Raw genomic sequence first — 58,959 nt, 5'->3', positions numbered from 1 at the left:
AAAAGAAAAAGAGAGAGAGAGAGAGAGAAAGAAAGAAAGAAAGAAAGAAAGAAAGAAAGAAAGAAAAGAAAAAGTATTCTCAGCCAAATGAAAATTTGAAAAGAGACCTTCATTGGGAAATTTACTGTAAATGACAGTAAAGCAGATTTTAGAGGGAAAAGCAGCTTCAAAACAAATGTCCAGGGAATACCAAAAGCTTAAAAGTGAGGGTTTTTGAGAAGCTTCTGTCTTAGAGCCTAACTATACTGACTAAATGGTTCACGAGATTATTGGGAGGAGAAAATCATATAACAGATGCAGAAGTGCTTTGAGAAGTCAAAGGTGACATTCTAATGGAAGTCATTACCCAAGGAGTGGCTTGTAGGCTGTTTCTCCAAGATCCTGGTATAGCCTTAGCTACTTTGTGAACTTCAATTGGCAGAGACAGAGGGTAGAAAAGTGTCTTTGAAATGGATGTTTCCCTGTTCCACTTTTAGCATCTTTCTCACCTGGTAGACTTCTTCTGTGACCCTATATCGGCTAGTTACTAAAGTGGGTATGGCATAAGGACCATAGTAGACCCTGAGGAAGACACAGAGGAACAGATGAGCCACTTATCACCTGTTCCCATGTCTCTGCCACAGGTCCCTGCTCACTTTCCTCCCTGCTTCTGTTCACACTGAAGGTGTCCTTAATCCTGAACTTGCTCTGTGTTGTGATCTGCATGAAGTGGCCTCAGAAAGGCACTGAGGAGATGGGAAGCCTGGGTGGCTCAGTCGGTTGAGCATCCAACTCTTGATTTCATCTCAAATTATGATCCTGGGGTTGTGGGATTGAGCCCTGAGTAGGGCTCTGTGCTGAGCCTGAAGCCTGCTTAAGATTCTCTCTCTCCCTCTTCCTCTGCCCGCCCCCCAAACACACACACACATATACACTCTTTCTCTCTCTTTAAAAAATTAAATTAAAAAATTAAAGAAAGTCACCATGGGGAGTTGAAGCAAAGACCTCTGTTTTCTGTCTACAACTGCTTCTGATGCCAGCTTTTTGGAGGAGCCATATTTTTTACCCTCAGCCCTCAGCCCTTTCTGATGGGCTTAAGAGGATAATCAAAGCTAATGGCTCATCTATACCTGTGACCCAAGGTGAGTCGCCAAGATTGATCCAACACCAGATTGTGCTCAAGGCAGTGGTGCCATGACCACTCCCCAAATGGACAATGATATGGATGACTCTGGTGTAAGACTTTAAGATTTTGCTTAATGAAACCAACATGGACCCTAAACTGGAGGTTTCCATTTATCTCCCCAGGGTTCAAGGTCTGGGACCATTTCTTAATCCAGGAAGCTGTCTGGGGCAGCAGTCCTGATTACTCCATCTGCCCTTACTATTGTTTATGTATTTATCAGTTGGTCTCCCTTCTTTGTATCTGCCTTCACCTCTTGGGTGTTTATAAATGTTGGTAGAATAAACTCACAAGAACACTGTTTTACTTCTGAGTTCTTACTTTTGAGTCCCTAGAACCTACCTCGCACCTGGAGCATGGCAGGTACTGAAAGAATGAATACTTGTTCAATGACAGGATAAATGAATCATGCTGTTGCTCTTTCCTGAAGGCTGTAGACACAGGAGGGAGGTGATCAGAGATCCATGATTGGCACTGAATCTCACACTTCCTATAGAAATTGAGGATGTATGTTACATGAGTACTGGTTGTGGTGCATGGGGTCAATCTTACAGAAAAATTAGCTGCCCTCCTTTTTCAATGAAGACTAAAGCCTTCAGAAAAATGCCTCTCCCCTGCCCTTTACCAGCTTGTGGGGATGATGGCAGTGAGACCTCACTTACACTTCTTTCTTGGCACTAAACTCCCATGTCCATCAAAGTTTCAGCCTTTCTGGCAGTGATCCAGAGTTGTCTCAGGGATGGTTAGCACAGAACCTGGGCCATGCTCTGCTCCTGCTCACTGAAACACCTGAGTAAAACACCACTGCCATGGCAGCTAGTATGCCCCTGGATACCAATATCAGTGTCTCCAGGTGAACCCAGGTCTGCTGGCCCTTGGGACCTCAGAGTAGCCATGTTGTATCCTTCTTCTTATCTTTGGATCACACTTTGTCCAGGCCCCGAGGTAATGTTGCTTGTCCTTCCATACATCACAGAAACCTGGTGAGGACAGCTCTATCATCTGCTGCCTGTGGCCACTCTTCTCACAGGCTAGACCTAAGCTTAGGTGCAGGGAGAAGGGCTTTTAGAGACCCCTGTCTGTCGACCCCCTCCCCTGCCTCTTCTGTTCTCTGGCTCCTTTCTCCAATGTAGGTGGACCCCTGGAGTCCATTTGGAGTGTCCCTGATTCCTGGTTCATCAGACTTGGCTGGGCACCTGTTATGTTTGTATGAAGTGGTATGGTGACTAATGTCAGGATAATCTGTTTCCATAGGGCAACTAGTGTCTCAAACTAATTCCATGGGCACGCTTGTGGGTCATTGTACCACTTCACATTTTTTTTTGGAAGGCAATTATCAGCTGGAGGCTTAGTCCTGCTTCTGGTTGCCAGGTAGATGGATATTCACTCATTCATTCATTTATTCAAGCAGTACAAATTTACTAAGTGTCTGCTGTGAGCCGGCCAGGTGCTCTTCACCCTCAACTTGCTGGGAAGTCTCTCCAATGGCTCTTTTGGGTTCTAGTTTTTAATCTCCTCTCCTCCCTCCTTTATTTATTTATTATTTATTATTTAAGTTTTTAAATGTTTACTTATTTGGAAGAGAGAGAGAGAGTGAGCAAGGAAGAGGCAGAGAAAGAAGGAGACACAGAAGCTGAAGTAGGCTCCAGACTCTGAGCTGTAAGCACAGAGCCCGAGATGGGGCTCGAACCCATGAAGTGGGAAACTGTGACCTGAGTGGAAGTCGGATGCTCCAACTGAGCCACCCAGATGCCCCTTACTCCCTCCTTTATACTTAGGAGTGGTAAGGGCTCCCTGTTGCTGCTAGCCCTGTTTTTTTTCTTTATCTTTTGTTGATTTCCCTTGACTCATTCCTCTACTAATCAAACAAATTATCTTCAATTATATCATCCTGTATGTGTACAGTGTACCTGCTACCAGGATCCTGGCTGACGTGCCATTTCTAATTCATCTTTGTACCCACAGGTACCTAGCAGGTGCTCATTAAATGACTGTCAAATAAATAACAATATAATGTGATAAGGGCCAAGTCAATAGTTTTTATAAGACTTGCTCTGTGAACATCCAACTTTCAGTCCTGACTCCAGAAAAATCTGCTTGGTTAGCATATTTGAGGACACAATGATAAATTTTAAAAAATGTAACTTGTCTGTTTTGGGAAGTTGTGGGAGTTTTTGTAGAAGTGGGTGTCCTGTGACGCTAATTATTAAGACAGTCAAAACCACAGCATTTATGTCACTATTAGCAGCTTGTCTTCCTCTGGCTTCTTCTCTTTCTAAACGATTGTATTTTCCCAAATTTTGATGTGATGGGAAGACAAACTGAAGTGTAGGAAAAAAAGAGACATAAGGAAGCAGTAAGAAAAATGGAGGCTATTTCAGTCCAGCTGCTGTAGATACTCCCTAAATTTTGGCTGCTGAGTTAGGGAGAACAGCAAGACTCTGCAATGCCGCTGTTCACAGCTCTGCCTCTTGGTGTCCCAGGTCAGGGGTGGGATGATAATTCCAGCATGAGGAGCAGGCCTGGTGGGCTGGAGAAGGGGAGGTGGAGGAAGCAGGGACTCACTAGAGAGAGAACAATGAAATCAGATGGATGCCTACTATCCAGGTTCCAACTCCAGATGGTTGGTGGTCCTGTTGATGGCAATCTGGAGACCCAAGCAGAGCTACCAATCAGGCTTGGTCCTTCCAGGGGGCACAGAGACAACCCAGGGTGTGGGTGGGGAACGTCTTGAAGGCAAGGTGGAATCTCATTCAGTAGGTGCTCTAAACACAAAGTAGGGCTGGTGCACAGTGTAGACTTCACATGTGGCAGCTGACTGCACAAATGGATCCCAGTTGCTCTGAACATGCATAAGCCCAGAAGGAAAGGAAGGCAAACCTGCAGGTTAACATAAGAAGGACAGAGGCAGACAAAGTAGTTGGCAGATGCTGGTGGCAATAAGGACGACAAGAGTGCGCCAGCAGGGCTGCTTGACAGAGTCTTTGAGACGGGCAGGGTCCTGATGCTTCCCAACCCTGCCTGGGCTTCCAGAGAGGGGGAAAGAGAAATTCTCTGCTACAGAAAAAGAAGTATGATCTATATTCTGATTACCTACTCCTATATAACGAGTGATCCTAATGCTTAATGGCTTAAATCAACAACCGCTTTATTAAACCTCACAGTTTTATGGGTCAGAACTTTGGGCAGAACTTAGCTAGGTGATTCTTTTTTTGCACATGGTGTTAATGGAGGCCACTTGATGGTACTCAGCAAGTGGATGAACTGAAATGGAAGGACCAAGATGGCTTACTTCACATGTCTGCTTGGTGGAGGTGGCTAGAAGGTTGGACAAAGCCAAGACTGTTGAACAGAACACCCACATTTGGCCTTTTCAGCATTGTGGTCTTGGACAACTTGGACTTCTCCCATGATAATAACCTCCCCCAATGAGAGCATTCCAAGAAGCCAGGTGGACACTGCAAGGATTCTTACGATTCCTCTGTGAGATTTCCAGAATATCACTTTTGCTGCATTCTATTGGTCAATCAAACCACCTTGAGTAAAGACCAGATTCTTCCTCTTGATTTTGGTGATGAGCCTGAAATTAAGTCCTCCATTAAGAGCAACCTCGGGCTGCACGTAGCCCCGGTTCCAGGAAAAGCTTCAGCTGAAGCCACCCTCGGATCAGCCAATCAAAAGAAATGTGTAACATCCCTGTGGTCTGAGTCAGGGCTGGGAACTGCAGATAGTTACTTTGTACAAACTAGCCAATCACTCACCGCTTGCCTAAACCCCACATAGGCCCTTTGAGCTCACCTCATAATTGGTCATTTTCAAAGGATTCTCAAAGATCATGATTGGGTCCCGCCAAAAATAATGGACACCTCACAGATACTGAATGGTCAAAACTGTTACCATGGGTGCTGTACAATTGTAATTGGAGCTTATGTGATGATGCTATCTGTACAACGTGTGCACCGTAACACCCCCGTCCCTGACCCCATAAAAACCTTGCTCGCTATTGTTCAGGGCTTCACCCTGCTGCCGTTGCGCCGGTTGATGGGTGAGCCCCTGCTCAAGCCTGTAATAAAGACCCTTATGTACTTGCATTGGTGTCGGCTCCTTGGTGGTCTCTGGGGATTCACGATTCGGGCACAACAGTGAGAACTACCCTCTTGTTATTCTGTGTGTATGGTTACATCTCATGCTGTGAGCCTCTGAGAGTGGGTGACTTCTGGAGTCCAGCAGCCTGGGGCTGAAGCCTGACTCTGACAGTTTTGGATCCCATGATCCAGGGTAAAACACTTAACCTCCCATAATCTGCAGAGATGATAATCTTCCATATTCTACAGGGCTGTGGGAGAGTTAGAGAAGTGCTGGGAACACAGCAAGCATTCTAAAATGTTAGCTGCCATTGTGATAGGCATTAGTGTTCAGCAGTCAGCTAACCCACCAGAAACATTTTTGAATAAACCACCTGTTGTCACACATTGTCACTACCACTGGAGCATGTGGCACAGTGCCAGGAGGCTTGGTAAGGTGTTCTTAGAGTTCTGTTCCATCTTGAACTGGAAAGTTTCTAGCTTTGCCCTTTGGGGGAAATTTGTTTTTAAGTTTATTTATTTTGAGGGAGAGAGAAAGCACAAACAGGGGAGGGGCAGAGAGAGAGAGAGGAGAGAGAGAATCCCAAGTTGCACTGATAGTGCACAGCCTAATGCAAGGCTCAATCCCACGACCGTGAGATCATGACCTGAGCCAAAGTTAGATGCTTAACCGAATGAGCCACCCAGGCACCTCTGGGGAAGAATTCCCAATGTCTTGGAACTCCTCACCATTTTCTCTTCTGTAAAGTGTGTGTGTGTGGGGGGGGGTGCCCAAAGGTGCAAACCTTCAATGCTGGTAAGTGTCCAGGGCCCTGGGGCTGGTCTTACTCACTCGGTGGCTGAGGGGAGGACAGAAGCTACAGAGGACTTTTGTCTTCATGCTGTCATGGAGCCTCTGGAGGTAGCACTGCATCCTGATTTCAGCAGGGAAGAGTTCCCTCCTTTCTTTTGTTTTTAATTAATCATTTTTTTTTTCTGGTGGAGAGATACGTGAAACTCAAATATGACTTCGACCCATGCTGAGGTCCAGTTTTGACTTTGGTCTTGTGCTGCAGGGTTTCTCTCTTATTGAGTTGCAGAGAAGGCATATCTGAGAGCAGGCAAAAACTTCCTATGCCCAAGATGTAACCCAGCCAATGTGAACCACTCCTTGGTGAGTCAGAAACCACACCAGATTGAGTTGTTGCACAAAGAAAATATTTATTTGCAGCAAATAAGGCGATCATGGCCGAATAAGAGAGGGTGAATGGATTCTTTTTGTTCAGGGTTAGGATGACTATCTAGATAGGGAAGCCTTGTCATCTAGGAGAAGCAGACAGGAATTCACACATATACCTTAAGGAAACATGCCTTTACACACACAGTATTTATGTAAATGAGGCTGGGGTTTCTCCCTGGGTGGAGATTTTAGTATTATAATGAGATAAAGGTAATGGGAGGTCATTTAGAGGTCACTCTGTGCATGGTCCATCAGTGCAAGTGAGTGGGGGGTGGTATTAGCTCAAAAGGTCTGGGTGACCTGTGGGAGGGAGGTCTTGTAAGAGTAGTTGCTGTCGCCTGAGGGGTGGTTTTTGGGTTTCCTTTGCCTGAGTTAAGAGGAAAGCCAGACATAAGAGTTTAAGGAAAAAGATAAGACGAAGATTAGTGAGTAAGATGGGCAGTAAAGGTCGGGTCTTGGGGTGTAGCTGGTGACAAAGGAGCTCTAAGCCTGGCTCCTCCTCTCTCAAGAAGACGTGTGTCTCACTGGAAACAGGTTACCTTGGCCTTCCCCGCTTCCAAGCAGTGGCCCCAGTCTGAGTTTCATCAGCTAGTCAGAAGGAAACAACACTTGGCACTGCTGACAGCTGATTTTCCAAGTGTCCCCTGTCACTCAACCTCCTGACTTGACAGAAGTGCCCCATTTGCTGTGGCATGGCTCACTTCCTCCTTGATGGCATGTGATGACTTTGTTTCTCTGTGCTTGTTTCCTGAGGGCCAGGCAGCGGGAGTCTTGGTGCAAGGCCACCTGGGCTGACTGATCTAGAGTACCTTGTGCTCCCTCTGTCTTGTGTGTGACCGTGTGTCTCAGTGAACTAAGGCAGCATAACAAAGAACCACAAACTGGGTGGCTTAGGAACGAACAGCTATTGCTCATGGTTCTGGAAGCTGGAAGTTCAAGATAAGTGAGCCAGCATGGCTGGATTCTAGTGAGACCCTCTGCCTGGCCTGGTTGACTTCTCTTTGTATCCCTAGAAGGCAGAAAAGGAGCTAGTGAGTTCTCTGGCCTCTTCTGAGGGCACCATCCCATTCACGAGGGCTCCACCTTCTGACCTAATCACCTCCCGAAGGCCTTTCCATCACACTGGGATAGGGCTTTCAACACATAAATTCGAGGAGGGCGACACTAGTGATGTCTTATTGCAGGCTGCTGTAACAAAGCACCACTGACAAGGCAGCTTGAATGTAGAAAATTTCTTTCTTACGTTCTGAAAGCTGGAAGTCTGAGATCAAGGTGTCCACAGGGTTGGTTTCTCCTGAGGCCTCGATCTTTGGTTTGTAGACATATCTTTACCCTGTGTCATTTTTTTTTTTTTTTTAAAGTAAACTCCACACTGAGTGTGGAGCCCAACGTGAAGGTTGAACTCACAGCCCTGAGATCAAGATCTGAGCTGAAATCAAGAGTCTGATGTTTAATCAAATGAGCCACCGAGGCACCCCTACCTTGTGTCTTCACACAGTCTTCCTTCTCTGTGTATTGGTGTCCTAATCTCTTCTTACAAGGACACCCATCACATTGGATTAGGGCCTACCCCAGTGACCTCATTTTACCGGAATCACCTCTTTAAAGACTATCTCCAAACACATATGTGGGGTTAGGACTTCCACATATGAATTTGGGTGGGACACAACTCAGCCAGTAACAACACATCCACGTGTGTGCCCCTTGTGTTTGTTCCTAGTAACACCTTCCCTTTCTAGAACTCCTTCCCCATTTCCTGTCTTGTCTATAGAGACAAGTGTGGTGAGGGTAACCAGACATCCCTTTTTTATGTCTGTTTGTTAATGTGCTGTGATAGTGACTAGTTTCCTATTTTACCTTCAGTGACAGGACTTTTAGAAAACAAATGTAGAGACATGGCCCTCCTCCTGGCATCACATCATTCAGCCATGGGACCTGGGACAAAAGTGCTTGCTTCTCTAGCGTGGTCCCCCTATAAACCCGCAGGTCAGCTTAAATGAGCATGTAGATCCCTCTGGCCCCTAACTGTGATTCACGTTATGTTATGGCAAGAAAGAAAAAACTTTGATATTTATTGAATGGATTTCTTTGAATAAAGATCAAGTTTTATTTAAAAAGTGGGGTAGCATCTAACTGATGTCAAATTATTAAAATCAAATTTATATATAAAAGCTTTTTTTTTTGATTCTCTAAAATGAAGACCTTCGCAAGAAAGCCTGGGAAACTGGGTGTTGAGTAAGTTCACACACCTTAAGTCAGCCCAGGCGACATTTTTCCTTGTGAGAGCTAAGCTGGCAAGTTAAAAGAGGGCAGAGAGGGCTTTTTCCATGAATTCATTTGTTGAAATTGGGCATCGATACCTGTTTTCAATTTGTAATTTCAAAGCATTGCTTGTGTCATAAAGAAACAGTCTCCAAAGAGTTGCTTATGTGAAGCCCTCCCCCAACTTAACCCGACTGCAGTTTCAGCCTCTCCCAGAAATGGAATTTTAAGCCAATCAGTCTGGAATTTCCTAATGAGCATTAGTGAAGGAATCTGCATGATAAGACGACCCCCCCCCTCCCCGTCCCTGCACACCTGCTTCCCCCGCCCTGCCCCCCCCCCCGCACTCCACCCCAGCTAAGGAAAGACCACCTTGCCTAAGATAATTCTTATTTTCTTTTGCTAACAACTTCCTTGTCCCACTGTCCTTCTTATAAAAACCTTCCATTTTGTACAGCTTCCAGAAGCATCTCTCTACTTGCTAGATGGGGTGCTTGCTACTTGATTTGTACAGGCCTCCTTGAGACAACAAGTCTTGAGCGCTGGAAACCTGAGCCAAGGCAAAAAAGGCTCACAGTGACCTGAGGCAAACAGGCTCATTAAGCGACACACCTGGAAACAGCCATAGTCGCTTACAATTACAACCAGGCACAGTTCCTAAGATTACTAAAAAGCAGAAAATTACATACATTCCAGGACTTCTACCCCATAACTCTGGCCCTCACCCTTGGCTGCTCCTTTGCTGTCCTGCCCGCTGCTTCTTCGCAGTGTATTCAATAACTGATCTCTTTTGTTCTGCCTTAGGGGAATTCTTTCACCGCCTGCACCCACCTGATAGGGTCAACCCTCTTATGATAGTAACGATGTGGGGTTGGGAGCTAAAGGTCAAGAAAGAATTCTTGAGATGCTTTTGGTGCCAAAAGATGCTTTTATTTATTTATTTAAAAAATTTAATGTTTATTTATTTTTGAGAGAGAGAGAGAGAGAGAAAGAGACAGTGCGTGAGCAGGGGAGGGGCAGAGAGAGAGGGAGACACAGAATCCAAAGTAGGCTCCAAGCTCTGAGCTGTCTGCACAGAGCCCGACGCAGTGCTTAAACTCGTGAACTATGAGATCATGACCTGAGTGGAAGTCAAATGCTCACCATCTGGCTGAGCCACCCAGGCGCCCCTTTCATTATAGCACAGGACAGGACCCTTGAGCAGAAAGAACTGCACTTTAGTTAGTGGGGGTTAGGGATCGCAGAGATCTCTAAGGAATGTGTGCATGTTAAAAGTAAAGTCTCCAGGACCTTGAAGGGCTATCTGCTAAGATAAGATTATTTACTACTGTCTAGTAAAACATCAGTCATGAGACCCTTCAGATGTACATCAACAAGCCATATGTTTGAAAGATGATTGCTAACATATGTCTTGCGGGGGATGTTTTCGGCTATCAGAGGGAAGTAACACTAACAAGAGCCAAGCTGAAGTGGTAAAACATTAAAGGAAGTCCCTGCGAGAGCTGTAGAAGCGTTAGCCTCAGGAAATCTGCCTGGGAGGCAACAATCTGCCGCAAAGTCCTGACTTTGCTCCTTTCTCTCCCACCAATAATAATAATAAATAATAAAGCCTATTAGATCTTCAAATTTAGTCAGTTGAGTTTTGTTTTTTTAACACTTGGTTAATGCAAAATAATCTTATCCCATTGGCAGAGCATTCTTTCGTGTTCCCCCCCAAACCTTTTCCAGGCTGCTCTTTTTCCTCCGGATCAGTTCATGCTCATTAAACACCACTAAGCAGCAGATGTTGGGCCAGGTACCAGAGACACGGGAGTGAACAAGGCAGAATCCTGCAGAGTGCAGTGGAGGCTGCAGGTGATGCCACTTGCACGTACAAGTTCATGGCGGAATGTGTGCTGACTGTGGAAATACAGAGGTTGATCTGACCCAGCTCTGAAAGGCACTCCCAGGGGGCTCTCTGAGCCCTGCTGGGTGAAGCTGCGAGCTCTGGCTCTCCACTGGGCCTCCATTGCTTAGATCCCTGTCTGGGAGGGGCTCAGTGCCTCGCTGCTACTGGACAACCCAGCCCTGTGCTGCGCTGGGTGGGCGGGGCCGCCATTTTCTCTGTGGTTTGGCTGGAGGTAGGAAAGTTACTGTCTAAGCTACTGTTTTGCTAGAATGTCCATTTCCTCTTTTTGTTTTTTGTTTTTTTTTTTTGTTTTTTTTGGCAAGAGAGATGGCTTTTGCTGAGGCTTCCCCTACCTCCCACCCCTTTTTCCCTGTGCCTGATAATATATCCCATTTGCTGGCTTCTCCAGTCTGGGATATTTCCAAATTTGGGGTATTTGAAGCCAAAAGAAAACTCAGAGGACTTAGCAATTCATTTGTTGTTCCCTGACTCTCAGGGTCCCTTGCCAGTCTACTTTCTCTCCACCTTTCAGAACTTCTTATTTTTGTTTTATGTGTCAAATCCAGGGGTTAGTTGACCTTCGTGAGAGGGATAGGGGAAAGATGGACTACCTTCTTGGAAACAGAAATGCATTTTTCCAAGGGGCAGGCATAGACATGGCTAACTTTGTTTCTTTTCTTTTTTTTTTTTTTTTTAATTTTTAATGTTTTATTTATTTCTGAGAGAGAGAGAGAGACCGCGTGAGCAGGGGAGGGTCAAAAAGAGAGGGAGACACAGAATCTGAAACAGGCTCCAGGCTCTGAGCTGGCTGTCAGCACAGAGCCCGACGTGGGGCTCGAACCCACGAACCGCGAGATCATGACCTGAGCCAGAGTTGGACGCTTAACCGACTGAGCCACCCAGGTGCCCCTGGCTAACTTTGTTTCTGATGACATTTCAATGCAGAGTCTCTGACTCATATTCCTTCTGGATGTGGGTGAAAGTGAGTTTTACCACTTCTGGGCCTGCCTATAAGACATCTACACAATACCCACCCCCACACTCCATAATAAAAACAGGCACCAGTATTGAAGGTGCTGGCATTGTATGCTAGAAAAAGTCTAGATCCTTCCACTTGGAGAGCTCTCTGACTTTCTTTAGTCTGCAAAGTAGGTGACAAATAAGCCTGTATTGTATAAGCCACTGAGATTTTAGGGCTGTTACAGCAGTTAATATTTATTTAGACCAGTGCACCATGTCCCTTCTCTTTTCTTTGCTTTCTGCACTAACAAGGCTGGATCTCAAGGTTCATCTATGCAATGTTTATCAAGTGACTCCCCCACCTTGTCTTTCTGCTGCACAAATCCCAAACTGTTCATTCTCTATCATGGCAGCTGTACACTTTCTCTGTCTTGTTCTGGGCTGACTGAGTGCTGCCAGGTGCAATTCAGTGATGGTGCCAGTTAGTGCCACTCCTTCAGTCTCAATTCACTGGGCTCTCAGCAGCCCTTAGCAATCCTTAGATGTGCCCCCGGTCAGTTCCCTCTCTGTTTTCTCTAGGCCCTATCCCAACACTTTACTCTTATTCTCTACTCCCCATTTCAAGTCCTTGCTTCTCCTTAGAGTGGAAAAAATCTTCAGAGAGGTATAAGCTTCCTCAGCTGTCTGTCCTCTCACTTAATGAGCTTCACTAATGCTTCCTCTCCTTTCTTTCTTTTTTCAATATTTATTTATTTATTTACATCCAAGTTAGTTAGCATATAGTGCAACTATGATTTGAGGGGTAGATTCCTTAATGCCCCTTACCCATTTAGCCCGTCCCCCCTTCTACAACCCCTCCAGCAACCCTCTATTTGTTCTCTATATTTAAGAGGCTCTTATGTTTTGTCCCTCTCCCTGTTTTCATATTATTTTTGCTTCCCTTCCCTTACGTTCAACTGTTTTGTATCTTAAATTCCTCATATGAGTAAAGTCATATGATATTTTTCTCTCTCTGACTGACTATTTCGCTGAGCCTAAGTTCTATCCATGTAGTTGCAAATGGTAAGATTTAATTCTTTTTGATTGCTGAGTAATATTCCATTGTGTATACATACCGCATCTTCTTTATCCATTCATCTGTCGATGGACATTTAGGCTATTTCCATACTTTGGCTATTGTCATAGTGCTGCTATAAACATTGGGGTGCATGTGCCCCTTCAAAACAGCTTACCTGTATCCCTTGGATAAATATCTAGTAGTGCAATTGCTGGGTTGTAAAGTAGGTCTACTTTTAATTTTTTGAGGAACCTCCATAATGTTTTCCAGAGTGGCTGCACCAGTTTGCATTCCCAACAGAAGTACAAAAGAGATCCTCTTTCCCTGGATCCTTGCCAACATCTGTCATTGCCTGAGTTGTTATTGTTAGCCATTCTGGCAGGTGTGAGGTGGTATCTCATTGTGGTTTTGGTTTGTATTTTCCTGATAATGGTGTTGAGCATTTTCTCATGTGTTGGTTTGCCATCTGAATGTCTTCTTTGGAGGAGTGTCTATTTGCCCATTTCTTCATTGGATTATTTGGTGGAGTGTTTGTGTGTGTGTGTGTATGTGTGTGTGTGTGTGTGTGTGTGTTGAGTTTGATAAGTTCTTTTTATAGATTTTGGATACTAACCCTTTATCTGATATGTCATTTGCAAATATCTTCTCCCATTCTGTTGGTTGCCTTTTAGTTTTACTGATTGTTTCCTTTGCTGTGCAGAAAGTTTTTGTTTTGATACAGTCCCAATAGTTCATTTTTGTTTTTGTTTCCCTTGCCTCTAGAGACGTCGTTGAGTAAGAAGTTGCTGTGGTTGAAATCAAAGAGGTTTTTGCCTGCTTTCTTCTCTAGGATTTTGATAGCTTCCTGTCTTATGTTAGGTCTTTAACCCATTTTGAGTTTATTTTTGTGCATGGTGTAAGAAAGTGGTCCAGGTTCATTTCTCTGCATGTTGCTGTTCAGTTTTCCCAGCACTATTTGCTGAAGAGACTATCTTTTTTTTCTTCTTTCATAGTTTATTGTCAAGTTGGTTTCCATTTAACACCCAGTGCTCATCTCAACAAGTGCCCTCCTCCATGCCCATCACCCCCCTTCTCCTCTTCACCCCCATCAGCCCTCAGTTTTTTCTCAGTATTCAAGAGTATCTCATGGTTTGCCTCCCTCCCTCTCCCCAACTATTTTTTCCCCTTCTCCCCCATGGTCCTCTGTTAAGTTTCTCCTGACCCACTTATAAGTGAAAACATGATATCTGTCTTTCTCTGCCTGACTTATTTCGCTCAGCATAACACCCTCAAGGTCCATCCATGTTGCTACACATGGCCAGATTTCATTCTTTCTCATTGCCATGTAGTATTCCATATANGATATCTGTCTTTCTCTGCCTGACTTATTTCGCTCAGCATAACACCCTCAAGGTCCATCCATGTTGCTACACATGGCCAGATTTCATTCTTTCTCATTGCCATGTAGTATTCCATTGTATAGATTAACCACATCTTCTTGATCCATTCGTCAGTTGATGGACACTTAGGCTCTTTCCATGTTTTGGCTATTGTTGAGAGTGCTGCTATGAACACTGGGGTACAAGTGCCCCTATGCATCAGCACTCCTGTGTCCCTTGGGTAAATTCCTAGCAGTGCTATTGCTGGGTCCTAGGGGAGTTCTATTGTTCATTTTTTGAGGGACCTCCAAACTGTTTCTGAAGAGATTGTCTTTATTCCATTGGATATTCTTTTCTGTTTTGTCCAAGATTAGTTGGCCATATGTTTGTGGGTCCATTTCTGGGTTCTCTATTTTGTTCCATTGATCTGAGTGTCTGTTTCTGTGCCATTACCATACTGTCTTCATGATTACAGCTTTGCAAGTCCAGCATTGTGATGACTCCAGCTTTGGTTTTCTTTTTCAATTGGCTATTTGGGGGTCTTTTCTGGTTCCATACAAATTTTAGGATTGTTCATTCTAGCTCTGTGAAGAATGTTGGTATTATTTTGATAGGGATGGCTTTCTTTATTTTCTATAACCTATCCTCCCCTTCTTTCCTCTAGTCCAGAGAGACATTACCTTTCTATCTTTCAAAGTATGTGAGTTTCCTAGGGCTGCTGTAATGAAGTCCCTTGAACTGAGTGGCTTGAACACCAGAAATCTTTTGGCTCACAGTTCTGGAGGACAAAAGTCCAAGATCCAGGTGTCATCAGAGTTGGCTGATCAGAGGGTTTCTGGTGGTTTTTTGGCAAGCTTTGACATTCCTGATCTCTGCTTTATCTTCACATGATGTTCTCCCTGGATGCATCTTGGGGTTCAGATTTCCCCTCAGCTCTTTTCTCCAACACTTGCTTCTCCATCTGTGTCTGTATCCTAACAAATTACACCAGCCTCTGCCAAAGACAGAATATTGTCAATTGTATTTGTGAGGTGCTCAGCCATCAAATATTGGGGATTCTGCCACATCTCTTCCAGCTATGCCCTCTATACTATACCAGGGATAGTCATGATCTGCTTAGGAAGTTGCAAGGAATCCCAATGGTTTTCTTGTTTCTACTCTTATGGTCTTCGACTCCATCCTCCATGCCCTGCTTTCCAGATGCAGCTCTTGGTTTTTTTTAAATGTACAGTTCTTTTGTGTGTGTGTCTATGTGTGATGAAATATATACAGAATATCTATCATCTTTACCATTTTAAGTGTATAGTTTAGTGGCATTAAATATATTCACATGGTTGTGTAGCCTTCACCACCGTCCACCTCCAGAATTCTTTTATTTTGTGAAACTGGAACTCAGTCTCCATTAAACACTACCTCCTCATTCTTCTCCTCCCCCAGCTCCTGGTACCCACCATTCTGCTTTCTGTCTCTATGATTGTGACTATTCAAAGTACCACAGGTAAGTGGTATAATATAGTATTTGTCTTTTCGTGACTGGCTTATTTTACACAGTGTAATGTCTTTGAGGTTCATCCATGTGTAACATATTATAGCATTTCTTTCCTTTCCAAGGCTAGGTAATTCCATTGTATGTATATGCCATATTTTGCTTATCCATTCCTCTGTCAATAGACACTTGAGTTCCTTCCACATTTCACCTATTGTGACTAATGCTGCTGAGGACATGGGTATACAAACACCTCTTTGAGACTCTGCTTTCAATTCTTTTGGGCATATGCCCAGAACTGGAATCACCGAATCATATAGTAAATCAATTTTTGATTTTTTGAGGAATCGCCAAACTGTTTTCCACAGTGATTGTATCATTTGACATCCCCACCAACAGTGCACCAGGGTTCCACTTTTTCCACACCCTTATCAATGCTTATTTTCTGTTTTTTTTTTTTTTGAGAGTAGCCATCCTAATGGGGGTGAAGTGGTGTCTTGCAGCTTCGATTTGCATTTCTCTAATAATTAGTGATGTTGAGCACCTTTTTATGTGCTACTGATCAATTAAATATCTTTGGAGAAATGTCTATTCAAGTCCTCTGCTTTTTTTTTTTTTTAAAGTAAGTTGTTTACTTTTTGTTGTTGAGTTGTAAGAGTTTTCTTTGTATTTAGGATATTAATCCCTTATCAGACATATGATTTGCAAATATTTTGGGTTTTTTTGTGTGTGAGTCTCTCTCTCTCTCTCTTTTGCTGCAGCATTGCTGGAACATGGGTCCCTTGCTAAGTGTGCTAGTTGGGTAATCCTAGTTGAGTGTGGGCGTGGGTGGGGGCTATGTTGAAAATGCCACTGCCCACAGCACCCCACCCTCCACTGATGCTCAGGGTGTTCCTGGAGTGGACAGAACTGACAGTGCAAGTTGGTGACTCAAGGGTGAGGTAAAGCATTGGGTCCAACAGCCCCGGGGCCTTGTTTAGAAGGCAGAATGTAGACTTAGGAAGGGTGAAGACAGAATCACCTGCTGAAGCCTGAGAGAGAGGAAAAGCAGAGTGGAGGGAGGGAAGGGAAAAGGAGTGAGGGAGAAAGGAGGTTAGGGAGCCTGCTGCTGGCTCTTCTGCCTTTGTGAGTACATGATAATTTTGCATTCCAAGGGAGGTTACCTGTCACTCTCACTTGCTCTAAGTGAGCTGAGAATTTTCCTGAACTCCAGGGAGGGGGTGAGGTAGCAGCACTTACTTTGGACCTTCACCAACTACACTTCTAAGATCTACCTTAAGTTGACTGGTGGGGGAGGAGGGGCAGGGGTCTTGTAGGCATGAGTGATTCGGTTCAGCCAGGGGTAAGGGGTAACTCAAGAGTCTAGCTGAATGAGGTGGTCATTCCTTCAGCAAACTAAATATGTGTTTTGCATCACAGAAGTAACACAAGGTGAAAATGTTGTAAAGTTCTGGGTTCTGGGTTGGCTTTACATCAGATCACACAGGCTGGCCTTGTTCAAATTTCTTAACTTTTGGGCTTTGGTTTCTTTAACCCTAACTTGAAAGGATTGGCCTACATGAGGCAGTAGGCTACAATGAATTACTAGGTTAAAGAATCAGGGGTGCTTGGGTGGCCCAGCAGGTTAAACATCCAACTCTCGATTTTGGCTCAGGTCATGATCTCTCAGTTCATGGGATTGAACCCCTCCTCCACACTCTCTTTCTCAAAACAAATAACCCTTAAAAAATTGGAATAGAATAGAAAACATCTTAGTGCTCAGTATTATTTTATGAGACTTTTGTTTCCGACATAAATACGGGTGATAATTCTGGGCTGAAATGTAACACTTATTTCTTATTGTGGGTTTCAGGTGAAAACTTTTTTTTAATGTTTATTTATTTTGAGAGAAAGAGAATGCATGCACACACAAGTAGGGGAGGACCAGAGAGAGGAAGAGGAAAAAATACAAAGTAGGCTCGACACTGTCAGTGCAGAGTCCCATTTGGGACTCAGTCATCATGACTTGAGCCCCTGAGCCGGTATCACGTCTGACACTCAACTGACTGAACCACCCAGATGCCTTCAGGCAAAAACTTTTTTATTTGTTTTTAATAATGAGCTATGAGTGAGGTTTTTTTTTAAATTATTTTTTTAATGTTTTATTTATTTCTAGGAGAGAGAGAGAGAGACAGTGTGAGCAGGGGAGGGTCAGAGAGAGAGGGAGTCACAGACTCTGAAACAGGCTCTAGGCTCTGAGCTGGCAGTCAGCACAGAGCCCGACGTGGGGCTCGAACCCACGAACCGCGAGATCATGACCTAAGCGAAAGTCAGACGCTTAACCGACTAAGCCTCCCAGGCGCCCCCATGCAAAAACTTTTAAGAGCACTGGAGAGGTAGATGTTCCTTTCCAGCAACCACATTTTTGTATTTCTAGGTTAGTTATCAAATACCCCAAGTGCATAATATTTTTTAACTTTTCTCCTCATCTGTGTGCGCACTCACACACACACACACACACTTTTCCAGGGATCTTCCTTTATTTTTCATTTTGAGAAATCAAAAAGTGATGTGATCGTAAGAGTAGGAGTGGAAGGAGGAACAAACAAAGAGAAGCAAGAACTTGACATTGGGTTTCTGGAGGCCTGTGGGGCCCAATGTGCCATTCCTCCTGTAGATACGGCAGAGGAGCGATCCGCTGAAGCCCAGAGATGTGTCTTCCCAGTGCCTTCTTGTTCCTCTGCCTCCCGGGTAAGTGCGCTGTGGAACAGGGCCATGTCTGCTCTGTTGAGCTGATGGGGAGAAAGAGAATCTACAGGGAGAGATCCATATAGGAGGTGTGGAAGGCTGGGAAAATCTTCCTAGAAGATTCAAAGTATTGTTCTACTTACTTGATCCTCCCACCTACCCTCCCTTGTGAATGGATAAGGGAAATATTATCCTCTGGATAATCGCCCACCTGACTTTTCCTGACTTGGGGCATAACTCCTATTTGCCAGTGGTTCTTCTATGTGCAGAATCATGTGTTGCCCTTGTCAGGGAGAGAAAGGGGTTGACGTAAGGCTAGTCAGCACATGGCTTCAGCCTCTCCCAGCTCTTAGTCTCTTTCTTCCATGTCTCTGCTCCCACCTAACTCCTGGGCTGGAGAGGAAGCATCCTATACGCTTCTTCCCCCCAACCACCCACAACCTGGGGGAACACCAGATTACCCACCTCGGGGTCCTCACTCAGAAGCAGAGTAGTACAGCTTTAGCCCTGTAACTTGAGAGAAACTCCCTCTGTCTCCCTTCTGTCTTCTATGTTCCAATTCCAGATCCCACTCCTTGTAATGCTGTGTTAACATGAGGATTATTGAAGCCTGGACATGACATGGATAGTCAGGGATGAGTCCTGTCAAGAGAGGCTTTGAGGATTAAACCCACTAACACATGTAAAGAGTCTAGAACAGTGTCCACTTACTCTTAAACCCTGAATCAATATTTGCTGTTATAATGAGGACAGTGCTGGGTGCTTGCTCAATTTTCTTACTCTCCCTCTTAATGGAGGAGAGCCAGATTGGACCTGTAACAGAGTGAAAAATCACCCAAGAGAGATGATTCACACCAACATCACCTCCAGAGACCCAGGAAAGTCAAATGGTTTTGTGGGGGCTGAGGGAGGGGAGAAGTGAGTGTGGAGGGAGGATTTGAGAGATGAGTATGTATGTTATGGAGGGAAGTGCATTTGCCATAGAGGGAAGATTTTTTCTGGTTTGCTAGAAAGGCAGGAGAAAATTCATCTTGCTCATAGATCTGAGGGGAACACAGCTGCCCATGTGGGCATGTGTTTGTGCAGCTAGGCGTGTTTCCTGTAGAGGGGTGAGCATGGAAAGATGTGGTGTGGGGAGGGATTCCATCAGGGATGGGGAATGGTGTCTCTGTTCACTGAAGGTCACTGCAGGTTGGTGAGTAGGGGACAGGAACTCCAGAGTGCACTGAATGAGGTGTGTGGGTTTGTGTTTTTCAGGCTATTTCACTCTGAGCATTCCCAGGATCTTAAAAGGCACAATGGGAGGAACATTGGTGATGGAGTGCCGGTACAATGTGGGAGAGGAGGGTCACAGGAAGTTCTGGTGCCGAGGGCCCAAATGGACAGACTGTGTCCGAGTCATTGAAACGACAGAGACCTCGGGGCAAGAGGTGAGGCGTGGCCGAGTGACCCTTCGAGACAACCCCAGAGAGCACCTTTTCCATGTGATCACGGAGGATCTGGTGGAAGGAGATGCAGACACTTACTGGTGTGGGGTGGACAGGGCCACAAGTGTCCCTGAAGCCCCAGTGGCCATAACTATTTTTCCAGGTAATCTCTTCCCACACCTTTTGCCTGCATGGGCTGAGGTCATGGGTGCCCAGTCTCTCTTGCTGAGTGAAGGGAGGCTCCAGCCAAGGCCCATGACTGGCTGCCCAGGGAGATAAGGAATGTATCTGTGTGTAGGTACATGTGTCTGTAAGAGCATACATCCGATCCTACATGTAAGTGTGACAGGTGACATAGGTCATGTTGCAGCTTGAGCCCTGGAGTCAGAAAACTGTGTTCAAGTCTCAGCTCTGCCACTTGCTGGCTGTGTGACTTGGGCAAGTTACTTAACTGGTTTGTACCTCAGTTTCCTCATTAGTAAAATGGGATAACAATAGTGTCTAGAGTGGTTGAGAGCATTAAATGAGTTGGCAGGGGTAAAGCACTGATCACAGTGGCTGGTAGTTAGTTAGAGCTTACAAGATGGTAGCCATTGGTACTATCATCCAGACCAAATCAAAGCTGCAGCACTCACATCTCCAGGTTCTGGCAGGGAAAAGTTGCCTTGTATCTGGGTTCTAGGTGGTCCCCTTGGTTCTCTCCCTCAGTCATTGAAACATTATTGCCTGTCTATCATGGACCGAGTCTGGCGATGTCAGAGGCAGGCGGGGAAAGTAGATAGATTCAGTCTTCACAGCCCAGTGGACTTGCAGGGAGTTGCAGATGTGGACCTTGGAGTGGAGGTGAGGAAGAAAAGGGACAGAGAACAGGGGAGCTTGGGAATAGGAGTGGGGCAGGGGAAGTCCATCCTAAATGGACCGGCAGCCACTCACTCTGTATGGATGGTGACAGGTGCAGTGTAAGTGTGTGTGAGGGCTAGTGAGATAGGAGAGTGATTGAGTGGGGAGGGGTTACCCTGGGTACAGGGACCTCAGGAATGCCCCCTCCAAGGAGGGGCACATGAGCTGTGTCATGGCCCCCTGCCCTATGGCTCCCCTGGGACCCCAGCCCTGGTCTCCTGCTGCTTCTTAGCCGTGAACGCAACTATGTAGTTACAGCTCCCTTGCTCAGGCCCCCACTCAGAAGGGAGCATGTGCAAATCCATACCAGCATTTTTTCCATGTTTTTTATTTTATGCCATGTGCCTGATCTGTGTGCAGGGTGAGGGAAGGCGGGATGGTCTGGGTCCTGCCTTTTGGGACTTTTAGATCCCCACAGTGGTGAGAATGTGTTGGAGCCTCACCTGAAGGCCTCTTGTGGGGTTTCCTGGAGGGTTGGCCAAGGACTCTGAAAGACCCCTTCTTCCAGCATCCCCTACCTATGCCTGGGATGTCTTGGTGTGAGATACGGCTGGGGGCCTCCCTAGAAAAGTAATATAGGGTCCTCCTGCCAGGTCCTGGCACCTTCTCCAGGGACATTTCTCCTCTCTGTGTAATCACAGGGTCCCTTGAGAAAGGAGAGATGTGCAGTTTTGTGACAACTGCAGACTTTGAGCCATTGGGAGGTTGGGGCACAGAGTGACTTGTGACCTGCTCTGTAGGCTCAGCGACAGTATCAATGCCGACTACTGAGACATTGGCCAGCATGGGAGACCCAGCTCTAACCAGTCACATGGCCAGCCCTGGCCTTTCCTCTTGGTAAGAAAAGCCATATCCATGAAGAAGGTTCCCACTATCCTGACTGTATAGTTTCCTGGTGGGGATGCCAGCCTGGGGCATCCCTGGCTTTGGTGTGACATATTTGGTGTACCTGTTGCAGGCCCCAAGGAGAGCCAGGACCCCCATACTTGGCATCTGCTTTTGTTCTCTCTTCTGTCTCCTTCCCCATCTTTAAATGTGAGGGTGTTAGTAGCCAGTGTTTGGGTTCCCATTGCAGATGTACTTTTTATTAGTAGGGTGATGACACTGGGCAAGTCACCTAACCTCTATGTCTCAGTTGCCCCATCTATAAAATGAGGATGATTCAGGTCACGTGGATGGCTTAGTCAGTTAAGTGTCTGACTTTTGATTTTGGCTCAGGTCATGATCTCATGGTTCATGAGATCAAGCCCCATGTTAGGCTCTGCACTGACAGTGTGGAACCTGCTTGGGATTCTCTCTCTCCTTCTCTCTGCCCTTTCCCTACTCTCTCTTTCGCTCTTAAAATAACTAAATAAACATGAAAAAAAATGAGGGTGATTCTAGTAACTATGGCTGTTCTAGTTATTTGTGGCTGTTTTATGTCAAACATTGGTCAAAAAATATAATCATTTATGATGTTCCTGGATTTTGAGTCAAGCATTTGGACAAGATACAACAGGGAGATTTGTCTCTGCCCCAGGATGTCTGGAACCTGAGCTGGAATCCCACATGTGGCCTCTGCATGTGGTCTGGGCTTCCTCACAATATGGTGGCTGGGTTCATGAGCAAGTATTCCTAGAGAGCCAGGTGGGTTCTCTCTCCTTCTCCTGATCTATTCTCAGAAGTCACATGTTGGTTCTACCATGTTCTGTAGTCAAAGCAATCACTAGTTCATCCCCCTTCAAAGGGATGAGGAATAGATTATACCTCTTGATAGAGAAGAGTCAGGCTTCTGGAAGAACATGTGGGAAATATTGCTGTGGCCATTTTTGGAAAATACAACTTGCCACAGGCATGATAACAGAACAGCCTTACAGAGTCACTGTGAAGAATACATGAAGAGAACAAGGTGAAGCATGGAGCCAGTGCTCCCCACATAGTAAGCTGTCCTCCCTTCTGCTCTCTCTTCTGTCTCTCTGTCCTGGGGAAGAACTTATCAGAACCAGCATTGGGTGGTGGTGGTGCTGATGATGGTCCATGACTTGTGTGCTGGGTTCAGGGTCCAAAGGTGGGATACAGAGTGGCCTCTTTCACAAATGTGCTGCAGCCACTTTCTTCTGAATTATTTCCTCCACCAGGCCCTTCCTGCTCTTTGCCAGCTTCCTATTCCTGGTCTGGCTGAAGGTCATCCTCCTCCTGAGCTTCGGCTATGCTGCCTTTTGGTTGGCTTGGCTTCAGCATCGCCTCTGAGGGAGATGATCTGCCTGGACCAGTGTAACAGCAGCTCACACCCCAGTGGCTCCCTGTCTGGTGATACAGTTCCTGGCTTCTCTGCTCCAAACTTAGCCTGGACTCCTGCCTGGGATGTGAAGCCAGAAATGAATCAGCACCACTAGAGACTTTTGCACCTGGACATTGAATCATCTTTGCCAGATTCTTTCCTGGGCTGGCCTGACAGAAGACACAGGAAACGGTGTGAGGACATGGGTTCTGGACTGAGATGGATGTGTGTTCAAACCTCAGTGCTGCCACTTACCACATGACCTAGGAGAGGTTATTCGATGGCTCTCATCATCTGTTTCTTGGATTTGTATATAATTGAGATAATACATGGAGGACATTGGCTGTGTAGGGGGAACTTCCACATGGAGCTGCCATGGCAATTGCTAGTTTGGGTCCAGGGCACAGGGAGGAGGGTAAGCAGTTAAGGGACCTGGCAGGAGCAAGCCAGTCCTCCTGCGACTTCTGCTTGACTCTGGGCAAAATGCAGGGAGGTGGTTAGCCCCCAGAGGCCCCACCCACATCTGTCTGTGCCAAACATGCGTTCAGCAAATGGGAGAAGAAGATGAAGAATGGGGGTCTTGCTTTAAAGGGCAGCTGAAAGCACCATCCCTATGTGCAGTAGGTGCTAGGAAGAGGGTTTTCTTGTGACAAGCTGCAAACAGAGCTGCTTCAAGGGCAGTGAATGTCCAGGCATGAGGGGGCCTGACCTGGATCCAGACTGAACTCCTTCCTCTCCTTCTCTCTCTTTGTCCCTCTGTCCTCCTCCATCCTTAGTGGCCTCTGCCTGGGGAGGAGTTCCTTTCTCCTTCCTTAAGGTTCAGCCCTTATGTCCTGGGGCACAGAAATCACATCTTATCTGCTCTTCTTTTTGATACTCCTCTCCCCTGGATTTGTATGATCTCCAGAAGAATCTTGCATGCCTTCTATGCCTTCATCCAAGGTGTTGCTAAAAAATACTGAACAGGTGAGCTCTCAGGTGGAACATTTGAGGATCTGATTGCAGATGGTTTGGCTTCTTTCTTGCAGGAAGAGGCATGTGGTAGCCACCCAACACCATCCCGCTAGACAGTTGTGACAACAGGCTATTAGTGCTTCACTTCTAGTTGAAGAAATATATTCTCACACTTTTTCATGAGTTAATTAGCAAGACAATAACCTCTTAACTCCTAGCACCCTAAGTAAGTATACCGAGAGGCCTAGTCAGAGCTAAGGGGAAATGAGTGTAGGATGAACCTACTCCCTTCTAATGAATAGGATATGGCAAAGTAACAGGATGCCACTCTGCCATTAGGTTACAAAAAGACTCTTGGAGTGCCTGGGTGGCTCAGTCAGTTAAGCATCTGACTCTTGATTTCTGCTCAGGTCACGATCTCGCTGTTGTGAGACTGAACCCTGCATCAGGCTCAGCCCTGGGTGTGGAGCCTGCTTGGGATTCTCTCTCTCCCTCTCCCTCTGCCCCTCCCCTACTCACTCTCACATGCTTTCTCTCTCTCTCTCTCTCTCAAAAAAAAGTCCCTAGTTTCTGTCTCATTGGCTTCCCCTTATTTGTTGTGAGGGGATCCAGATGCCATGTTGTGAGCATGTTGGAGAAGAACATATGGCAAAGAACTGAGGGGGTTTCTGGCCAATAACCAGAAAAGCCTTGAGTTCCATGGTCTGTGAGCAACTAAATCCTGCTGGTGTCTACATGAATGAGCTTAGCAACTAACTGATCCATCCTCAGTTGAGCCTTCAGAGGAGAGCACAGTCCCATTCAACACTGACTGCAGCCTTCTGAAAAACCTGTAAACAAAGTCAAGCACAATTCCTGTGAAATTGTATATGTTATTGTTTTAAGCTAAGTTTTGGAGTAATTTGTTGTGCAGCAGTAGATAACTATGATCCTATGAGTTGCCTAAGAGTAGGACCAGGAATGAAGGCTTATCTTTCTGCCTTCTCAGAATCTAGCACAGTGTTGACACACAGAAAGTGCACGGAAATGTTGGTTGCAGTGATGGGAAGTCACTGGTGAATCTAGGATTACCCCATCAGGGCAGGAGGCAGAGATAGTTCAATATACATGCTCCATTTCAGGAGTGTGTAAAAAAGGCTTCATGCAGTGTGTTTCTTTCATTCAGTTCTTACTTATCTCCAGGAAGATCCAGAGCCATGGCAGTGACTTGGCCAGTTTGATGACTTAACTCCTGGAATTCTCACATAGTCACTAATGAGTGAGATTATTCTGTGCATCTGACACAGTGGGTCAGTATAGAGCAGGTGGTCAGCATTGTTGCATGTCAGCATGAAGATTCATGATATGCCCAGGGTGCCTGGATTGTAGGTACTTCATCAATACTCTTTAAGAAATTTTGCCACCAAACTGAAGTGGGCTTCCCTGGGTGGAGGCATCTCACACATGTCTCTAGTTTGCAGCCAGAGAGAAGTGCATATTCTCATGGCCCTTGCAGAGAGGGGTGACTTGGAGTCCTGCACCCCTACCTCTAGCGTTTGCCCATAGATACCATTCCCGCAACTCCTGTATCTTTCACTGTAATAAACTTTCACCATGGCCATAACTTGTTAAGTTGTATGAGTCCCTCCAGTGAATCACCAAACTAGTGGGAGATCATGGGACCTCTGGTGCAGAGTGAAATGGTGTTTAGGAGGTAAAAGAGGAGCTTGTTGCTATGAAAGGAAGGGGATGGGCTCTATTCATCCCTCCCTAAGCTCCATTATTTGGCAGAAGAGTAGCATCCCCAAAGATGTCCACATTGTAACCCCCAGAACCTGTGAACATTTTACCTTTCACGGAAGAAAAATATTTTACAGATGTGATTAAGTTAAAGATCCTGAGATGGAGAGATTGTCCTGGACTATCCAGTGGGTCCAATGTTATTGTAAGGGTTCCTATGAAACAGAAGCTAGAGGGTCAGTGTCATGGAAAGAGATGTGATAATGGAAGCCAAGGAGTGATATGGAGCCATGAGCTGCATGGAAGAAAGCAAGGAAGTGGATTCTGCCCTGGAGCTTCCAGGAGGAATGAAGCCGTGCTGACACTGTGACTTTGATCCAACGAAACTAATTTCAGACTTCCAACATCTAGAACTTTAAGACTGGTATACATTCACCCTTCCTCTGTGTGACACTATAATGAGCATCCAGGTTGAAGAAGCTTTGAACTATGCAGGGATGGAAACAGCTGGACCAGAAACCTCCCCTCCCCCCAAGAGGACCTGTGTGTGACCACAGTGGACAGGCACTTCCCACAGGGCAGGACTGGAGCTGTGGAAAGCTATAGGGCTGAAAGCAGAGGACAGCCTGAGATCTAGTGGTTACTGGCCTCCCAGGGCTGGGTTCAGTCTGCAGTGTCTGGGTGGGGCCTCAGCAGGTGAGGGAACAAGGTGCCATCAAGTTCCCGTTGTGGGCGTGATTTTGGATCACTGTCTATTTCAGTAGGTTCTTCCCCTTTCCTAATTTCACAGCTTAAAATGAAGAAGCAGCAGAGGAAGGAAGTAGGTAACAAAATACGGACAGGAAATGGACAGTATTGAGGGCTGGAACTCTTAGGCCAGATGTCAGATGACAAGGATCTGGGTGTTCTGGGGCCAGGGAGACAGGATCATGGGTCTGTTTGTAACTCAGCCCCCTCTCTGCCTCCAGGTGACTTGGGTTAGGACTTGTCACTTACCAAATCTTCCCTGGGAGGAGGAAGTGGAGAAAAGGGTGAAGGAAGTTCAGGAGAGCAGGGAACACACAGGTCCCATGAAACCACCACCACCTAAGCAGATGGGTGGGAGGGTAACGAGACTATGGCTGTCACTACAAGCCATGGGATGAAGGGATCATTTTGTCAGCCCACAGGTGTGTATGTGCACTTGTGGGATCAGTTGCTAACATTACACCAGGATCTGTGCTTAGCATTTGACATCAGGGATCTCATTTATTCCTAAAAACAGTCCTTAAGAGGTGGATACCACCATGCTTATGAAGAACCTGGAGGCTACAGAGGTGCCAGGCAGGGAGAGGTGTACTCTCCTAAGCAGTGGAAGACCAGTGGTTAAGGGGGACAACAGACAAGCTTCCTACAAGGAGCAGAATAAAGACAAGCCAGAGGCGTGGTGTTTGGGTGTGTAGGGCCTCAGAAGGGCGGGCAGACCCTAATTCCCAAGAGGCCCGATGGAGTGGCACAACCCGTTATGGGCCTGGGGAGGGTGCCTGGGGCAGCAGTAATGTGAGTGGTCGGACCAATGAGCCATTGTAGGTAGAATTAGCAATGGCTTGGGCGTGCAACCACCAAGCATCCAGGTTCCACTGTGACATGTGCAGGCAAGTGATTGTTGATCATGCACCAGAAGGTCTCAGCGGCCAGCCCCAGTTGTTGTCTTTGAGGAGCCAAACAAAGGATCCTGAATTGGTCTTGAGCTGCACTAGGGAGTCTAGACAGAGGGATTTCAGTAACATTTGAGGAATTACTGCATTTTATAAAACCAGACTGAACAAGTCAATGCCAAACTGCTGGCCAGAATCAAAGGGGGAAGTCTCATCACCCAGTTTGTGAAAACTTTGCTTTGCTTAGTGAAACAGGTTCTGGTTGTAGACCCTGGCTTCAAGGATGAGACTCACTAGCCCAGTGCAGCCATTCTGCACAGCAACCTGTCAGGTTAAGTATATGTTTATCTCAGAACCTGGAACCTGGAAATCCTGCTGTGGGGTATATGTCCCAGGAAAATTTTATGCAGGCCCATAGCTTGTGTGCTAGAGGATGTCCATTAGGCACTGTTCATGGGGCAGGGAGTTGGGGACTGCCTAGGTGTCCAAAATGGGGCACTGTAGAAAAGCCTTGGGTGTCTGCTATGGAATACAACGTGGAACTGGAGAGAGCAAACTCTGTGAACACATAGGGACATGAATGAGGCTTAAGAACCTGGTGCTGAGTGTAAAAAGGAAAACCAGAATGAGATAGATGGCACAAAACCATGTGGTTTTAAACATATGCATACAAAGCAAGCATATGACCCTTATGATCACGTGGAGGCAAGAGTGTCCACTGAAGGCACAAGAATGGCTGTCTTTGAGGAGTGTGAACAGGGGATAGATTTGAAAACACCAAATAAAGAAATGACAAGTTTCGGGGGACTTTCCTAGACTAATGACCTCAACACAGAGGTTCCCGAAGGAATCTCCAAAGACAAAGCAAAACAAAGCAAAACTGAAGACAGAAAACCTGGGAAAGCGTATTGGGGCAAGATTAGGAAAGAATGATGTTACACAGGTGTAGGGTGGCTCAGAGGCAGATGTCAAGTCTGCCAGCGCTGGGGTTGGGAGGGAAGGCTTCATCTGCATCTTGAAGGAAGCCAAGAGGGTACAGGTGCCGGGGCAGGTGGCTGGGAGCCTGGATGGGTATGGAGAGAACACTGTGTGCACTGGTTTGCTGACCTGAGAGAACATTTGCTGTGTGGGGACTGGAAATCATGTGAAGAAGTGGCTGGGGGACAGACCGTGAGCTGTGGAGGACAGAGAGGCTGGAGGCCAGCCAGAAGCCAGGTCTTGTGTATGGCACCAGGGTCTGGACCTGACCGTAGCTAAGATGAGATGGTCAAAGTTTGACAGCAAGGAAGCCACTGAATCAGACTTCAAAGATTCCTCGTTTTCTTTCAAAACTACCAGCAATGTCTGCATTGTCCACACCCTTGTGTCTGGATTCAAGACTGGTTTGAGGACCCACCACGCCTCTCCACTCTGGAGCCACTATTTCTATGGTAATAAGTTATTACCATATGATTGCCAGAAGTGGAGGAGAGGTCCAGACACCTGTCTCTAGGATGCAGCTCTCTTCTGTGGCTCCATCTCCCTTGCCCCGGTCCTCTCATTTCCTTTGAATCCTTTGAGGAATTTGTAGACTATTTTCCAAAGTAGTTGCACCATTTTCCATTCCCTTGAACAGGTATGTGGGTGTTCTGGCTTCTCGACATCTTTGTCAAGACTCACTCCCTGACCTTTTGATGCTAGTGGGTGTAAAGTGGTGTCTCACCGTGGTTTGGATTTGGATTCCTTGATGGCTAGCATTTCCCTAATGATGTCATCTGCGCTCATCTTTGGACTGCCTCAAGTTTCTACCTCCTCCCTAGCATGGTGAAGCAGACAGTAATAAGTGGAGTCTTTTCTAGAAACTAAGCCTCCTCCCCTATGGCAACTTCCCCCAAATGTATGTGTTTCAGGTGCTTCTCACAGTTGCTGGTGGGTCTGGGCAGGCCCCAGCCTTAAGGGCCTCTTGCTACCCTCTGGCAGAATGGTTCTGGGCAGTGGGTAGACACCAGATGGTGGTTCCCCTGTCATAGAAGCCATGCTGTGGATTGTGCAGCCTGAGGCCCTGAGCTACAAAGCATTGGTAAGACATTGGGGTGATGGAGGTGGGGAAGAGGCTGTCCTTCCTTTTGGAAAAGTGATTTCCCTACTTCTTAGCCACTAAGCTCTTGTTTGGTTTGCTGGCTTCCTCTACTGGCTTTCCCCCCAAATCCCAAAGGATAACAAACCAGATTGCGGCTTGTGAACTTGATTTGATAAAGTCTGGTATCAGGACCTCTGTGCCTCTGTCTTCTTATCTATAAAGCGAGAATAATGGCGCCTACCTTACAGCTTTGTTGTGAACTTCAGAAATAATTTGGGGGAAGCCGGTAGCACTGTGCTCTGGGAAGAGAAACAGTTATTGTTATAATTGGGACCCCTGCCTAGCTCCTCCTCAGTGTTACCCAGCCCAGACTTTTCCCAGAAGTTCAGATCTTATTCTCACATTGTCAATTCCTACTCAGCCGACTGGAATATTTGATTTTCCACTTACAAGTAGAATCCTGCCAGAAAAAAGGTCCACACCTTTTGATGGTTGAACAGAACCCACTGATCTGACCACCATTCTCTTTCCTTTCTTCACAGGAAGTGAGAAAGATCTGTGATTCTTTGGGCTTTGAGACCCAGAAGCTTATGTTTATTAATTAAAAAATTTATGTTTGTCTTCTTCCAAATATTAGACTTTGGCATTTTCAATAAATGTGATAACTATATTACATAGATTCTAAAGTTTAACTGGTTTTCTACTGTTATTTCCTTTATACCCTCATCTTTTTCAAATTTCAATTCTTTGGGTTGCTTTCTAAGTTGGGTGGAGTACTTTGAGTCTTAAAACTTTTTTTTTTTAACACAGCATAAATGGTTAGTGTTCATTTGGAGTCCTTGCATTTTTAAAATGTCTTTCTCTTTATCTACAAGGTAGAACTTTCTTGGACATTGATTTTTCTCTCTTGAAATTCCATAGACATTGCTCCACTGCATATATATTTAATTGTACACACACACACACACACACACACACACACACACACTTAATTGTAAGGTATACATAGAAAAGACTACTTAAAAAATATATATACCATTTACAGAATAATTGTAAATCAATATTTATATAGCTACAAATGAGGTCAAGAAATAGAACGTTGCCAGTACTCCAGAAATCTGCTTTCTGTTCATACCCTCTCCTTCTCCCACTAGATATATCCATTACTCTGATATTTGTGACATTCATTCCCTTGATTTTAAAAATTAACCTTATTGTAGTACATTTTACATATAAGAAAATGCAATACATCCACTTTATATGTACAGTTCAGTGAATTTTGACCATCTCCTTCCCTGTGACCAACACCACAATCAAGATACAGGACTTTTTCAATTACCCCAGGAAGTTCCCTTGTGTTCCTTTATAGACCACCCCTACTCCTGTTCCAGGCAACTATTGATCTGATTTCTGTCACCGTTATATGAATTTTATATAGTTTAGTCTTACCTACTTTGGGACTTCATATAAATGGGATAATATTGTAAATATGTTCTATGACTTGTTTCTTTCACTTAACATTATGCTTGAGATTGATCATGTTGCAGCTGTAGTGTGTCCATTTTTGTTGCTGAATAAGATTCAACTATGCAAATATACCACATATATTTATTCATTTTATTGTTGATGAACATTTGGTTGTTGCTAGATTTTGGAGTTATGACCAGGAATATGTTCTACGTTCATCCATAAGAAAATAAGGACAGTATATTAGTCACTTGCTTGTTTGTCTTAGATCCATTCATTGGCCTTCTCTATCTATCTATCTATCTATCTATCTATCTATCTATCTATCTATCTATCTTACTTTCCTATCATCTATCATTTATCTATCTCTATCATCTATCTACCTATCATATCTATCTATCTATCTATCTATCTGTCTATCTATCCATCCATCCATCCATCCACCATCTCTTTTTCTCTCTCTCTCTATCTTATCTATCTCTCAATCTATCTAGCTATCATCTATCTACATACCTATTCACAATAGTATATAGTCTCTTATTGTTGGGTAATTAGGGTCTTTTCAATTTTTCACTTACACGTATTCTCATTTCCAATTTTTTTCTTAGCCTAGATTATGCAAAGCAGAAATACTGGGCACAGAAAAAGGCCACTTTTAGAATTCTTTACACCTATTGCTAGATTGCATTGTAGAACCAGAGCACTGTGTCACCCACAAGGAGTATTTGGATCCCATAGCACTAAACCTTTGCTTGCCTTTACTATTACCTTAAGAACATCTTGACTAAGGAGCACCTGGGTGGCTCAGGTGGTTAAGTGTTTGACTCTTAATTTCAACTCAGGTCATGATCTCACAGTTCATGGGATCGAGCCGCAAGTTGGGCTCTGCACTGACAGTGTAAAGCCTGCTTGGGATTCTCTCATTCCCTTTCTCTGTGCCCCTTCTGTGTGTGTGCTTGCTCTCTCTCACAAAAATAAATAAATAAACATGAAAAAACCCATCTTGACTAATTTGGGAAAAGATATAATTTAATTGTTTTCATATATCCATGTATTTTTCTGAATATTATTAGCCCTTTGCCTTTCCTCTTTTGAGACTTACAGGTTCATGGTCTTTGCCAATTTTTTTTTAAAGATTTTAGTATTTCTCATTTTGATTTGTATAGGCTCTTTATGTTTTTGGCATTTTCCCCGTTTTTCCTATTTTATTATTTGTCTTTTTTTTTTTTTTTTTTTAACTACAGAAATGATTTATACTGGCTGGCTCCATTTCCTCATCCCTCCTTTCTCCCCAGTCTCTCCCATCCATCTTCACAAGGACCTCTATCCTCTATCTGGTCCAGAGGCGTCTTCTCTTTCTGCGTCTTACTTTACTTCTCTGTAGTGTTTGATTCAGCCAATGGCTCCTTCGTTCTGGAAATATGTTCTTTTCCCTGCTTTCAGACTCTCCTGGTTTTCTGCTTGCTTTGCTTTCCTCCTCCTTACCTTTTTTGCTGCCTTTGCTCTTCAGTCCACACATGTTGCTGAGCTTGGGAACCTGGGTCCTGGTGCTCTCCGTGTATCCCTTGGGTAACCACTGTGAAGTTCTAAGCATCTTCCCACAGCTCCTCACTAAGCATCTCCACTTTGACCTCTAACAGGCATGGAGAAACCCTTAGTGAAATGAAAAGTATTTCAGGCAGAGGGAACAGTACATGCAAAGCTCCTGAAACAAGAGAGCATTCGATGTATTCAAAGAACGGGAAGGAAACCAGTGAGTCTGTAGCCTGATAGGTGGGTGGGGAGGGGGTCGTGTCAAGTGGTGGTGGAATAGAGGACCAATGAGAGAGAAGGGGTAGACTTTGGTCATGTTGAGTGTGAGGTGCAACAGAAGCCAGGAGGTTCCAAAGGCACAGCAGAGCTGTGGGGAATGGAGCTGGAGACACTGGGCAGGGAATCTGAGGTGCTGCTAGAGGAACAAGTGGGAGCTGCTGCTTTCCTGGGGCGACATGGGGCTGTACCAAGTGGAGAAGCAGGGAGGGCGTAGAAGAGAGTGCCACCTTCTTGGGCCACACCAAATGAGGCCAATGAGGACCAAGCCGAAGCATCCGGGTCTCTAACTGGGCCTGGTTGGACTCGACCTGAACCAACACTGGCCTGAAGTCACTCTAGTTGTTTGGGCCCTGAAAAAATGATCATGCCAACTAAAGTAGCTCCCATTGCCCTTAAGATGAAAGCCCCAAAGTGTTCTTCTTTCAGGGTTCTGCTTCCAATTACTGGCAGGAATGATTGCTAGGTACTTGTGGTGAGGGACCCATCCTCCAGACAAGAGGATGGCAGAATCTGCTCATTAGGGACAGATAGGAGGCATCATAGGCTTTGTGGGCCAGCTACTCGATTCTGCCCTTGTAGCAGAAAAGCTGCCACAGACAATACAGAAAGGAGCAAGTGTGGCTGTGTTCCCATAAAACTTGTTTATATACTCTGAAATGGTATTGTGCAATTTTAATATGTCATGAAATATTTTTCTTCTTTCCAACTGTTTACAAACGTAAAAGTGTCCTTAGCTCATGGGCTAAGGTGGCCAAAAGGTGGCCAGGAGGCATGGTTGTGGTTTGCACCCACCTTTCCCAAAGCCCTGCAAACCTCATCACTTGCCAACCTGATTTTATATTAATTACTTTACCTGAGCCTCCCATGCTATTGGAAACAGTGACTTTGGCTGTCACACCTCAGTGTAGTACAGTTTAGGTGCCAATTCTTATGGAAGACTCTTTAACTCCTGTGGCTCCCGTGGGCCAAGATACATTGGTGCTTCCCTGAGGCTATCAATGAAGTATGTGGATCCCAGTTTTGGTTAGAGAGTTCTGCTCCAGTTACCCATCTGCTATGAACCTAAGGCATAGGCTCTTGTTCTCTTGTGGTTGTTGAAATGCCAGCCCCCTTCCTCCTAAAGCCCATATCCATTCTGATAGTCCCCATCAGCCATCTGGTATCAGACCCTGTTCATGGTCTTGGCATTAAGTTCCCTTTAAATTTCTGGCAGTTGGGGATTTCCTGTGCTTGATTTTGTTTTATCTGTTTATTTATTTATATGTTTATTTGAGAGAGAGAGCTAGAGCATGAGTGGAGGAGGGACAGAGAGAGAGGGAGACACAGAATCTGAAGCAGGCTCCAGGCTCCGAGCTGTCAGCACAGAGCCCGACACGGGGCTTGAACTCATGAACCATGAAATCATGACCTGAGCTGAAGTTTGACGCTTAACAGATTGAACCACCCAGGAGCCCCTCCTTTGCTTGGTTTTGAATTCACTTAAGTATCAGAACTTTTTGGGTTACATTTTATTTATTTTATTTTTATTAATTTTTCTTTTGAAAAAAATTTATAGAGAGGAGTGGGGGTAGAGGGAGGTAGAGAGAAGAGAGGAGAGAGGCACAGAGCCTAATGTGGGGCTCCATCCTGTGACCCTGGGATCATGATCTGAGCCAAAATCAAGAGTTGGATGCTCAACTGACTGAGTTACCCAGGTGTCCGTAGGTTGCATTTTAGATAGGATTTCCATGTTTGGAACTAGAAGGGAGTATGTGTATTGACACAGTCTACCATATTGCCTGGAATTTGTGCTTTCTTATTGGATAATGAAAGGTGACCACATTAGATGTATTTTTATAAACTTTTAAACCATTAGCCTTTGCTCATTCCAATTTCCTTTATTTTATTTAAAAAAAAACTTCAGGGATCAATTTGGAAAAAAAATAAAAGAAACAGAAGAAAACAATGGAAAAGCAGAACCCAGGGGACTGACGACCTGTTTGATGTTCTTGATGAGAGAGTGGAGGTCTCCAACTGTTGTCTGTGCTGAAGAAATGACACAAGGGTACACAGGGTCATGCCTACTATCTGTTATGCTCATTCTGGGTCCCCCAGGTAAGTGACTAGTCACATACATGTGAGCAGGAGCCATGTGGCTTTTTCTCTCTGGAGCTCAACATGTATATCATATGTCATTAGATATGGTGAAAGAGGAAAATAACAAACTGTGCTCTTACAGCAAGTTTGAAGTGACAGATGATCTGGTAGAGAGTTTCAAAAGATAGTGAAGGTTATAGGCTATGAGTATCAATCACTGGGAAAGAGAAGAAATTAACAGGGGTTATTATCATTGGAATTACATGTTTATATAACTGTGTCTTAGAGAAGAATAATCATGTGTAAATTGATTTGGAGGAAATGTACAGCTGGTTGACAGACCAGATGAGAAGATAGTCCTGTCCAGGACTATTCTAAAGATATTTAAGGTTTTTACTGTGCAGTTACTACTATGTTCCAGGCACTGTGCCAAGTGCTTTATGTTTGTTCATTTATTTCCTGTGAGGTAAGAATGGTTACTAATTACTCTATTTTAAAGATGAAGAAACTAGGGAAGAGAGTGATTCAGCAACATGCCTGAGGACCATGAGTAGTACATGATGGAGGTGGGATTTGAATCTGCATGACTCCAGAATCTATACCCTTAACCAAAACCCTTATACTAAATTAGGTTAATAATGTACAAGCAGGTTGAGTGTCCCCACAGGAAATCAGAAAGTTGGATCTGGAGCCAAGGAAGAGACTAGGTTAGAGTAAGAGGTATGAGGTCAACTGCATGGAGGTTATAGTAGGGAGAGTTATGGGGAGTCCTCACCCCTGATCTTTAAGTGGGTGTGTTTTATGACCCCAAAGTTGGCAGTTAGGGAGCAGGAGCAGCTGGTTAGGCCAAGCAAGCAATCCCAGATGGGAGAAAGAATGGGAAACAAGGACGAAGGCTCACCTCTGTTGGAGGTTTCATATATTGGGATTGACTTTCATGGAGGCTTGGGATATGATCTAAATAGTATATTGCCATTAAATGAAGGAAAACTCAGTATGTTTCTCTAAAGTATCTCTTGCCACTCTCCTCCTGTTTCTAAGTAGGGCTTCAAATTAGGAAGTGGATAGGAGAAGAAAAAGGAAGTAAATGAGAGAGAAAAACAAAGGAACCTTTTTTTTTTTGAACAAGTAGAAAGTGGATGCCCTAGGCTCGGTCACAAACACCTGGATTCCAGTTGGGACTTGGATTTGCTGGGGACACCAACCAGAGAGACAGGACCATGTGGCTGTCCCCAGCTCTGCTCTTTCTCTGCTTCTCAGGTGAGTGAGGCTGGGGCTTTGGGTACCTGGCATTGCAGGGGGCGGAACAGTGGGTAGAAGGTCTGTCCTGGGTTCAAGCCAGAAATGAAGTCTCAGCAGACAGGAAGGATACATTCATTCATCCATCTGTGTATCCTTCTATCTACTCAGACATTCATCTACAGATCCTGCACACTTATTGAGCACCAGCTGTGAGCCAGGACCATTCTGGGTACTGTCTTTAAGAGCAACTTCAGCAATCAGGAACTCATAGTTGAATGAGGGAGTCAAACCACTATGATACAGTGTAGAACTTGTTGTAGAAAGAGATTTATTTATATGGCATGAAGGTGGACAACAGGGGCCCCAAACTGCTCTTGACCAGATTCAAGTCTTCACTGAGCCTCCACTGGACATTGATCTTGAAGGATGAATAAATTAGCAGAGTGGAAAGTGGGAATAGCTTTTGCAAAAGTGTAGAGATATTAAAGATGATAGAAATTTCAAGAATTAGCAATAGTTCTATTTTGTTAGAAATTAGTTTAAAGGGGTTGGTAAGGTTTGTTAGTAGGAATTAATGAAGGGTCTAAAATGACATCCTTAGCACCCACCTCAAACCCTTGCTGGAACAATGTGTGGTGCAGGCAGATAAATAAAATTGTCCATTGAAGGTTGGAGTTTCAGAATAGAAACTCTTAAAAATAGGCATTCAACATGCATGAAAGCCCATTCTCTGTGGGAAGTAAGTTTAGGGTAAAAATTAGATGATATTCTTCATATTTGTAGAATAATATTTATGACATGGAACCTGCCCAACATAATCATGGACTGTTCCAGAATAGTGAGTGGAAAAGGCAGAGATTTGAAAGAAGAATACCAGCTGGGTGTTACTGGCCAAAACATAATTTACTTTTCAGTAACATGGGACAGTAGACGGGATCATCTTTAAGTCCCCGTAGAGCCCTTATAACCAAGATCTTAGACTCAGAAAGACATTTAAAAGACATACATCTCATTACACATGGGAGGTGCTCAAAATGTCTTAAATGAGGGTGATGATGATAATAGACATTTTCTAAATCACCATAATTAATGAAATGGACATCCAAAGCAGTAGTGGCTGCAGCTGCTCACAAGAGCTGATCATTGGCTTATCTTCCGAACCTTGTGTCCAGTGACAGCATGTTGTTGGCCTGAAATCGTTGTGGTGAGAGCATTTACACCACAGAAACTGGCAAACAGTACAAACAATGGCTTCTTCTCAACTCCCCTCACCCGCCTTGCTCCTCATCCAGCATATCATGGCTTGCTCACATCTGCTTGCTTAAATCTGATAAAATTGTTTAAGTACCCTAGCCTGGGTGCAATTAAACTGGACTGGAAACCTCTTCCCATGCCTTCACATGGACTGGCTGACCTCCCCAGCCCCAAGTGGGCTGACCCTTTCCACTCATTTGCAGTTAGGGTTCCTCTTGGGTCCAGATTACAACTTTGGAGTCGCTTATAAATTTCTGTTCTTTTTTTCATCCAGCTCCTGGCTCAGCTCCTTCCTGCTTGTCCCAGCCTTCTCCCACCCACCATATGCATTGTGGTTATAAACACCATTTAGAAAAATGTGGTCACTTTACATTTTTATGGAGGGGACCCCAAAGAATTGTATGGCTAGCCTGAGAGGGGAAGGTTGTAAGGAAAGATGGTGAGGCTCTGGGTACTGTGATGGGGGGTTGGCCTGGGGGAGGGCAGATTGTGCCCCAAACCTGTGTCAAGAAGCCTGTTAGGGTCTCCTTGGGACCCAGCTCTTCTCAGCAATTTGTCACTCCTCCCTCAAGAGTAGTCTGGATGAGAGTTGGGGGTTTACTTTTCCTCTCTTAAGAGCATGTGGAAAGCAGAGTAAACAAGAAGTTGTACTCTTACAGAACAAGTTTGAATTGCAGAAAACCTAGAATACAGAGCCTTCCTCCAAAGAGAAATATTTTTGTATGTGACTGAATTTCATACCTGACAAAGGCTGCCAATCTAAGAACAGGTCAGGACAGTCAGCTCACTCTGCTGAGAACTAGCTTTGTTCCGATTCTCCCTGTCCCCAAGGACCAGGATCCCCATGTGGTTGGTTACTCAGTGTTTCTGGACTCATAGAGCACAGGTCTCTACTCCTCTTGCTGGCTGTAGTCTCCAAACTTTTTTGCCCTAGGTCCTAAGCTCAGATGTCCCTCTAGGTCCCCATACCTGAGAATGGAACCATCTATACCTCCTTGGCAAGTTTCCCCTTTGTCTTTAGGCAGACAGCTGCTGATGGGTCCCATTGAGATGGAGTCCTGGGATGTGGCTTGTGTTTTCTAGGCTCTTTGTCCCTGATGGGCCCCAGCTCTGTGACAGGCACCTTGGGTGGTTCTCTGAGTGTACAGTGTCAGTATGAGGAGGACTACCGGACATATAAAAAATACTGGTGCCGAGGGCAGTCTGAGAGCACATGTGACAAGATTGTGGAGACCAATGTAGAAGAGAAGAGAGGTCGTGTGTCCATCAGAGACCATCCTGATAGCCTCACCTTCATAGTGACCATGGAGAACCTCACCGCAGAAGACACTGGATCCTACTGGTGTAGAATTCAGAAAACATGGTTCCTGGACATATGGTCATATGACCCTTCGGTCCAGGTTAATGTGTCTGTTTCTCCAGGTAAGAGATCTTCTCACTCCAGCAGCCGAGCTTATGGGACATGATTGAACATGGGGACAAAGATAGGTGCCATGCTGAAGAGTGTCTTTAGGTCTTGTCTAGTCCTCAGTCCCAGTGGTGTTGGGAAGAGCCTATGATGAGGGCAGAGAGGCAGCTGACCCTTTAACCTTGGAAAGGGTGGGGGTGCATAGCTCAAGGTGCCCTCACTCTCATAGGACAAGGGCTTCACTCCATTGCTTGGGAGGCCCCTCCATGCTGGACCAAGGCTATTTCCACCATACCCTTTAGAAACCTGCATCAAAGGAAATAAACTCTTTGTATATACATCTTCAGCTTGTGCGCAGAACATTCCCTGTACTATACTGTCCTGAAATTAACCTTACTCCTCACATTTCACGAAATAGGCTTCTTGAGTGGAAGCTGCTTTTTCTCCTACTCCCATGTGCTATAGGGCCATGAAACCATGTCCAAATTCTCCCACATCCTCATTACTTTCAACCTACTACTGTCCTACCTGTCTCCTTTAGCATTTGTGTCATATAGCCACACCCTCCTACCTCTCCTTTGCATGGCCTTCCATTATCTTCTAGTTTATTCCCTAATCCCTGCCATTGTCTTGGGAGTTTTTAACGAATAACTAGTCCAACATCCTTTTCTTGGGTTCCATGACCTTCCTGACTGCAGTGGTCTGCATTTCCACTCCCCAGAATCCCACTCCATGGCAACATTGTACATCTTGCTGTCACCCCAAACTGGTCCATGTCCAGAACCCACACTCAGACTTTGTACTTTTGGACAGCTTTCTGTGCATCAGCCTTCCCATATCCTCACCCCTGCTGGCCCTATTCTCAACCTCACATATGCCTCCAGTTCTTTCATCCCTCTCTCCATTCTCTCCCCATTTATCACTACCTGCTCCTGCCCTGATCTCACTTCCTTCCTCAACTCTCATGGAAGACTACATTTTCTTTCCTTTCCTTTCCTTTCCTTTCCTTTCCTTTCCTTTCCTTTCCTTTCCTTTCCTTTCTTTCTTTCTTTCTTTCTTTCTTTCTTTCTTTCTTTCTTTCTTTCTTTCTTTCTTTCATCTTTTTTTTTTTACAAATAGTTTATTGTCAAATTAGTTTCTACATAACACTCAGTGCTCATCCCCAAAGTGCCCTCCTCCATGCCCATCCCCCCCTCCCCCCCACATCCATCAGTCCTCAGTTTTTGTCAGCATTCAAGAGTCTCTCATGGTTTGCCTCTCTCCCTTTCCCCCACCATTTCCGCCCTTCTTCTCCCCCTTGTTCCTCCGTCAAGTTCCTCCTAATCCTCCTATACGTGCAAACATATGATATTTGTCCTTCTCTGCCTGACTTATTTCGCTCAGCATAACACCCTCAAGGTCCATCCATGTTGCTACACATGGCCAGATTTCATTGTTTCTCATTGCCATGTAGTATTCCATGGTATAGATAAACCACATCTTCTTGATCCATTCATCTGTTGATGGACACTTAGGCTCTTTCCATGTTTTAGCTATTGTGGAGAGTGCTGCTATGAACATTGGGGTACACGTGCTCCTATGCCTCAGCATTTCTGTATCCCTTGGGTAAATTCCTAGCAGTGCTATTGCTGGGTCATAAGGGAGTTCTATTGTTAGTTTCCTGAGGAACCTCCACACTGTTTTCCAGAGGGGCTGTACCAGTTTACATTCCCAGATGGCGGAGAAGTAAGGAGCTCCGTACTTGCACTCGCGCCCATACATCACACAGAAAAGATCTGAAGACATTGGAAACCTTACAAAACCTGAGAGATTGGGAGAAAAAAGACGCAGAATCCACTGAGAGAGCCTTCTTTCTTTCATCTTTTATTTATTTCTGAGAGAGAGAGAGAGAACGTGAGCAGTGGAGGGTCAGAGAGAGAGGGAGACAGAATCTGAAACAGGCTCCAGGCTCTGAGCTGTCAGCACAGAGCCCGACGTGGGGCTCGAACCCACGAACCCGTGAGATCATGACCTGAGCCAAAGCCGGATACTTAACCAACTGAGCCACCCAGGCGCCCCTACATTTTCTTTTCTTATCAGTACCCTCCACTCTTGTGCACCATTTCTCTACCCACCTCTCGAAAACCTCATTCCTGGATCCATCTTAAAATTAGGGTGACTGACCATTGGGGTTTGCCCAAGACTGACAAGTTCCTTGGGATGCACAACTTTCAGTGCTAAAACTGGAGAAGTCTCAGGCAAGCTAGGGCAAACTGATGCCCTACCTAAAATCTATCTCCTCTAGTACTGCTGAAGAACAGTCACAGAAGGCATCGATGGGTGTCAACACAAGTTCATGGTTTCAAATATGACCCTCCCATTCTTCTACCTTACCAAGGGAGTACAAGATATCAGATGTGAACTCTCTCAATTTCTTTTCTTCTTCCCTTACAAACTTCCGTGCTGCCTAACTCATTCTTCCCTCTTTCCCTTCCAGATGGAAGGCAGTTTGCTTCCTCCCGTTCAGGAACAATCATCCTGATGCTGGTTTCTCACTCTGTAGCTCCTTGCCTCCTCATTCCCTTGAGCCAAATCCTCTCTCTGCTCTTCTGTATCCTTCTTCCATCAATTATCCACACTCTTCACCTCAGCCTGGAAACACACTCCTGGCCTAAAACTGTCTTGTAATCCCTGTGGCCTCCGCAAGGTGTCACCATCCCTCATCTCTCTTTGATTGCCTGGAAGGTAGCTGAGGTCCACATCCTCCTTTGTGCGCCTGCTGCATCTGATGGAGTTCCACCCCTGTGCCCACTTTCTATTGACCTGATTCAATCTATTTAGACTTGCCCCTGCCCCTCCTCCCTCTGGTGCCCCTCGTCATCTGGGGAAACCCCTGAGAGACTCCTGCTGTCACCCCAGGCAGAGTCAGACCTGGGATGGAAAGAAAGACCTGGCACTTATTAGAGGTAGCTCTTACGACCAGTTCTGAAAAAGTCTCATTTGGTCCCTGAGGAGCTCGCTCCATCCAGGAGGTGGCCTGGGTTTAGCTTCAGAGTTCCTCCTGTGAGTGGGTGATTGTGTGCAACATTGGGTCCAAATGGGTACTTTGTGCGTGGCTAGGGAGAGAGCAGCATCTGATGTGTGATTTGTCTGTAGCACCAAGTAAAACCACAGGGAAGACCGCATGTCGAGCTGCATCTGACACCTTTCCGGTGCTGAGCACCAAACAGAATTTCAGCGCCGAGGTGTTGACCCACTGCTCGGGGTAAGGGATTGCAGCCTAGAGATCACAGAGGAAGAGGTTCAGCAACCTTATGGGATCTTTGGGGAGGCTGGCAACACACCATGCTCTTTTTAGCTCACTGTCTGCTGGGTTTTCTTCCAGTTCTGGCCCTGATTTTTACATTCTCCATGGCTGCATGGAGATTCCTCATGGAAAATACCACTTATTCAGTGAACACTCTCCCATGTGGGACAGCTACAGGGAAACAGGAGGCTGGTTCAGGGGGACATGCAGCTCCTCCCATACCCACCCTGCCCCCTCTTCTTCCCCACATGGTTCTGGACTCTGGGTTCTGGTTCTGTCCTCCCAACCCGGGCTTGCCTTCAAAGGCCTTGGCTGTACCAGAGATCCTATACCAGGCACTGCTTGCGGGGTCCAGGGCAGGGAGATGTACTGGCTCCAGGCTGTTTTCCTTCTCCTAAAGATACCCGGAAAGGGCTGTGATGTTTCTGTCAGGCCCTGCAGAACAGAGGACAAGGGTCAGGACTTTAAAGTGAGAATGGGGGTGGCTTTCATGATCAAGGGAGGGGAAAGGATGGGGCTCCAGAGAGATGCTGCCCTGGTGTGTGTCCTTTCCAAGTTTGATCGGAGTGATTTGAGTTCTGAAGTCAGGGCACAGGGACAGGTGGGGAGAGAAGGGTCCTGTGGGCCTCCCCCTGAGGAGGCAGCTCACTTCCTGTCCCTATTTCCTGCACAGGTCCTCATTTAGCAACGTCCACTTGCTGCTCCTGGTCTTCCTGAAGCTGCCCCTGTTCTTGATGTTGGTGGGTGCTGTCCTCTGGGTGAACAGGCCTCTGAGGGGCCCTGGGGGAAGTCAGCCTGACAAAGAGAAGCCATCATGTAGTAAACTGTCTCCAGGAATGCCCTGTCCAGGAATACAATCCTTCAGACAGAATAGGAGAGACCTTCAGACTCTGGACTCCAAGGCAGGCGGACAGAAGTGCCTGGATTCTGGAGGGGCCTAAGTCTTCTGGGGATCTCGTTCCTGTGTCTCAAGGGAGAATCCTGGGCCTTGGATGACACTTGCTCCAAATCCGCAGGTGCAGGATGGATGAGTCTCCTGGGCCAGTGTTTGGGGTCCTCTTCTTCTGTCTCAGATCCCCTGGCCCTCATGCCTATCTCTCAAGGGCAAGAATTCTCTGGAAGTTTCTGGAAAGTCCAGCCCTTCACTCCTCTCATTGCCACAAAATCTTCTCAGCTCAGTGTCCCCCAGGGTAATAACCACCTCCTTTCTGCAGCCAGGTGGCTCCCTGAGGACTTGCTCCTCATAGTTTCAGTCCTTGGGCTCAACAAGGCTTCAACCTCACTTGTGTCCCTGTGACCAGAGAATGTGTGCTGTACTCAAGCATCTCTGCCTGGGCCGGCCATGGCTGAACAGCTTTCGGTTAAAGCTCTGGATCTGGTTGGAGCAGAAGTGGGTGCCCCCAATATCACTCCCGGAATTCTCCACCCTGGTGAGTCTCCTGCACACAGGGCCGGTGGGTAGTCCACTGTAGCAGAAGTCTGGCTGAAGCCACCTATCAACACTTGGTGCTTTCCACGGAGAAGTAGACAGTCTCTAAAGACAAGGTGCAGGACACAGACATGAGGAGATACCTCCCCACATAGTGTTGGCACAATGCCACAGCTACCATGGGACACACCAGCCTGAGAAAGGGCTCTCTTGGGTTTGAATGCTTGTCAACAGCTTTCTCCCTGAAGTTTGCAGCAAGGTGCATAGTCTGTTACAAACACGTATCACCATGTTCACTCAACTCCTTGTGTGTAAAACAGCCCTCTCCTCTCTGCCAAGCCCAAGCCTTCCCTCAGCTAGTGATGCCAGTTTCCAGAAAACACTCCGAGTTCCTGAGCACTGAGTTTGCAAGCAGGGCTGCCATGTTCAGAACCCAAATCCTGGCATGGCTCCCACAAGGGCAGGGCCGTTTGTGGCACCTTGAGGAGAGCTGGGACTGGCCCAGGACTCCAGTGAAGGAGAAATTCAACCAAGGAGGCACATACTTACTATATTAATAAAACACAGACGGGGCGATATAGGAAACACAATGATGGCAAGAGAGAAGCTTATGATGCACTTTATTCTGTTTCAAAATTATTCCAAGCAATCTCGTTTCTTTACCTTTCCAGATAAATTTTTGAGTAAGCTTGTGTGTAGCTACCAAAACAATTTTGTTGGTATTTTGATTGGAATCATATTAAACTTACAGATCAATACTGGGAAAATTGACATCTTTACTATGTTGAGTGTTCCAGTCCATAAATGTGGTATCTCTTGCAATTTATTTAAGTGTTCCTTGGCTTCACTCACCAGTGTTTTGTAAATTTTAGTATCTGGATGTTGCATGTGTTCTGTTAGATTTATACCCAAGTATTTTGTCTTCCTTTCGAGCACTCGTGAACAGCACTGTGCTTTTCATTTAATTTTCTACATGTTCATTGATAGTTTACAAATAGGATTGTGTGTGTGTAGGTGTGTATATGTGTGCACATGTGTATGTTTATGTGTGTATGTATATGTGCTGGTGTATGTGTGTGAGGGTATGTATGTGTATGCATGTGCATATGTGTGTGAATGTATGTGTGTGCATGCATGTGTCTCTGTGTGTATGTGTGTGCATGTGTGTGTACACATGTGTGTAGGTGTGTGCGTGTGTGATTGTGTGTGAGTGAATGTGTATGCATTCGTGTGTGTTAGTGTGCATGTGTATGTGTGTGTCTCTGTGTGCATGTGTGTGTGTGTATTGATCTTTTATACTATGACTTGTTACATTCATTTACCAGTTCTAGCAGTTTGGTAATTTTTTTTTGTAGATTCCTTAAGATTTTCTTTTTCTTTTTCTTTTTCTTTTTTTTTAATAGTTTTTACTTATTTTTGAGACGGAGAGAGACAGAGCATGAGCAGGGTAGGGGCAGAGAGAGAGGGAGACACAGAATCTGAAACAGGCTCCAGGCTCTGAGCTGCCTGCACAGAACCCAATGCACGGCTCGAACCCATGAACTGCAAAATCATGACCTGAGCTGAAGCCACTCAACCGACTGAGCCACCTAGGCGCCCCTCCTTGAGATTTTCTACACAGTTATGTTGTCTGCACATAGGACAATATTATTTTTTCCTTCCTAATCTGTGTGCTTTAATGGAGTCCTGGAAGACGTAGGAGCCCCCAGAAGGTCTCACACACACTGATGACCATGCGGAGCATGTAGCATCATAGACCCACTGTTTCCCGGCATTTCTGCTTTTAAAAGAGAAGCCAGAAGAGAAATCGCTCACGTTTGCATGTAGGCAACAACCTCCACTTAAATAAATATTGTGATCCAAACAAAACATATTTGTAAGTGGATGCAATTCACGGATGTGCAGAGCGCCATTGTGTCCCCCAGTATTTACACTGGGTCCATATGGTGCCCCAGCAGGCTTGGGGACTGACCTTCCCAGGGCACAGACGGACTTGCAGGATGGTGGTGTGGACCTCCTTGGGGCAGGTCCAAGTCTGCTCCCTGGCCTTATGACTGGGGGCCCAGGTCTCAGCCCCTCTGGGCCCCCAATTCTTCAATGTGATGCAAAGGAACTATGTTAAGATTCTTCCATGTGGCAGCTCTAAAACAGGGCTATAAATTTGTTGACATTCCTGTTATTGAGAGTTGGGAGTATGTACCCTCCCCTTGAGTCTGTGTGGACCGGGGCTGTACAGCCAGTAGCCTAGAGCAGATTCCCAACTTTCCCCCATAATTATCTTCCTAAGGAGCCTGCTTAGACATTTTCTTTTACTAGAACCACTCCTCCCCAATGGGTATGAAATTTTAAAGCCAAAGATACTATATATGCCTATGTTCTATATATCGATTAATTGATCCATCTATCAACTGATCATCTATGTTTTATATAGAAAAATAATTTTTTGGTATAAAAACAACATTTTTTTTTACCCTCCAAAAAAAGTGTTCATTCCCATCAGACAACGGAATGCATGGATAGAGTATGGCGACAGTGACGCTGTGTGGCTTCTGAGGCCAGGCCCAAAGGAACCTATAGCTCCATCCTCCGCCTTTTGAAACACTTGCTCTGGAGACTTACTTCTGAGAACTCAGCTCCACGTGGAGAGGCCTCCTGTAGGATTTCAGGTCAATTATGGAGACTGAGCTCAGTCCTGGCGTATATTGCAGACATGCTGAAAAGAAGCTTCCAGATGCCCCCCCCCCCCATCATTATGTCTTCCCAGCTGAGGCCCCAGACTTTTGGAAGCAGACACAGGCCGTCCCTGCTGCACCATCCCTGATGCACTCCGTCCGAATTCCTGACCACAGGATCTGGGACATGACAGAACTATGGCTGTTTTGTGCCCCACGGAAGATCTAAGCAGAGAGAACTGGACATTCCAGCCCCAGGCAGGATGGTTCAGAGGAACACGCTGCCTCTGCTGGCTGCACAGCGGGCTGAGGGGAGGCCCCTGGGAGACTCAGCCCTGCGGTGGGGACCTGGGGCTGGACTCCCCAGGGGGTGACGCACCCAGGCTGCTGGGCCTGGAGGTCTTGCTCTTTCCTGAGGTGCGAACCAGAACCGTGTGGGCTGGAGCTGTGAGCACTGGCGGGAGGTGTTCCCCACAAGAAGCCACCTGCTGCTGCAGAACACCCCCTCCCCCCGCCCACACATACTCCCTCTGCAGAGCTGAGACCACATTCAAAGGAAGGTTCTAGTTGAAAGTGAACCACACTTTTCCTAAAGGATGGATGCAAGGAGACAAACACATCGCCAGCACAATGCAGCTGGAGACAGGTCAAGACATGTCTCTGAAGGCAAGAGAAATAAAAACAAAAATGAACTTTTGGAACCTCATCAAGATAAAAAGAATGGGTGATGGGCATTGACGAGGACACTTGCTGGGTTGAGCACTGGGTGCTGTATGTAAGGGATGAACCATGAAATCTACTCCTGAAGCCAAGACTACTCTGTATGTCAGCTAACTTGACAATATATTATTATTTTTTTTAAATTCAGCTGGAGAACTTGCTTCGTGAGCAGCAGGGCTACCGCACACAGGGAAGGAGCCCAGACAGCCAGTTCTGCTCAGTCTCAGCGAAATTATGGACAACATGACCTCTCTAAAGAGGAGCTCAGAAAAGAGATATAGATCCCCAAAATGGTTCAAGATAAAATATATAACAAAAAAATAACAGACAGAGCCCAGGAAGAGTGTGAGTAGAAAAGAAAAAAAAAACAACCCCAAAACCAAAATGGTTATTGAGAAGAAACATGTATAACTTTGAAAATTAAAAAGAAAAGGCTTGTGTTGTTAGTTTTTGATGAGTGAGTGGGAGGAAGTTAAACACGAAGGGCCCAGCATCCTGGGTTTTCGTTGCTCAGCTGGTGTGAGGTGGAGGCAGGGGTTAGGAGTGTAGGGGGATGGAAAGGCCAAAGCTCAGGCCAAACCCAGGAGTGGGTGATGGTGGGTCTGAACTGCCTGGGGGATGGACAGCGTCACAGGTGAGAAGGGGATAGATCTGTTCCATCTCGATGGAAAAGTCCAAATGGTCCCTGGAGCCGTTATGTCTTGCACCTAAGGACCAGTGAGGCCAAGGGACAAATGGAGGGACAGAAATGAACTGTTCTGGTGACAACTGGGTGAATCCCCTGTGCTTGGATGTAGATACAGGGCAGGAATATTTGCGTTATTTCAAAGCCCCTCCCTACAAAACACTTATTACTTACAGAGGGAAAAAGAGTAACTTCAATGAGTTTCGACACATTTATACCCCCAATCTACCAGTTCCCAGACATATTCTGATTCTAGTGTTGGATTTAGAGTCACTTCCCACCCTCTAGAATCAAAGGGTTATCTTCTCACATATAAAACATTGAAAGAGTGTCCCACCAAATAATCTCCAGGGAGTGCAGGAAAGCCAAATATTTTAATAGAGGATGTATGGCGCAAAGAGATTAGGTGCAGGTTGGGTGATGGTCCAACCCGGTCTTCAATCTTTTATGTTCAAGGAATTCTTTCTCGGAGGCACCAATGCGGCAGAAGGTAGAATCAGTGGACCTCTGTGCAGCTGGCCAATCAGAGGTCTTTGTCCATGTGGACACACTCTGGAACTTTTTGGTTTAACCCAGGTTTTATGCTTACTGGTTGGTCTGGAATTGGAAAACCCATCATTGGCCAGAGTTCTGAACAATGTAATAGTTATTTATCCTTGGCAGAGCCACTTGAGGGTCATAAGGAGAGGCGGTACCAGGAGGATCCACACAGGAGGATTCTGTGCTGCTACATTGAAGACCAAGTTCCCCGACCTGTGCAGAGCAGTGAAGGAAACAGTTTATTCCTGACATCAGGACAAGGGGAGTCCTCACCTAACAGGGACCCCCACCTGTCTTGGAAATGTAATCACTGCCCATTCCCTGATGAGAGCTCAGAGGGTGTGGGGGTGTCCATGGCGGGGGTCTGTGGTTCTCCTGCTCAGGCTGACGTATCCTCCCTGGAGTCCTCATGACTCCCCACATCACAGTCACAGCAGGACCCAAGCAGGGGCAACTTCACAAAGGTCAAGAGCACAAAGTGAAGGTTGTGAAGCAAGGCCCTGAGCAGGGAATGTGGTGACAGGAGTGAGGTCCCTCTTCAGGGGCTGCTCCAGGCCCTTCCTGTCCACCCTCACTCCTGTGCCCAGATCTGGAGGACAGGCAAACCCCGTCTCTGCCTGAAAGTCCCTCTGAGGGCAGAGCCATGCTGCCCAAGGTGGAATATTCAGAGGTCTCCCAGCAGCCTTAGCCTGGGCTCCAGCACTTCTGTGCCCTGATTTCATTTTCTGCTGCCTCCCAAAAACCTCTCTGCCTCACCAGCAGACCAGCCAAAAAGGCTCAAGGGTTTGCCTTTGCCTGTCTATTTGAATCTCTGTCTGTCCTATCTTACATAAATTCTGCCTGTCCTTCAAGCTCGGATCTCATATTACCTCTTTGAAGCAGAAGAAAATCCCTCACCCTTGTAGGCTGGCTGAATACCTTCTGGCTTCTCTTGGGAGGGGTCTCTCCTGGATCTGAACCCCATCTGGTAGCACATAGGAGGTGCACTACCTCCTACACCCTGGACAGTGGACACGTGGTCTAGTGGACCATTGGACCCTTGCTCACATATGGTATCCAAGAGTCTGATGCCCTCACCCTCTGCCTCATGCTCTCCCCCACAAGCAGTTCCAGGACCCCCATGCAGGCCAGGCTGTTTTTAAATTCTGCTTGCATTGTTCATGATGTGTCATGTCCATTTCACAGGGAATTTTCTTTAGAGAGAAGACATGCTCCATTACACTTCCTGAAATTACCCTTGAACTCACTGTGCTCTGTTCCCAAGTTCCAATCCCAGTGGGGTTGTGGCCCCATCTCTCCACCTGCAGCTTCCACCTGCGCCCTGCAGTTTCCTAAAAGTCCTGCATCCTCCCCTCCTACTCAACAAAACAACTAGTCTCCAAATAGTCATAAGCAGGACAAAAGCCAGTGGTGAAGCATGAGCCAAGTGCCTGGCCTCATTTGCACACACGATTGAACACATTGTCCAGCGGGGCCAAGCTACAAGGAATAGGGTCCTTGAGAATGGAAGCAAGAAGGAGTGGAGCTGGAAGGGAGGCCATGGAGAGGGTTTCTGGGAGGAAATTCACCTTTACCCTGAACTCTGATGGGGTGAAACTGGAGTAGGGTGGTGTTTACCCTTTGAGGGAAGAATTAATTGATTGTTTTTTGGATGCCTGTTGAGGGAGTGGGCTTCAGGTTGATGGCCCAGCCTCTCTGCCATGTTGGGAATGTGAGAAAGCAGGAATGCGAGTTTTCCACTCCTTCCCGGCATTTCCCGAGCATGTGAGGAGGGGAGGGGAGGGCACCCTCCTCAAAGATGTCCTAATCCCAAGACCTGTGAATGTGTTAGATTACATGGCATGGAGGAAATAATGACGCAAACGGATTTAAGATTGCCAACCAGCTGACCCTGAGATGGAGAGGTGATCCTGGGATATCTGGGTGGTCCCTATGGAATCACCAGCATCTTCATAAATGAAAGGAAACAGGAGAACCAGTGTGAGAGTAATGTGGGTGAGCAAGACTTGGCCACCCCTGCTGGCATATGGAAGAGACCATGAGCCAGGGATGCAACGCCCTTCAGAGGCTGGAAAAGACAAGGAAGTTCTTCTCCCTTAGAGCCTAGGAGGAACCAGCCCGGCCAGCACCTTGAGTTTAGCCCAGTGAGACTCATCCAAGACCTTGACCTCCAAAACCTTAAGATCATAACATCGTTTTGTCTTCAGCCACCAGGGTGGTGGTGATTTGCTCCAGCAGCCACAGGGAGCTAATCCAGAGCTTGTCCCTTCTGGCAACTGGAGGCTGAAAGCACCTGTGTCTGTTTTGGATTCTTGGGGGTCAGGAGGCAGGTCTGAAGGAGACCAGAAACTTCTCTCCTGCAGCCCAGCTGAACAACTTTGCTTAGGTTTCTGGTGGGGAGGGGGAGCTCTTTAAGGACTCAGAGGTATAAAGAGGGGGTCCCAGTGTAGATTTTTCTGTTTCTCCCCTGCACAGGAAACATCCAAGGGGACAATGGGGGTCCCTGTCAGAAAACCCTGAGGGGAGCTGTCCCAGGGCAGCAGTGGGAAATGTCTGTGGGGTCCAGCTCTGCTCACCTGCTGTGGGGGTTGGTCAGAACAGTGGGCTGGCTGCTGTTGATGCCCTGGGTAAATGGACGCGAGGAAGCTCGACTGGCTGGTTTTGTTGTTGCCACAGTCTGGGGAGGGTCTGTTGGATCAAGGGCTAAACACACAGAGCAGAGCAAGGTTCTGAGTGTCACAGATGGATGTCATGGTCTTCTCCACACCCTACTCCCAGGATGCAGAACCTTTCTGTCTTATGCCACTGCCCAGCCATTTTGGTCTTCTCTTGCATCTTTTTGGTTTCTTATCTCAAATATGAATACATATTTGCAGAGAAACACCAGTTTACCACCACGTGAGGGATTTTCAGTGGTAGGCATAGTCTTAGGCGAGTTTTGAGACTCCCCTCCATCCATTGGGGAAGGCAGAGGAACAGTCCTGATTCCTCTGGGGGGTGGGTCCCAGGGCCCTGGAGCATAGGAGGGGTAGTACCTACCTGGGTCAACATCCACGTAAACTTTGTACCCCAAGTCATTGCCAACTTTCTCAATCCCACACCAGTAGGTGTCTGCGTCATCATACCAGAGATCCTCCAAGGTCACGGTGAATATGCGTTGGCTGTGATTGTCCTGGATGGACGCTCGGCCATTCTTCACCAGTTGTTCTGACCCGGTGCTTTTAACAAGGATTTTGCAGGAATCCCAGTCATACCCACGACACCACCACTTTTTGTAGGGTTCCCATCCCCGCCCGTAGGTACAGTGCACGGTCAGTGTGCCCAATGCTCTGCCTGTTGCCATTCTCATCACGCAGGTGGAGAAGTGGGCTAGAAAACAGAAAGCCAACATGCATCTTGTTGTTCCTTGAGCCCAGGGCTAACCTGGGAGCTGCTGGGTCTTCTGGCCCTGCTTTAAAGACCAGCCAGGAGCCTCTGCTCTCTGTCTAATCGCCACGTCCCTCCTATCCCTTCATCCCCTGCAGGACTTCTTTTCTGTCACCCCTCTTGTGAATCCCCCTTGAGCCTCCTAACTGTCCAATACGGGGGCCCCCACTCACGTGCCATCCTACTGACCACCGTCCCCTGCCCGCCCTCAAGCAGCAGCTCTTCCTGGTAGCACAGAGCACACATTGCAGCCACAGGGGTATTTCTGAATCCCAGAGCTTGTGAGGCAGTGTGGGTCCCTCTGCATCTGTGCCCTTGATAAACTAGCCCCCCTCACCCCCAAACCCTCAGCCTCTGAATTGACACGTGGCACAGAAGTAAACACACACACACACACCAAACACGCTCACTCACACAGGTGATTGCTTGTTTTTTAATCTATACACCTTGTTCTTCTGTGTTTCCATAACTTTATGCAAGCTGTTCCCTCTGCCTGGAATGTGCTTTCTTCTCTGCTTGAAGGAACCAAACCTTTATATTCATATATCAAGGCTCATCTCCAAGAGTGTCTTTTCTATGGTTTGTCTGTTTCTGCAGCCAATTCAGTCATTGCCAGTGCAACCAGAGCCCTTTGTCCCTGTCTCGGGTGTTGTGCTAATGACACTGGATGAGGTTTGTCTTTAGATCATGCAGAGCAGAGACCTAGGCAGGCTGATGTGTGGGGATGAGCAAGTCCTCCATAGAGGCTGTCACACCCTGGTTTTGCTGCCTGTCTTCTTTCCCACTGTCTGAGCTCTTCAGAAGAGAGGATCCTGGCTCAAGCTTCAAGTCAAGACCAGCTATGTAAGTTTTTAAATGATCCAGATACCTGAACTCCACCTTGACTGAATACATCTCTGCTGGAGCCTGAGCATCTGTGCTTCTTCAGAGTTCCTCAGGTATTCATGCATTCATGTATGTGTACATGTGTGTGTGTGTGTGTGTGTGTGTGTGTATGCTCACATCTATCTATCATCTGTCTATCCATTCATCCATCCATCCATCCATCCATCCACCCACCCATCATCTGTCTATCCTTCTCTCTGCCAGGGCTGGGAAACTGCCTAGAAAACAAACACTGCGTTATTTATTTTATTTCCTTTCCCCATCATTTAACTTAGTACCTTTAAGGTAACAAAACTTAAAAAGTTTTTAAAATACTAAGTGGATGAATGAAAGGCCCTGCCGTCTCTCTCAGGACAGACTCCATCTGTGTCCCACCCTGATCCTGCAGGTGCTCAGTCCCAAAGCCCCCGCCTCACTCACCTTGGCTGATGAGAAGGAACAGAACTGGGAGCAGCCGCATGTCCTGTCTCCCTGGTGTTCAGCAAATGCCAGCTGTCCTCCGGGGACTGAACTGAGCACAGAAGCAACCTACTGTGTCTTCTTCTAAATTATCCTTTTTTAGTTTCTCTCATCTAAATTTTTTCTTCAGTTACTTCTTAATTTCATTTATTTCGTGAAAAGCAGTAACGACCATTGGGAGCATATGGTTGATGTGATGAGGGTTCCCCACTCCTTGCTCCAGCCTCTCAACTCAGCACCCCCTGGAGTCTGACCCTGATGATCTGCTCTCCGGGGAGGGTCTCTGGCCACCCCCCTGCCAGCACCACCTCTAGTCTGTGCGCACCTACTTCCTGTCGTCCCCTCCCCGCCCCCATCTCCCAGCGAGGTTCTCCATTTTAAAGGCTATTGGCATATTTGTGGAGCTGTCCACCCTGTTAGCAGCTCACATGTGCTCCAAATGGCATTTCTTGTCATCTTCACTCTTAAAGTCAATCTGTCCCAACACCTGGTCCCTGGGCCCAGGGCTCCCTCTCCACCTGCCCCCACCACGCTAGTCTTCCATAGACAAAGGCCATGGGATCTTCTCTCTGCCACCTGCCACCCTCAGATGACCTTGCTGGGGTGGGGAGCTTGGAGGTAGAACAGCCCAGGGCTTTGCCAGAGGAGTAGTAGGAGAGGGTGAGGCGGGCCAGCCCTGGGAGGGAAGGGGAGCAAAAATCCCTGTCCCCTTCAAGGTCCTTCTGGCTGGACTAAGAAGCAAATTGACATGAGACAGATTAACAAGAGAAAATCATATTTAATAGCATACGTGCAGGGAGTCCACACAGACATGGCAGTCAGGCAAAAGAGGCACCAATGTCATCCCGAATTAAGGAGAAGGGGGTAGGGGTCTGAGATTACCAAAGAAAGGAACCCAATTTACAGGAAGATGAAACCAGTAAATGTTCGGCGCACAAATGTTTGCCTTGCCAGATAGATGGGTCATACTCGGATCAAATTTAAATTTAAACTTCTCTGAAGTTTCACACATTAACAGTTGTGCTGGTACGTGTTTCTTTCCAGTGAACCAGTCTATTCGTCCAGACAGTAGGTCAGTTTATACAAACTCATTCCAGAAGGCAGTGATGCAGATGTATTCACAACATTAGGCCTGTGGTCCAAGTAATCATGTATGAAACAAGAGGCTTTTCTATGGAAACACAATGGTTCTGAGGGGATCAAATGTTAAGCCAGTTTCTGAGTTGTGAGGGCAGCAGGTGGAGCAGACTTCTAGATGTTGGACTCGGAGCATCTCAGATAGAGTGAGGGCAGGCTGTGCAAGCAGACAGATCCTCCGGGTTTGTAGTTCAAGTGTGTCTGGTGCTTTCTGCTTGGCCCCCCAGGCGATAGGCACAAAGATTGTGTATGTGTGAGCTAGTGTGGTGATTTCTCTAAGTTTACGTAAGTGGTTTACATTTAGTTGTCAGAACTTCAGGAAAAGGATAGTTTTTGTTCTAAAGGATCCAACTCAGAAAGGTGGGAGAAAGCTCAAAATGTCTGTTTGGAGAGTTGTAGCCAGGCGGTAGAAGACACTAGAAGAAATCAGGACCAAATCCAGTGTATAATGTATAGTAATAAAATCTAAAATGTACAATGATGTGTTGTTGAGACATATTTTCTCTCTATAATCACCCTCACTTTGACCAAGATAACCAAATCAACACAAGTTTGTTTGCAAAATAAGTCATTTCCAATAAAACTTGGCCTGACTATTTACAAAAGTACAGCAAGAATTGTAGTTGACTCTTTAAACCTGCTTTGCTAGAAGTTTTCAGAAGGAATCTCCAGGTGAATTTTAACAACCTCTTGAGGCCAGGAGCCAAGCCAATTGCTTGCCATCAGCCTTTGGCTGCAATGTGTATAGATTTGGGTGAATTCCCCTCTTTTCAAGGTTTCCCCAAACATCCCGAGGTTCCTGTACCTGCCAGGAAGTGACTTCTTTACTCACCTGGTAAGGCTGCTGGAACTCTGTAAACAAGCTATCAGTCTGATATTCCCAAGGGGCTTTATTGGCTCCATGAAATCAGCCTGAGTTCCTTAAAGCTTTTCGGTCACACGTGAGCCTATGCATGTCTCCCCCAAATATGGCATTCCAGTCCAAGCCTTGGTAATACAGGCAGTGCTTCTCATTGTATCCTGTCATAGAGAGAACAGATTCTTATTGAAGCAAATAAATACATTGCCAGAAAATATATGAATACTCACTGAGAATGTCTGATCTCTGGAGGGTTCAGGTAAAGAAAAAAGAGAAATGTTTCAATTTGTTCACAAGGGTACATTTTATCAAATTATTGTAAGTAACTTAGCTTAAGAGACAAAGTTTCCTTAAATCTGCAAACACACAACATTTGAAAAAAGTACAAATGTTTCATACAAAAAGTCATAAAAAGTATAATTGTCTTTCACAAGTCATTCAGAGTCATGTTATTAATTTTGGTTCTTCTTGAATCAGTTTTTCCACTAGTTCTGGAAACTTTTACTTCATTCAGATTTCACATCTAGAGGTTATTAGAAACCTGTACTCACAATTTTTCCCTGAATCTCCTTGATAATGAGGCACATTTGCTCTTGTAAGGAGGCATCTGAGTACAAGTATTACTGTCTATAAATAGGCAAAGACTTAAAAATGGTCATGCTAAGAGATTTGCATAGAGTTCCTGCCAGTGTAGCCAACATACAACACTCCCAGATAATATCATATGAGGTCATCAGATTTGTAGGAGTTTCATATAATTTTAGGACACAATTTTATTTTATTTTATTTTTATTTTTTTGAAAATGTTAAAAACTACATCTTTATTACAGTAAGCTGTTTATTAACTATTGTTCATATTCACATTCAAGTGCATGTGAATATGAACCTTGACACAACCTTGACTGTGTTTAAATTAACCTCCCTTTTTCTTGGGTCATTTTCTCAAATTATACCCATGGGAGATTAAGTTCCCTTTTTCTTGGGTTATTTTCTCAAACTACAGTAACTTATGTTACTGAAGATTAACTGTGCCTATAGTATTATGTTCAGTTAATTATGATGAATTCCCTGCCTAAAGTTTTTCCCTATGACAGTTTCCCGCACATTTTCCTCTTAGCAGTCAGAGAGGTCTTTCTAAATGTTGGTACATTTGCTTAGGTTTAGGACACGATTTTAATAACATATCTATATAAACATAATCTAAGAGGGTTTGTATCACTTATTTGACAATGCTTCCCATGTAAGTTAATGTACCAAATAGCTCTCATTAGTTTAATTGCTTACAAAATGTCTGAAATGTTCAAGTGTCAAGAAATTTGAAAAGGTTTGAATGTTTTAATAGGATCACAAATCATTAAGAGACAATTTTAATTATCCCTTTTTACCAATGTAACAATAAAAGATATTCTAGGCAAATATAGAAGGTTACATAGCTGTGAGAGCACAATGTAACTCCTTGCATATTAAGACTCACTCAGTTTTCCTGAGTAATCCGAGATTGATACAGGAAATTATTTTGGTCACCAGAATCATGGTTTTTAGGCAGATACATCAAGAAGATAAAGTTTTGCTTGCAATTTCTTATGGGAAGCAGACCATTACTTTAAGACAACTCTGTACTTTTTCTAAAGAGAAAACAAAAACTTTATGCCATGCACTTTTGATGTTAAAACTCATTTCTTCTTTAAATTTATCATAATCTTAGCCAGTATTGGCCACACATAGAATTTTTTCCCAAAGATTCTTTCTTTATAAACTGCCCAGAACTTTTTAATATTCAGATTTTGTTTTAAATGTTTCCTCTTGAGATAAATGGTTTCACTTTCGGACAAAATTAGTTTCTGTTCCCTCAACACATATGTCTTTTTATTCTTCATACTTTCTCTTACCAAAAACAGATGTCTTATTTTCTTCATATACAGAGTTGCTGCCCTTATTAGTAGTCTTAATTACATTTATTAGAATATTTAATGCTTAGAAACCTTAATTTCCAGTAAAAACTAACTAGTAAGCAACTCTGAACTCTGTTACACCAGAACTCTTCAGATTTGAAAATTAGTTAATATATTTTGGAATTTTTAGAAACATGTGCTTTTGCATAATATAATCTTTCTGTAAAGCATGAAATCTGTTTATTAAAGACTCAAATGTAGCTTTAAACAAAAGCAGATAAATCTCTGTTCATTATTTTATCATAGTTACATCAATTTGATTTACTTGTTTTTAACAATTATACACAGACTACCTGTAAAACTTCATGAAGCATTAGGTAAAATCAACAATTATTCTTTTTTTAAAAAATATTTTTATTTATTTCTAGGAGAGAGAGAGAGACAGCGTGAGCAGGAGAGGGTCAGAGAGAGAGGGAGACACAGACTCTGAAATAGGCTCCAGGCTCTGAGCTGGCAGTCAGCACAGAGCCCGACGCGGGGCTCGAACCCATGAACCGCGAGATCATGACCTAAGCGAAAGTCAGACGCTTAATTGACTAAGCCACCCAGGCGCCCCTTAATCAACAATTATTCTAAGGTTTCTTTTTCTACTGATCAAGTGCAACAGTGGTACCATGATGTTATTTGAGTTTTAGTAAACACAAGCAGAATAAACATTTTCTATTTAATGCTGATAACACTACAGACATAACTATTATAAGTAAAACAACAACCTTAAATTAGCTTTGATGCCTGCTATGTTCCCAGATTGTGTGAATTTGAAACATGTTTGGGTGAGTTTTTACCTTTCTGAATTTTAGAATGCCCATTCCTTATAAGTGCTTGCCTCTAAACTAACTAAATAGAGCTCTTTTGCAAATTAATTTTAACAGTACTGCCCACATTTACAACATACATGAACACACACACACGCACACACACACGACACAAACAAGATGCAAACAAAATCTTAATTTTGTTTATACTACTATTTGTGGAGAGAACATTACAGGCCCAGTTTTTAAAAACTTTCTTCTATTGTTTTGTTTATTTGTTTTAACAGAAAACTTTCCGCTAGAGTTCACATGTCGTAAAAAGGCCCATAGGTCTTAGTGAAGATGGGGGTAGAGAATTTATATCACAAAAGCACAGAGCAAGGTCCTCACTTTCCTCCAGGGGGGATCCTTGGAGCCTCTCTGCCTGTCATTTGAGGGGCTGGAGTCTGGGGACATGAGTCCTGCCAGCAGTTTGTATTTTAAAAGCATCTCTTTCCCTCTTTATTTTTTCTTGTTCTTTATTCTCAGGAGATTGTGGGCTGTATTTACATTTCAAAGACATAGTAAGATTTATAATTTCAAGGGGTAGAAAGAATATAAAAATAGTTTTTCCCCTGGGTTTCGGGGTAATTGCTATTTAAAATTTACCTCTTTTTTTTTTTTTTTTTTTTTAAAGAGCAGAACATTTTTCTTCCAACATTGTAATCTTTCCTAGTATTCACCAACATCTTGAGAGGAATAAGCAAGGTTTAAAGATCAATAGAACGAGGTGGACTTTCACTGGTTTTTAGAGTTGTAGTTCTGGTTTTGTAGAGATTTGTGTGTATGTGTGGGCGTGCGTGTTTTATGTGTATTTATTTATTTTTGAGGAGAGAGAGAGAGAGCGAGCGAGCATGAGCAGGGGAGGGGCAGAGAGAGAGGGAAACACAGAATCCAAAGCAGGATCCAGTCTCTGAGCTGTCAGCACAGAGCCTGATGCAGGGCTCGAACTCACAACTGCAAGATCATGACCTGAGCCGAAGTTGGAGGGTCAACCAACTGAACCACTCAGGTACTCCTAGTTTTGTAGAGATTTTAAAAATAAGGGCCATTATTCTTAATTCCTCAAGACATGGATTATAGCCTGAATATCAAGTGACTGCCCCTTCTTTTTAACTAATTTTGCTTCTTTATAACAAGGAAAATTTTAACTAAAATGGAAACCAGTAGTTTTATGCCCTTGTAAAGTTTGTCTCAAGCATTTTAACAAAAACCTTTTTTTCTAAATACAAAATGTAAGTTGGGCTTCTATAAGCCCCTCAGTATTGGTCTTCAACTAACGACTTGTAGGAGGTATTAGGAGAAATTTTTGGTCATTTGTTTCCTCTGTGAAAGGTAGGTTAGAAATACAGTCAAATAACTTTGTAAATCCTCTCTAAGTTATGTGGGAGCTTCTGAGAGTAGAAGTAAGGGCTTTATAATTTAAAAGCTCTGCTGCTGTCCAAGGGACATGAATTCTTTGTGGTGATAGGAGGGTCTAGGATACACCTGCAAACACATTGTATAAGAATTTCTCAGGCTGGGGGCACCTGGGTGGCTTAGTCGGTTAAGCGTCTGACTTTCGCTTAGGTCATGATCTCGCGGTTCGTGGGTTCGAGCCCCGCGTCGGGCTCTGTGCTGACTGCCAGCTCAGAGCCTGGAGCCTGTTTCAGTCTGTGACTCCCTCTCTCTCTGACCCTCCTAGAAATAAATAAAA

At 45.3% G+C, this 58,959-nt stretch overlaps 3 protein-coding genes across 3 annotated transcripts; 2 read left to right on the top strand and 1 right to left on the bottom strand.

Annotated features, from left to right (window-relative positions):
• Positions 1-18,167: 18,167 nt before the first annotated feature.
• LOC120228149 (CMRF35-like molecule 6) lies at positions 18,168-22,760 on the top strand. The gene is made up of 4 exons (XM_039226320.1): positions 18,168-18,207; positions 19,462-19,794; positions 21,272-21,368; positions 22,649-22,760. Exons 1-4 carry the CDS (start codon positions 18,168-18,170, stop codon positions 22,758-22,760), a joined length of 582 nt encoding a protein of 193 aa, XP_039082251.1.
• Positions 22,761-35,649: 12,889 nt separating this feature from the next.
• CD300E (CD300e molecule) lies at positions 35,650-44,150 on the top strand. Its single transcript, XM_039226521.1, has 4 exons — positions 35,650-35,775; positions 38,095-38,433; positions 41,555-41,663; positions 42,379-44,150. Exons 1-4 carry the CDS (start codon positions 35,736-35,738, stop codon positions 42,644-42,646), a joined length of 756 nt encoding a protein of 251 aa, XP_039082452.1. The 5' UTR covers positions 35,650-35,735; the 3' UTR covers positions 42,647-44,150.
• Positions 44,151-47,554: 3,404 nt separating this feature from the next.
• LOC120228243 (CMRF35-like molecule 5) lies at positions 47,555-52,733 on the bottom strand. The gene is made up of 4 exons (XM_039226522.1): positions 52,483-52,733; positions 50,791-51,120; positions 50,328-50,454; positions 47,555-47,964 (listed from the first exon to the last, which is right to left on the bottom strand). The coding sequence occupies exons 1-4, from the start codon at positions 52,520-52,522 to the stop codon at positions 47,862-47,864; spliced, it is 600 nt and encodes a 199-aa protein (XP_039082453.1). The 5' UTR covers positions 52,523-52,733; the 3' UTR covers positions 47,555-47,861.
• Between the last annotated feature and the right edge of the window lie 6,226 nt (positions 52,734-58,959).

This window comes from Hyaena hyaena, unplaced genomic scaffold, assembly GCF_003009895.1.
Source record: "Hyaena hyaena isolate Hyena2069 unplaced genomic scaffold, ASM300989v1 scaffold_21, whole genome shotgun sequence".
NCBI classification, from domain to species: domain Eukaryota; kingdom Metazoa; phylum Chordata; class Mammalia; order Carnivora; family Hyaenidae; genus Hyaena; species Hyaena hyaena.
Note: the sequence above shows the minus strand (reverse complement) of the source record. Positions and strands in the feature narration are given on the sequence as shown.

Coding starts and splice junctions, on each gene's coding strand:
- LOC120228243 (XM_039226522.1), bottom strand. CDS start 52,522: ATGCGGCTGCTCCCAGTTCTGTTCCTTCTCATCAGCCAAG. Junction 50,455..50,790: donor TTACGTGGATGTTGACCCAG/GTAGGTACTACC, acceptor CTGTGTGTTTAG/CCCTTGATCCAACAGACCCT. Junction 47,965..50,327: donor CTGACCAACCCCCACAGCAG/GTGAGCAGAGCT, acceptor TGCTCTGCACAG/GTCGGGGAACTTGGTCTTCA.
- CD300E (XM_039226521.1), top strand. CDS start 35,736: ATGTGGCTGTCCCCAGCTCTGCTCTTTCTCTGCTTCTCAG. Junction 35,776..38,094: donor GCTCTTTCTCTGCTTCTCAG/GTGAGTGAGGCT, acceptor TGTGTTTTCTAG/GCTCTTTGTCCCTGATGGGC. Junction 38,434..41,554: donor TAATGTGTCTGTTTCTCCAG/GTAAGAGATCTT, acceptor ATTTGTCTGTAG/CACCAAGTAAAACCACAGGG.
- LOC120228149 (XM_039226320.1), top strand. CDS start 18,168: ATGTGTCTTCCCAGTGCCTTCTTGTTCCTCTGCCTCCCGG. Junction 18,208..19,461: donor CTTGTTCCTCTGCCTCCCGG/GTAAGTGCGCTG, acceptor TGTGTTTTTCAG/GCTATTTCACTCTGAGCATT. Junction 21,369..22,648: donor AGCCCTGGCCTTTCCTCTTG/GTAAGAAAAGCC, acceptor TTCCTCCACCAG/GCCCTTCCTGCTCTTTGCCA.